At 36.4% G+C, this 60,948-nt stretch overlaps 1 protein-coding gene and 1 long non-coding RNA gene across 2 annotated transcripts; one reads left to right on the top strand and one right to left on the bottom strand.

Annotated features, from left to right (window-relative positions):
- Positions 1-437: 437 nt before the first annotated feature.
- Positions 438-27,357, bottom strand: CHMP2B (charged multivesicular body protein 2B). Its single transcript, XM_010966455.3, has 6 exons — positions 26,684-27,357; positions 13,387-13,478; positions 8,568-8,762; positions 5,566-5,668; positions 2,333-2,439; positions 438-2,127 (listed from the first exon to the last, which is right to left on the bottom strand). Exons 1-6 carry the CDS (start codon positions 26,715-26,717, stop codon positions 2,017-2,019), a joined length of 642 nt encoding a protein of 213 aa, XP_010964757.1. The 5' UTR covers positions 26,718-27,357; the 3' UTR covers positions 438-2,016.
- LOC123611705 (uncharacterized) lies at positions 26,985-47,507 on the top strand. The gene is made up of 3 exons (XR_006718799.2): positions 26,985-27,072; positions 32,014-32,091; positions 46,898-47,507. It is a non-coding gene; the product is annotated as an uncharacterized LOC123611705 (long non-coding RNA).
- Positions 47,508-60,948: the final 13,441 nt, after the last annotated feature.

Raw genomic sequence — 60,948 nt, 5'->3', positions numbered from 1 at the left:
ATTTATAGTGATTGTGAAAAGTGCCACTGAAGCATTTTATAAATGTAGCCAAATCAGAAGACTCTACTCTCTCCTTTGGATCCCAAAGTTTTCCGTGGCATCCATGTTTGACTGAAATTAAAACAAACAAACAAACAAAAAACCCACTAAGACCTGTTTAAAAATAATATTTAAAAAGTTATCCCCTGGAAGTTCCAGAAGATATTATCCAATAAATTTCATGTGAAATCATCAATCCTTAAAATGATTCCATTCATAAATCTCAGTCCTTACCAAGTGCTAATTCTTAAAAAAGCAATTACTATTAAAACACAAATAGCATAGTAATTTGTCCTTCCAAGAAAGTAATAAAAATCATTCTTTTGAAAAATTACCAGATATGCATAAAATTTTTAACTTTAGCAGAAACCAAAAAATAGTAACAGAAGAAAAAAAAGTATAATAGCAATAAATCTTTATTGGTTTTTAACAAAATAATTTTTAAAAACAAAAAACCCCACATGTAAACAAGAAAGTAAATAAAGTTAGCTGGCATTATTATGTACATCCAAGATTCAAAACAAGTTCTGGGTTAACATCCCATAACCCATGAAAGGTTCTGACCCATCATGGTGCAGGGTAACTGTATTTGATACTATCAATAAAGGAACCTTATCTTTGAACATTATAAAATGGTTTATGGATTATAAACTATACAGTTTCAGTTTTTGTTTTTCCCACCAATCCATATGCCATGTGTACTAATCCTAAAATGTATCTACATTATCATTATTAGTCTGAAATAACCATTCTCCCAAATTAACGGGGTTACAACTATCAGATCTCTTCCAGAGTTTTTGTGGTGGGATGAGCTAGAGCCCACATATGACATCATTTTTCAAAACTCACCTAATTCTAAGTTCTACCTAACTCATCTGCCACTTCTTCTTTCCTCTTACTTTCCATACATACATTAAATACCATAGCAACTTCACCTTAAAAAATACAGCTAATACATTAATACACATTCAGGCAGTAATTTCTGACATGGTTGTAGTTTATTTACCAAGAAAAAAATGCTAATTTTTATTTTAAAATTTAGGTTGAGTTCTGTCACAGCAGTGTTATTTAATTGGGAATGATGGCTTCGATTTAGAGGGTTCAATACATCTTAAACACGGTTCAAAGTTAAAGTGACTAAATTCTAATTCATGTGGAGAAAATCTCTTCAGTTCTTGGAAGAAAGACTAAAATATACTGTTTTATTACTATAAAATGCTATTAATTCAGTGTCTGTTTTTTTGCTAATTACATTCACTTTTATAAGCTTTACAAAAAAGAGCCTGGATAATTTTTGTAAGAGGCTTCAATTTGAGTTTAAATTGTAATTCTTTACTGTCAGTTAAAATAATTTAAATATGTGCACAATATGTTTGTGCTGTTTAAGGCAGGTGCCAAGAATATTTTGAAAGGTAATAAACTTACCAACTAGAATGTTCTCCCAAAGGAAAAAAAAAAGAGAGAAGAAAAGCTCATAATGGTTTTTGTTTAAGACAGATGTTTAAATAGCACTCTTCTTTTAGATGATTTAAAAATAATTTGGCAGCCGAATCGCCTGTGGTCATAACACATCACTTACAAAGGACAAGTAACAGATACAGAATTAATGATTTACTTTTAATATTTTTACAAGTCTCTTTAAGTTGGTGCCTAGTGGCTTTAACAAAATTTGTATTCAGTGTAAAAAGATTTAGAACATAAACAACACTAAGTAATGAATATAATTCTCTATGCCATGCAGAAAAGTTAACTTTTTACACATCATCACCCCCAAACAGTTCTAATTAAAATCCAAACTGTTTCCATTTTGCATCATTGTCATTCTTTGGCAAAAGATTCAAAATAGCCATGGGCTAGGAAACAACTGTTTACTCATGGTCTTCATTTTTGCAAAATAAATGTATTTTGTAAAAGGAATCTGCACTGTGCCTGGTTTATACTAAATTATGACAGGCAAAATATAATGGCTTTTTTTGATTAATCTACTCCTAAAGCTTTGAGTTGCCGTTCAATCTCTTCATCGGAGATTGTAGCCTTTGAAGTAGAGGCTGATGGTAAGCTTCGGGCAGCTGATGGAGCTTTGGCCATCTACATTAAAAAGAGGAAAAGAGAAAAAAATGTGCATTATATTATCAAACTTTTGGGTTAGAACATAAAGGATGTGCTGCAAAGAGGTTTAATTTACTTTCCAAACAAATATTGAAAACATGCACCTAACATAAAGGGAAATTTAATTAAGTGACAAAAGTGGTAGAGAAAATATTTCTGAATGAGAAAAATTAGATGTTCATACCTTTCCAGAGATTTCAATTCCAATTTCATCAAGAACTTGATTCACAATATCTTGGCTTTCTTCTTCATCATCAGAACCATCAAAGATGTCATCAAGGGTGTCATTGACTTGAGGGGGGGAACAAAACAGTTACTTTCAAACAGATTTCAGGTTGGGTTTCTATTTTTAGAAGAAGGCCCAACTTTGTAAATTTACATAGTACAATAAAATTGATGAGCAGATGGGAAAAATGAAGACCTTAGGTAGTTTACACTTAAGTAGAGAAGAAAAAGATTAAAAAACAGATTGTGATAAATGGAAAGGTAAATGATTATAAAGCTTCAAAGGGAAGAGATTACATTCTTCCTTTTGGGGGTTAAGTATCACCTGAGGGGCTCCTTCAAGGACACAGAGGATTTAAAGGAACAGAGACAGAGAAGCATAAGCAAAGATGGGGTGGAGGGTGACGGGACACAAATAAGGAAGAGTAAGTTCTTCTGTTTGGTTATTTAAGATGTGTAAGGGGAAAAGAATTAAAGCAGCTGGCCTGTGATCACACCTAACTCAATCACTGGGGAATGTCCCCAGAGGAAGAAAGACAAGAAACCTAGCCTGATCTCTCTGTAAGAATGCTGCTAACTGGGCTCCTGGTAAACAGACTGATATTTGCTAGCAAGAGAGTCCTTGTCTATGGGATGCTCTTAGCAAGCTGTCCAAGATTTAGGGTTGCTACAGCTATACTCTATCGGTTTACAGGTCATGACTCCCTAGAAAATATCACATAAGGTAGGTGACCATCTGAGCAATAAATGTAACTTATTTCCTAAAGCACATGCTCTCTTCAATCTAAGATGATAAGAAACCTATCAGATACATCATCTATTCTGCGTCAAAGAGCTCATGTCTAATACGGGAGGAAGAGACCTGGGGAAGCGTCTGGGACGCCCAAGCCCTCTCCCTGTGCTGCACGTGCATCTTCACAGCCTGTATCCTTGGCATTACTTACAAAGCTTGATACTGGTTAAGATCTCTGATTTGTATGAGCATGGTTTGACAATCTGAGTTTTTGTGTTAGTTTAATAGTATAAAGTCAATTTGGAAAAATGCTAAAGAGCTTAAGGCCAAAAAAATGGAGTATAATCTCTGAAGAAGTAAAGTGAATGTTAAGGCTTTAATTAGCATCTCAATTCTTCCACTTGGTGCCTGTGCAACTTTGCTGGGAAGTCATTTTACCTCTCTGGGCCTCAGTGTTCTCAACGACAAAACAAAGGGGCTTGACCAGCAACTTGTTTTTGATTTATGATCTGGATCTTATTTTGTAGTCAGAATTACTGTGGGAACCTGACTGGGATGCTCAGAGGTAAACTTCTGGAAAAATCATTTAGCAGTTGACACTCAGCCGGTAGTGACGTAACAAGGGAGGTGGGGAGTCCAGGTTAGAGTCCATAACGGCCTGAAAGAAAAAAGTACTTGCAGAAAAAAATGAAAGAAAAGGATAGAAGAGAAACACCAGAATGGTGTAATTAGGGTTTAACACAGAAGAGTGCTTTCAGAGAAAGTGTAACAAAATTAATCAAAGATATAATAAAAATTTCCCCAAGATCTTGTTTATAAAACTTGAATGTGAACAAGTTTTGGAGCAACATCATACAATAATAATTCTAATCGGAAAAAGATATGTCCATTTAAAACCTTGAATTTCTCTTTGGATGAAAATACTAAAGTTAATATACTTTACTGAAAAACCAAGTAACCAGCAATAACTAAAATACAAACTATAACAAGTGTGACAGACACGAGCCTGAAGTGCACAGATCGATTCACTTCATTATAGCTTAATGGGAAAGTTCACTCCTCTGCTGAGATCTGCTCGCACCTGTGCCACCACTGGAACCCACACAAACATGTTAGATACTGTGATTGTTATATCAATGACAGTTCTCTCAGTCATTACAATTTTACTGATGTTAAAAAAAATTACATTTTTTCAAAAACAAAGGTTTAAAGTAAAAACTAAAGAATTTTTGGAACTATCAAAGATTCACATACAGTATCATTAAACCTTAGAAGGAAAATAGATACTCTGAATTGGAAAACTAGAACAGTGGTGAATTTAGTAATGCTAGTAATTAATTAGGTACTATTTTATGCAATAAATACTGTTAAATTAAAATGCTAGCAGATAAGCAGAGCTAAACTGGCAATATCCCTACACAGTTGTAAAGTAATTAGAAAATATCTTTGTGAAACAATGAGGCCAGTTTTGACATATCATGCAGGCAATGCCTCAATGTTGCCCAGGGGGCTATGAAGGGTCACTCCTTCGTTATTGGCGAAATGAAGACTGGTATGGTCTTTCCAGGATAAATCTAGAAGCATGAGCCAAAAATCTTATAAAAGTTAATACTTAAGAATATCAAAGAAATTCAGACAAAGATACTATAAAAACATATTAATCAAAGGATTATCAAATACACTGAACATTTTAAAACAATCTTACTAACCAATGTAAGAATGGTTTAATAAATTAGGCTATACTAATGTTACGTAATATTAAAGCAAACAAAGACCAGAGAAAATTCAAGTTCATGCATATATGCTTATATTATGTACTACTATGTCTTTTATAAGCAAGATAAGATTCAAAATTGTATACATTATATTATTTCACTTTATAAGATACAGGAAAATACAGAAAATAAATAAATATCTCTGGGTGGTATGATGATAAATTTTTTTTATATGCTTTGTTCCTTTTATTCTCTGTATTTCCACCAAAAGATGTAGTTTATATTCAAAAAGGATAAAACTAAATATTAAATTTAGACTTTGGGAGGGGAGAAAGAAAAAAGAATGAAAGTGCTCCATTATCTCTACCTCCAATATAAACAAATCTACAGTATGAAAGAATCAACACAAGCCTGAAACCACCTTACTTACACCTGGAAGACCTATTTTATTCACAAGTTGGTTTTGGTCCACTAATCAATAAAATAAAACTGCTGAGGCAAATATGGCACAGAAATATGGCATAGTATATTTTACAATTTCCTTCAGTTAAATGTGAACAGAATTTTGAGCCTTATATAAAAATACACTGAAATTACAATAAAGACGTCTGTCTCGAAGGGAGCTGTATCATTTCTTTCTCATCACTTGGGCCTTCATAGGTGAGAACATGAGGTTGCTGGTCAATAAACTTGTGAATTCAAAGATGAAAAACTGTAAATTTCATTACAAGTTATTAAACTTACTCATTTCTTCAGTCATTTCCATTTTCATGTTTTCCTTCTGGAAATTCTGCATTGTTTGTAATGTCTTTTGTGGATCCATCTTCTTGTTAACTGCCTGCATTGTCTTTAAATGTATAAAAAGATCCATGTTAGCTACATAATTATGAAAATTTTACTATGGAACAAGTCCAAAGGGAACACATCAAAAAAAGGCAGGCTTTTTAAAGATATACATTCTGCCATAATGAAACATAAGTGTTAGTATTCCAGAAAAAAATAAAATACTCATTCGGAAGCCATCTGCTTAACATCTATATTATAAAGACCACTGTGAAAAATCTCATCTGAACAGTAGGCAAAAAATTATGTAATAAAAAACACTGCCAACATAAAACTCATTGCTATTCAAATGGGAAAACTACATTTGCCTACTATGTGGCAAGCAGGTAAAGTCTAAATTAAAAAGAATTTTTACATTTTTTTCAAAAATTTTCAAAAATGTTTGACGTTCAAATTAAAGGATATACTAGCATACATACTTAACCTATTAATACATTTTTTACCATGGTTTCAAGAACTGATCAAAACACTGAGTTTTGCAAAAATATGTGAAAAGAATTTTCTTATGTTTTATATTCACAACTAATTTTATTAAAAGAAATTAATGTTATCTAGTATGGCAAAAATATTTTATATATTATCATTATATATGTGTCTAAGTGTATACAGTATGAAACATGTTGGTTTCAAGGATACGACACAAACACAGTCTTCTATGCAATGCTGTAGCCAAAGTAATCTTTTCAAGTATGACACTGTACTCCCCTATTCCCCACCAGCCCATACATACCTAACTCCTCAGTGGCTTTGCATTGCTCTTAGTATTAAAAGCCAAATTCCATAATTGACCTGTGAGACTAAACATCATTGGAACTCTGCTTAACAAGCCAGTCTCAATCTGCACCATTGCCCTCCAGCTGTGCTGATCTTTCATTTCCTCAAATGTGCTGTGCTCCTTCCTGCCACAGGACCTTTGCATACACTGCCTCTAACCTGGAATGCCTTTCTCAATTTGTTTTTACTATCAATACTTCAGATTTCAGTTTATATGCTATTTCCTGAGTTAACATATTTCTAAGAAATTCAAGTGAAAATTCTAAGTCAGACAATGCTGTATGGTAGGACCACATGAAGTATCTTTTCCTACCCTATCACTTGCAGAAAATTGCAAAATGAGTAGATTTCCTCAACATTATTGGAAGGTGATCCAGCCGAGGTGTGTGATGCTCATAAATGATCTTTTCCTCCAATTAGGCACTGTTTAGTTCTTTGATTTGTAAAACCAAAAAAAGAAAACAGAAGTTTTTGCCCTTAATTGTATTTTTCACTATAAAATGACTGAGCTCCATCAAGAGTAAGACAACTGAAAATAAAACTTATATTGAAATATTCTGTTTTTTTAAGGAACTGTACTTCCTGTACATAAGATGGACACATTCTATTTTCACGTGCTCTGCAGTCTAAGAGGCAGTTACAGTTGATTCTCATTATTTCTGGATTCCTTACTTGTGAATCTGCCCACTCACTAAAATACATTTATAGCTGCACGTCAATACTTGCAGTACTTCAGTGTTCAGTTGTGGACATGCGCAGAGCAGCAAAAAATTTGAGTCACCCAACACCCATGTTTCCAGCTTAGGTCAAACAAGGTGACACTCTTCCTTTTTGACTCAGCCTTCATAATGTAAACTAGTGTCTTCCCTGCGGTCTATTTTGTGCCTCTGGTTGGTGATTTCACCGTTTAAAATGCCCTCCAGCATAGTACTAAAGTGTGCTCTCGTGTTGCTAAGTGTAAGAGGGCTATGATGGGCCTTGTGGAGAAAAGACATTTGTTAGATAAGCTTTGTTCGGGCTTGAGTTACAGTGCTGCTGACCATGAGTTCAATTTTAACGAATCAACTATAATAAGTGAGGCGTCCTTCAACAGAAACACACATAAAACAAGGTTTGGTATAGATTGGTTGACAAAAACTATGACCAAAGGCTCACAGGAAACCTACCCTGCACTTCCTCTAGGAGCATCGGTTCGATACACCTGATTCAGTGTTCCTGACTTTATAGACCAGAACTACTGTGGATAACAAGAATCAACTGTTCTGTGCTATTTTCCTAATATAAACCTGTGCTTTCTCTCCTCTGTGGCTTTTTTTCTTTTGCTTTTCACATTCATACTCTTCCTTCCCTATGTTTAAAACCTAGGGGTATTTTTAGGACCTAGGTCTTTTACAAAGCCTTTCAGATCATTGTCTTCAAGGATTTGTGCAGTTCACTGACACCTCGCACAGCCTGATGTATGGTGAGTTTCCTTTTCAGACGTATCTTAACCTCCTTCCACTCCAATTGAACTGTTAGATCTGTGAAAGCAGAGCCTTTGTCTTAAATTTCTTCTGATTTCTCATGGTTCTTAATATATTAAGGAGCTCATTATTTATTAAATATCTGAAAGGCTCACAGTCCTTTAAGTTCTGTAGAAAAAAACACTGATTTTTTTTTTATAAACACTAAGTTAATCCTAAGTTCCTGATAAAATTAACTGATAATTTCTGACAATATTCATGTGTCCTTTTGACACATTCATGGAAATGAATCAAAAGGAAATTATTATTCTAATTATTATATCAACACTTATGGCATAATGAAGTAAGAGGCCCCAAAATCTTTTTAAATTTAAGGGAAAAAAGCAAACACCACTTTAAGTAGTTTAAAAATTTAGAAGCTACATGTAATCTTGGAACAGTGGAACTGATCTAAAACAAACAAAAAATTTATATGAAAACAAATCAGTAATAAATCTCAAAATACCTACCTGAATTTTGTAGTATTATAACTCATTTTATTAAAAATTACAAAGATTCAGTATCACATATATGTAAGAGGGTGCTTTAAAATATGATTTGAATATCGACGTTTAAATATCTCAGATAAAATTTTATAAAGCCATGGACATAAAGGTTCCCACTTACTTTTGCTGTAGTAGACATTGCACCCGCCATCTTCATCTGGGAATTCATCACTTTTGTTTGTGTGGACATAGAAGTGACTTTTGAACTTACAGCAAAAGTTCTTGTTTTCTGTTTCCGTAGATGTACAAGCTGTTTGGCTAAAACCCTGCAAGCTTCTTTATTACCAATTTTGGCCATTTTCTTAATTTCTAATTCCTAAGAGAGGAAATAAAAAGAGAGGGACAAAACCACTAAGGAGGAGTTCTCAATGATTTAAGAAGAACAGATTGAACATATACAATATACTCTTTCCCCCTGATTATGAAGAACAAAAGCTGTTATAAAGTCAGAAAAAAACAGTAATTTGAGAGGGCAATTTATTCCACATTTTTACATGGGGAAGAAAGAACTAGTACCTTCATCCATAAATACAAAGCAAGTCTACAAAACAGTACAGCACTCACAATAAACCCAGAAGAAAATTAAAAACTCAATCCAAAAGTAGATAGGAAAAAATGGATACTTAAAGATAGTTAGTGGGAGAAAGCGAAAAAAAAAAAAAGAAAAGGAGCATAGTGGTAGATTTAAAGCTAACAATACAGACAATTACATTAAGTGAAAAGGTCCATCTATTATCTAAATAAAAGGCAGATTGTCAGATCAGATAAGAACATAAAGCAATTATAAGCTATCTCAAGAAACCAACTTTAATTACCTAAATAAAGCTAAGTAAAAGGATAGAAAAACATATTCTATTTAAATAGTTATTAAAATCTGGAAATTTGGTGTGGTTACATTAACATCAGATCAATAAAACTTAAGAAAAAGGAATATTACCAGAATAAAAAGGAGCATTTCATAATGATATAGAAATCAATATATATAGATGTCAAAAGAATCCTAAATACGTATGCACTTAACAACAGTGCTTCCAAATTTATGAAGCACAACTCATAGAACTGAAAGGAGAAACAGACAAATACCCAATTAGCATGAGGGGTATCAGTAATTTCTTTCTTGAGAATATTGCTATAGTTGTTAGGACAAGTGGAAAGAAAATCTGTAGAGATACAGAAGAATTACAAAAACACACAATCACCAACTTGACCTAACCAAAACTTATTAAAAACTCCATCACCAACAGCAGAATACTCACTCTTTCCAAGTGTACACTAAAAAAAGAAAGAAAGAAAGAACAAACCAACAACCAAAAAAACCCCCCACACACTAAAATATACCATATTCTGCAACAGAAAACAAGGCTCAACCTATACTAGGATTGAAATCATACAAAGTAAGTTTTCTAACTACAATGAAATTAAACTAGAAAGCAGTAAGAAAAAGATGAAAAGAAAATCACAAACAGAAATTAAACAACATGGCTTGAAATAAATCATGGGTTTAAAAAAAAAAATCAAAGGAGAAATGAGTTAATATTTTGAACTTAATAAAATGAAAATGCCACATACCAAAATGTGTGGGCTGCAGTTAAAAGTTCTTAGAGAGAAATTTATAGCACTAAAACTCATATTTTAAAAAATGAATATCTTGTAAACTTCAAACTAGAGAAAGTAGAAAAAAGAAGAGCAAATAAAACAAAGTAAATGAAAGGAAGGAAATAATATAAGCAAGAAAAGAAATCCATAAACTAGGAAAAATACAAAAAATTAATAAGATCAAGAGCTATCTTTTTGCAAGAAACTGATCAAATTGATAAACCACTAACCAGTCAGAAGAGGAAAAAAAAACTTAGACAGACAACAGAGAGAACACATGAATTTAATGCAAAGTGGAGCATCACTTTATATCCTAAAAATGTTAAAGGATAATAAAAATACTATAAACAAGGTATCAATACATTTTAAAATTCAGTAGAAAAGAACAAATTACCTTACAGATGCACACTATCAGAGTTCATTCAAAAAGGCAGATAGCCTGTTCCATTCTGTATCTTTTTTTTTTCATTTATATTCATTTCCTTTTTTTTTTTTTCTTTTTTAAATGGAGATACTGGGAACTTAACCAAGTACCTTGCGTGTGCTCAGCATACGCTCTACCAAATGGACTATATACCCCTACCTCCAATATCTATTTTTTAAAAATTAAATTTGTAGTTTAAATATCTATCCAGAAAGAAAACTTCACTCCCAATGGCTTTACTGATGAGTCCTAGCAAACATTAAAGAAAGAAACACACAAACCCTTCCAGTAAAGAAAACAGTTAAGGACAGCTATCAATTCATGCTTTTAGGTCAGGAGTACCCTAATGTCAAAATCACATAAAGACACTATGCAAAAAGACAACTACAAATTCGTATCTTTTATGAACACAGATGCTAATATTCTTGTGAAAATTTCAGCAATTTGAAATAATATTTAAAAAGTACATCAGTATCAATGAAGTTTATTTCAGTAACAAAAGCTTGATTCAACTTTGGAAAATCCATCAATGATGTAATTTATTACATTAACAGACCGAGGAGGGAAAACTTTTATGATCATCATCTCAATAGATACAGAAAAAAAAAAAGACTTGACAAAATTAATTTCCGATAAAAACTCTCGACAAACTGGGTAAAAAAGAAACTTCCTCAATCTGAGAAATGTTTCCTGTACAAAAAGCTCACAGTTGATATCATACTTAATGCTGAAAGACTAAATGTTTTCTTCTAAGATCAATAAAAAAGATGAAGTTATCTCCACTTTTAACAATGGAAGGTCTGGTCAGTGCAGTAAGGTATGGGAAAAAAAATGAAGACTGAAGAGGAAGATAAAAAATTTATTTATTCACAGATGACGTGATCATTTATGTAGAAATCTAACAGAATCTACACAATGACTACTACAATAAGTGACTTTAGGATGGTTACAGGATTCAAGATCAATATACAAAAAAAAAAAAAAAAGGAATGTATCTATATACCAGCAACAAAAATATCAGAAATCTGAAGAAGCACAGGAGCTGAATAATTACCAGTACAAATACTACTAAGAAAAACTTAAAATCTAAATAAATGGAGAGTATAGCATGCTCATGGACTGGAAAACTTAATATTGTTAAGATGTCTTCTCAACTTGGTTCAATGTAATCCCAATCAAAATCTAATCGTTTTTGGAGAAATTGACAAGTTTATTCTAAAATTCATATGAAAATACACAGCACTTAAAATAGCCAAAACAATTCTGGAAAAAGAAGTACAAAGCTGAAAGGTTAATGCTATATAACTTTGAGACTTAAGTATTAAGCTATAGTGAAAACGGTGTGGTATTGGCTTAGGCATAGTCATACAGGTCAGTGGAATAGCACAGAGCCAAAATGAGGCCCACGTGCATCTGCACAATTGATCTTCCAGAGATAACAGGCATTTGAATAGGGAAAGATGTCAGCAACAAATGATGCTGGAACAACTGAATTTCAATATGCAAAATGTGAACCTCTACCCTTACCTGATAACATAATACAATTTAATTCAATAAGATTCACAGTCCTAAATGTAAGAACTAAAAGCATAATACTTCTAGAAGAAAACATAAGAGAAAATATTAGTGACTTTGGGTTAGGCAAAGATTTCTTAGGTAGGACTTAGCAAATAGGCACATGAAAAGATGCTGAACATCATTAATAATTAGGGAAATGCAATTAAAAATGACAATCTACTACACACCACTAGAATGGCTAAAATAAAGATTGTCAACTTCAACTATTGGCCAGGATGTGAAACAACTTTACTCTCATGTATATATAAAACTGGTGGAAACAACGTTGCAAAATTGTTTAACATTCTTATAGAGTCAAACATACATTTAATCTGTGATCTGTCCAGCAGCCCCATTCCTAGGAAACATATATTCACACAAAGACTTCAATTGAATGTTTGTAACAACTTTATTCAAAATAACCCAAACCTGGAAATAACTCAAATGTCCATTGGTTGATGAATGGATAAACAAATTGTGGACATCCACACAATGGAATAACATTCATCAATAAAAAGGAGTTAATATTGATACATGTAACAATACTGATTAATTTCAAAATACTTAACAGTGAAAGAAGCCATATAAAAATGAATCCATTTTATGATTCCATTTATATAAAATTCCAGAAAATGTAAACTAACCTACAATGACAGATCAGTGTTTGCCTAAGTAGGGAGGGAGACAAGGCGGGGTAGGCAGAAGGGATTACAAAGGGACTAAAGAAACTTTTGGGGATGATGGATATGTTCATTAACTTGACTGTGTAATGGTTTCATGAGTTAATACATAAGTCACAATTTATCAAATTGTGTGCATTAAAAATGAACAGTCTATTGCATGTCAATAGTGCTCAATAATGCTGTTTTAAAAAATATTTTATGCACCATATATTTAAAAACATAAAAATATTTAACGATAGCCAGGCAATCTATTTTTAAAAGTACAGTCATTATCACAGACCCAATAATAGTTAAAATATCAAGTAAGATACCTCTGAGTTAGCATAATTTTTTTTTTATTACTCTCCCTTGGTTTCTAGGACTATTTTATCTTTGCTGTGAACAGAGAAGAAGGTGGCTCTGTTCTGAGCAATATTTCTTCTAGGCATTCATGACTATCACAAACTGAAGAATAATTTGATTTTATAATCAGCAGAACACACAGACTCCTGGTAAAAGTCAGCGGAATGACACAGTAAACAAAGGTAAGCAGAAATTGCAAGAAGGCGTTAAATGCCATTTCTTAGTAAAGTAAATCACTTACCACCTGCCTTGTGTCTTTTTGCTAGTTAGCTAATTATTCCAACACTAATTTCTAAATTTGTCTGAAAAGTTAAACTGAAATTTAATGTTCTACTTACCAGCTGTTTTTCTTGTTTCTCTAAAGCTGCCCGATCTCTGATTATAGCTCTCTGTGTACCTCGCAACTCTCGATTCTGTTCCTTTATTACATCTAAGAGAACCACAAAAGAAACCTAAATGTATAGATTGTAAAATCTTCTTCAATACCATTTAAAATACTGAACTCAGAAACTTCAATTTAAAAAATCTTAATTTACTAGATGTTAAAAATTCTTGTTTCAATTCAGTATACTAAAAAAGTAGTCAAATGTTAAAATGAATTATAAATATTAATTATATAAAAAATTACAGAAGTACAAATATGCTATATTCTGAGGTTGAGCCAAAAGTATATATATAAATCACAATAAAATATTCCCTTAAAGAACTGATTAGTATACATGTTTTATATGGCACATACGTCACACACAAACACACAAACACAAACCTGTTTTATCTCTCCTTACTCCAATATTATGTGAAATTCCAAGGAAGAGGCAATGTGTTTACCAAATCTTTTCTTCTACACTAAGTACTTACATCGTAACAGAGCGAAGTAGCAGACATTCCAATGAAGCAGAAGTGGATCTGAATTCAACCTCTGCCACTTGATTGTTAGATGACGATACCTTGCAAAGTTAGTTACCACCTAAACCTCAGGTTTATTATAAAATAGGAATTGTTAAGGAGTAAATAACATATACAATGGCTGATGTACTCCACTGTAAGTGTCCACTCACTGCTAATGTTTTTCTAATTTATCTCAATTCATCTGGATGCATCAGTCTCACCTTTTGAAGAATTAAAGAATTAGTCTAAGCCTGATGAACTATAATTTGGGTTAGTTGTTCCTAAACAGTGATTTCTTTGAAGGATCACAGACGTGGACAGTTATTTTTGCCAAAACTGTTCTCTCACTGTCAGGAATCTTGCTAAGTGCTTTATATATATTATACAGTATAATGCTCACAATAATGCTATGGAGTTGCTTTTTCTATTATTTTATATATAAGAAAATTGAGAGGAAGTTTAAATAACATGCCCAAGGTCACAAGGTAGTAAGTGGTAATGATGCCAGATTTGGATCCAAGTGTTGTCTCCTGAATCAGTGAACCTAATCACTTCACTAGAGTACCTTTTTAGTAAAGAGGCAGATATAAAACCACCACTACAAGAGGAAGAATAGTCTGTTCATCAAAAGGCACCAGGAAAACTAGATATCCACATGAAAAAGAATGAAACTGAACCCTTACCTCACATTATATATAAAAATTAACTAAAAAAAAAAATTAATGACCCAAATATAAGAGTTAAAATCATAAAACTCTTAGAACATCACACAGGAGTAAATCTGCATGATCTGGGATTTGGCAGTAGATTCTTAGATATGACACCAAAAGCAAAAGCCAACAAAAGAAAAAATAGATAAACTGGACTTTGTGAAAATTAAAAACTATGCATCAAAGGATATTATCAAGTGAAAAGACAACCCAGAAAATGGGAGAAATATTGCAAATTATATATATATATATATATATATATATATATATAGAGAGAGAGAGAGAGAGAGAGAGAGAGAGAGAGAGAGAGAGAGAGAGAGAGAGAGGGAGAGCGAGTGTGCACACGGGCGCATTAGAGAGTCTAGTATCCTAAATATATAAAGAACTCTTACAACTCAAAAACAAAAGACCAATATCCCAATTAATAAATGAGTGAAGGACTTGAATAGACATTCCTCCAGAGAAGATATACAAATGGCCAATAAACACATGAAAAAGATGCAAAGTGTCATTAGGGAAATTAGATACCATTCCACGTCTGCCAAAATGGCTACAATCAAAAACAAAAAAGGGTAATACATGTCAATGAGGCTGTGGAGATTGGTACCCCTGTACATTGCCAGTAGGAATGTAAATTATTTCAGCCACTTTGGATAACGGTTTGGTGGGTCCTCAAAAAGTTAAACAAAAAATTACCAAATCACCCCACTATTCCCCTCCTAGGTATCTACCCAAAAGAACTCAAACAGGTACTTAAACAAATACTCTACACAAATGTTCACAGCAGCACTATATACAACAGCCAAAAGGTGGGAAGAACCCAAATGTCCATGAACAGGTAGATAAATTGTGGTATACACACAAACACACACACACACACACACACACACACACACACACACACACACATATACATATATTTATATAATATATATTATTCAGTTATAAAAATAAATGAAGTACTGATACATACTACAACATGGATAAACCTCAAAAATATTATGTTAAGGAAAAGAAGCCAGATATGATTACACTCATGTGAAATACCCAGAATAGGGAAATCCACAAAGACAGAAAGCAGACTGATAGTTGCCAAGAGTTGGGGGTCGGCAGGAGTCGGGGAGGGCTACTGAGTCACTGCTTAATGGACACAAGGTTTTATTTTGAGGTGATGAAAATGTTTTGGAACTAGCAATGGTGGTTATACAACATTATGAATGTACAAAATGCCACTGACCTATTCACTTTAAAATGTTCATGTTATCTGAATTTCATCTCAGTTAAAACAGCAACAAAGCCAGCAACCATTATCCTTTTTAGTGATGGAGCACCTCAACTTATGTTCTATGTATTTCTGTCATAATGTAACTTTACTCAGGATACAAATAACTAATGATCCTAAGTAACAGGCGCTATGCTAAGTGCTTCACAACAACCCTAAAAGGTAGGTACTCTTAGCTCACTTGTTTCAGAGGAAGGAATTGATATTCATTGAAGTTATCTGCCCGAGGGAGAAAAACTGCTAGGATTCATATACAAGCATTCTGATTTCAAGGCCTCTGATTTTAAATAGGATATTACACTGTGACGCTTTTAGGAAAACAAAAAAGTAAAGTTATCAGAGACATAATCCTTATAAATATAGATCTGTATCAATGAAAATATACAGGTCAAACAGAATGAAAACACTCCAAGTCACTGTACAGAATATAACTAATCAACCACAATGACTTTCTCAATAAAAGTTAATATAAGATGCCTGAGCTCCTACATCCTACATACAAAACATCTATTTCCCCTCCTTTGCTTACCCTGTATTTCAATTAAGTTATATTGGTGGACATCTCATGCTCAGGATTTACTAAGAACACATTCGACATGTTCCTTAAACATAGGACTAGGAAACCATATAATATCTACACGAGATGAAAAAGAGAGGGAGTTGTCTCTCCCCTCATCTACTTTCTTCTGGATGGGAAACACATGTTTCATTTAAAGAAGAGGAAGGAGATATTCCAAAGACAAACATATTTGAGAAATTTTCATGCTGAAAACAATTAAACCGATTTCTTTGCTTCAAGGCTTCTAAGAACATTTAATATATGAATATGCATTGTCAACTTTTAAGAGGAAAATATGTTATTCCACAGATTTATTACGCTGAGGGTCCTTTTAAAGAATAAACATTTCTTAGACATGAACGCTTCCTGGAGCACTGGTTGGGATCCTATTCTAAAATTTTATGACTTCTTAGTTTGCTAGGGCTGTCATAACCAACACCACAGGCTGAGTGGCTTAAACAACAGAAATGTATTTTCTCCTAGGTCTGGAGGTTAGAAGCGCAAGATCACGGTGCTGGAGAGTTGGTTTTTCCTGAGCCCTCTCTCTTTGGCTTGCAGATGGCCACCTTCTTGCTGTGTTCTCACATGGCCTCTTTGTGTGTGCCCATCCCTGGTGTCTCTTCCTCTCATAAAGACACCAGTCCTGTTGGATTAGGGCCCCACCCTCATGACCTCATTTAACCTTAATTACCTCCCTGAAGACCTTATCTCCAAATGTGGTCACATTAGGGCTCAGGTTTCCAACATATGAATTTTGGGGAGACACAATTAGGCCCACTAAACAAGATATTTTTCCTCTGACATTTATAGATTGATACTAAACAAAATAGCAAAGAAAGTTCTCATTTCCCCATCTTTCACAACGATCATCAGCTTTTTCATCCTCAACACTTAAACTCTGCCAATTTTCATCTTTTGGGCTTAGTTTCCTATCTTGCCAAAGCCAATGCACTGGTATGAAAACAGTCACCACTTTTCCTACTATTTCAATAGAAAATATGCTCTAAATTTAAAACTATAATATTACAAATTAATTTTTGGAGTGCAATCCCTTTGTGTACTCCCTGAACTCAACTAAGATAAGATGAAGTATTGAGATAATAATGGTCTTCTAAAATTACGACAGTACTGAGTTGAAAGAGAAGCTACCATATTGGTAGTTGAATTGTGGCCAGAAAATTGACATGGTACAAAGCAACTGCTGAAAGCTTTAACTGCTAAGATCTAGAATGCTATCAATATAGATGTTTTCATTTCTAGAGTGGTATAATGAAAAATACATATTTGGTCTTTGTCCTGAGTTCCTAGCACAGAGCTCTTAAAACCCTTGGAATTTCCTGAGTGATAGAAATGTCTTTTGACTCAGGGAAGGGTACCCCTAGATAACTTCAGGGTGGGGCTAGTTACCAGAAAGTCCAAATACTTGATTAGAGGGTAGGGACTTTTAGCCAAATCCCTCAGGGGAGAAGAGTGGGGCCGGAGATTGGGTTATAAAAACCCTTGAACAAGGAGATTGGAAGAGCTACTGGGTTGGTGAACATATTTATGTTCTGGGAAGATAACATGTCCAGAGAGGGCATAGGAGCTCTGAGCCGCACTCCTCACCCTACCTACCCCTGCCACCCAGGCCAATACCGTGCTGCCATCTGGCTGTTCCCGAGTTGTATACTTATAATAAACTGGTAATAGCATGTAAAGCACTTTCCTGAGTTCTAAGAGTTGTTCTAATAAATTATCAAACCTGAAGACAGAGTTGTGGTAACACTAGAATTTATAGCTGGTCGGTCAGAAGAACTGGTGGCAATCAAAGACTTGTGATGGGCCCCTTAAGTGAGGACAGGCTTGTGGGACTGAGCCCTTAACCTGTGGGGTCTGTGCTAACTCCAGACAGTCAGTGTTAGGACTGGACTAAATTGTTGGAGATACCCAGCTTGGTGTCAGAGAATTAGAGTAAAGAATAGACACAGCCATCTTTGTTGAAAAACAAGTATTATGACATGAAATTTTAACAAAACATGTAAGTTAATCAAGATAGTTTGACTTAACTTTTCTTAATGTTATGTAACTATGTGCACCATAACTGTCACTGTATATTAGAGGAGGAAAAATAAAGAAAATTAACTACTGCACTTTCCACAGCCTGTTGTTAATAGACCTATTAATATTTAAACAGTTCTAAGCTATAAACCAAGAGCATCTAATGCCATATACTAAAACACAGTCATAACACTTTAAAATATATTATGGAAAGTAAGAAAAGACAGTAAAAATTTTTTTACATGAAATGATAGGTATATCTTATAAAACAAATTACTCTCATTTTTTAACAATCCCTACATTAAACCCACAGTTAATTACTTACTCTTCTAGATAATTCAGAAGGAATAACATGAGAAAGGTTCTGAGACACTTTTAATATTTTTTAAGGCCAAGTTTATTTTCCATTATATTTATTTCTTAGTAGGTCTCATTTCTTCCCAAGATTACAAGTTCTTTACCAGCAAGAAATAAATGCATTTAATTTATTTATTTACCTATTTCTATTCCTATTTTACTTCATGTCAACTACTACCCCAGTAACAGTGTTCTAAGGGGTACAAACATACATAGTTAACTGTAAAGACTTTGTCTAATAGTCATACTTGAACACATTTTTTTAAAAACATGTATAATAAAATCTATTGGTTAGCAAGAAAGATGGCTTATAATTTAACAATAATAAAATCTGAACTATGATAGATACCTTTCCATAATGGAAACATGGAGCACTGAAATAATCAGAAATTTCCCTTCCAGTTTTTTGCTTTCCCCTCTTCTCATTCTGAGTTATGACAACGACAGAATAGCTACTGCTGACCTAGGAGAAGGGAAGCACTTGGCTCCTGTCTAGCCTGTGCTTCCCTGTCCATCCTCTGCTTCCTTCTCTAGTCAGAAGAGCAGAGCGTGCCCTGAATTCTTATAGTCCAGCACTTTATCTACTTTGCGGGGTGTTGTGAAGCATTCATAACAGGTGGGTATAAGGAACTTTCAACCTGTGAAAATGTCAAAAGTACACACATGTGCCTATGGTCTGCTCTCTCTGTTACCATCCAGTGAGGTACCAAGTATCTGGAGGCGCCCCACCCACCACCCTCTCCTCACCCATATCCAGCACAACACTTAGGAAGGGCCACCCAGGCCAGCTCCACTCTGAGCATTAAAAGCCTGTCTCAAGCCCTTCAGGCTCTTCTCACTGAACAAAATATAACCCATGTGTGCATCAGTGTGGTAAGATCACTGACTTAAATTTTGGACTTAAGAAGATATAGACAGAGAAGGTCATTCTGCCCTCTTTGTTTCTGAGTCAATAAGGTCTATCTGCTTACAGAGAAAAAGAAGAAGAAAAGCCAAAAAAAAAAAAAAATCTAAAAGGGCCTCTCATGTGGTCTAGTCGAGCTCACTAGAATTCTCTACCGAGGTTTGGGGCCAAGCTCCAAACTGAATTATGGCTGTCCATCTAGACGCTGCTCATTTACAAGCTACGTGTATATTTGAGGATTAAAGCAAAAAGTAATTATCAACTGCAAATATGGACACTCGTTAATTTGTAATATCCTTTAAAATGTCTATCTTTTGAGAGAAGGGAGGGGGCCTGTCTCAAGCTTACAGGGCAGAGCAGGATTACAGCCCCACAAGCGCTAAGGCACAAGGCACAGATCGTACCATCAGCGGGATTCACGCTGGTCTCCTAGACAGCATCCCCTCTACCAGGTACTGGGTTTGGTGCTGTACTATAAGGTCATGATGGATTTTAAAATCTAACTTAATATGTCATATTTTCTGCTTTTAAATGTATTTCTTCAGAGAAAAAAATCATTTTGATTTATGCAACTTTACTGCCTACCAATTATCCTGAATCTAACCATCACAAGAATTGAGACAGGTGCACAAAATGCTCCCACATCCTACGAGACCACCTCCATTAACTGGCTTTTGGAGATCAAGATCCAAGAGGAAAGTGAGCCCCCTCTTTAGATTTCATCTTGAAACTCTGCAAGCTGGTATCAATGGAAACAGTGGGGACTGCGGCACTGATCAAGGGCACTAAATAAACCCTGATCACGGCTATGAACAGAAGAGCTGGGAGTGTGAGCCCTGCTGGAGCAGGAGCGGTAGAGCTCACCAGTGAACAATAAAGGGGGATGGGGTCCTGGCCACGTGGGGATATACCATCTTCTTAGGCTGATGAGGAGAAGAAACTGCAAAAATGCTCTGAACTCAAAGGTTAAGGGTTAAGAAAGAAATATTAAAGGTCAGTAACTAGAAAATGCTGGCCCTAAAAACCAAATTTACTCAGAGGCAGAAGGACAATGACAATGAGAGAGTGGGTGAGGAGAAATCAGAATTTGATATGCACGGCAAATCTATTTCTCAGGCTTTGGACAGGGTACATCAGAAAGCAGGGAGGAATGGTATCAGCTTAATTAATCAGTCTTAACATATAGTAAAGAAAATAATAAAAACAAAACAAACAAACTATGGGAAACAAAGGAGGATCACACCAACAGCTTTATCTACATACTGGTCCATGGAGCCAAGGAGCCACTTAAGAACCAGGCTGAAGCTGAAACACTCAACAGGACCTGCTTGGAAGGAAGGGGTGCGCCACTAACAAGAGAACAGGAGTCTACCCTTTGGCAGCACAAAAGGAAGTAACAAGGAATTTTTTTTTCCTACCACTAAAGTCTTGAAGTCACTCAAACCCTGAGGAACTCACTGAAATGAATCTGTTTACCACTGGGTCTCATGTGGTTCTCAAAGGCACAGGCTTTGGTACTAAGTAACAGCTTCAAGCCAGAAAACTGTCAAAGCGCATTTTTCAGCTTTGACAAGTGAGGGGATGAAGAAAATGTCCTTCGAAAGAACAGTCTCACAGACATATGGACTTGTAGGTACTGTGAAAAGAAAGACCACTCTTCAGCATCATTCTCGGGATGGAGAAATACAGAGGAAAGACACTTTCCTACAGAAATACCCATTCTGTCTGGAGAACTTTCGCTCAGAAAAATGATCAGAAGACAGGACTGTGTTCCTGAATCCCATATTCAATTATTTTTCTTTGGTGTGCCAAGAATGTAAGGGCCAAACAAAAGGTAAAATTTGAGTTTTTAAGTATTCAGGGTAACAAGCAGTAAGGGAACACACAGTATGCTAGGAGAGATCTGGGTCCCGTAGGTAGCATCGTGAGAATGTTGCATTTTATTTGGGAGAAATGGAGGGGACATAGCTTATATACATGGTAAATTTTATTCCCTCTTGAGCTATCGAAAATGTGGCATCGCAACTGACTCCTGACAGGAGATTTATCCAACTTATCTGTAATTTCACAGGTTCTGAACACTGGACAACTAGCATGCATGGATACCACCCCAATGAGGAAAAACCCAAGAAGCTTTGTTCCTCTTCTGTCAGTAATATTCCTCAAATTATCTCTAAACTTGCACTAAGGTGCCAGGTGGGTAGCGGTAAAATGGGTGCAGACTATAGTAAGCTCTGGATACTGGGAACACTACTTTTGGTTAGTAAATGCTAGTATTTTGGAATTTAGTCTCTGAATTACAAACTGCTGCAGAGTTATTTTCATTTATGCTGAAGATTCTCTTTAACCTTGCAAATATGGAAAGTAGGAAAAATTTAGAAAAAGCATAATCCAACTCTGGAAGTGCATAAGGATCTACTTTGGTTCTGGCGAATGCAAATCAGGAAGCAGATGCCAAAAAAAAAAAAAAGGACACAAAGAGTGAGGTATTTAACATAGTTTGAGGTGGCATCAAAGGAGAATTTCTAGAGAAGGAAAAGAGCTGAGACAGTTCAGGTTAGCTAGAGGAAGAAAAAAATTCCATGCATCATAAGCAAAAATATATCAGAGTGAGAAAGAATATGGTACATAGAGATGAATATGAGAACAGTGTTGCTGTCCAGGGACATGGCTTTCTTTTTAGAAAGACAAGGGCCAGATTCAGAAGGGCCATGCATGCCTTATTAAAGAGGACTCACTTGATCCTGCTGGTGCTAGAGACTCAAAAAAGGGGTTTACACTGGGGAGCAGTATAGTAAGATTTGGATTTTGGGTCTATCAATCACACAGGCAACTCTAGATTCAAGGGCTATGAAGCTACAGGAAAGAAAAGCAGAAAGGTGATGCAGTAATGAGCAAGATAAATGGGATCTGAATTAGAGCAAGGAGGTGAAGGCACACAGTGGAAGATCATATGTGCCAAATATTTAATAGGCAAAAGGAACAGGACTTGGTACTCAATGGAACACAGAGGGCAAAACTGAGAACTGTCAAACACTGCAGGAGGAGAGCTCAGGGAAGGAACTGACTTGAAGGAGATGGTGATGAACTCTGTTTGGGATCTGTTTTAATTTGAGGTACTCTTGTGCATCTAGGTGGAGATATTCATCAAACTGTTGGATATACTGGTCTGAAACTCAGAAAAATATATCTAGAGACACAGTTGGGATCCATCAACACTTAAGTTATAACTAAAATAATAAGGGTTAAGATAAGACCATGTACAGAGAGGATGTACAGTTAGAATAGTTGTAGCCCAAGATGGAACCAAGAAAAACACTAACACTTAAAGGGTTGGTTAAAAGAAGAAAGTAAGAAAGAAAGAAGGAAAGGAAGGAGGGGGGAAGGAAGAAAGAAAGCAAAAAAGAAAAGAAAAGCCCAAAAGGAAAAAGAATAGTCAGAGGAATTTGAGGAAAAGTAAATCAGTGTTATGTAATGCAAGCTGAAAGAGAATTTCAAGGAAGAAATTATTATCAAGATCAAATGCAAAACATAAGCTCAAGAGATGACTACTAAAAAATTACCATTGGATTTGGTGATGTAGAAGTCACTGATGATAGTAGCAAGATTTCATGACATGAGATGTAAAGCAAACTGCTGTAGGATGGGAGGTGTCAGAGAAGTAATGAAGTGGAGGCAGGAGACAGCACTACCCCTTCAAGAGGTTTAGATGAAGTGCAAAAAGAGATTGGGCAATACTGCCTAGGAAAACGTTGGAGTAAGGGAGAGTCAGGATGAGGAGGGTTGTTTCTAGTTCTACCACCATTAGAAATTAAAGTTCTACCACTAATTATGAGAGAAGAGAGTCTGGTTCACAGGCAAAAGTAAGCATCACATGGTACCTATCAAACGCTGAGAACTTCATGTACTTAGCAAGAACAGCAAAATTAAACTGCCATAAGATCCCAAATGAGAAAAAAATAACTATTATAATACTCAAAGGGATGCTGTTCTGGCTCTGCCACTTAGCAGCTGTGTGATCCTGGGCAAGTTACTTAGCCTTTTGCCTCTCAACTTCCTCACCTATGTAGTGAGGATAACACTAGTACTTACAGGTTTTGTAAGAATTAAGATGCTGATACCAAATGCTAACACAATGCTGGCTCAAGTTTGTCTTTATTGAAGATCACAGACATGAATTATATAGTGCTTAAAGAACTTCAGTTTTTAAGAAATATATTTAGTCATGCATTCATGACAAGTCCTCACGGCATCCTGATTTACAGGTTCATGATTAGCTTCAATAAATAGGTCACCATTAGTCTACTTTGGAAAAAAAACCAAACCAAACAAACAAAAAACAAAAACAAAATACAACACTGTAGATAAACACACTGCCCTGTATATGTATATACTTTATAAATCAGTAAAAGGAAAATCAAGGTCTGAATTGTAATTTCAAATTCAAAAGAATCTTCCTCTTCTATGGCATTAAGGTACAATTCTCATTAATTTCTGTAACAAAGTACACACTGCAGAGACTTGTTCATCTTTGTGTCAAAAATGAATTAAACATAACTCTGAATAGTAATAAGTGCTGTACTGTTGCCTCCCTTTTTAATTTACATGTGCAGTATTCTTTAATGATATAGTGTGCAACTCTTCCAGCCAATTCAAAGAGACAAAAAGATTCAATTATTCTCCAGCTCTATAAGCAGTTACATATTTTCCTTATATATCAGAATTTCATTACAGCTGAAACAGATAAAAAGACAGCATACAGTAAAAGGTCTTATGATCAATAATCAATGAGTCTCATGATTGGGGGAAATGCTTAAAAATACATTTAATTTCATAATAGATAGCCCCATCATTACTAAGAAGAATGCTGTCACCTATTAAACAAAACAGAACACCTTCTTTTTAATAAAACAAAAAATAAAAACATCAACAAAGCTCTATGTCAAAATAATGAAAGTACAGATCTATAATTAAGACATCATTAAATGATCTGAATTGACATGATAATTTAAGAAAACATCAAGTACGCAGTTTAGTAGTTATAGTAAATGTAAACAGTGGCGAAATTTCAGAAATCAGAAATTTCATACACAGATCTTTAAGTCAGTAGTTCTCCCAAAAGGCCTTAAGACCTTTTTTTCACAAATAAGTCTATTTAACAAAAGCATTGTTCCATGGATGAATTAACCCAACTGCAAATAAGTATACAGTTAAATACCCTCACTGCACATCCTCATTGTTTTTTTTTTTTAATTCTGCTCTATACTTCAAGTGCAATAGTCACTAGATTGCTGAAAGCACCAGGAAGCACAGCAATGAGAATACAGAACTGATATTTATGTCTGTGAAAATATCTGACAGATATCAAGCAATTAAAACTGCGATGTTTGGCTTTTAATGTTAATTTAAAAAAATTTAATTTGTAGCATCACAGTAAGAAAGATGCAGCCCCATTTCTCTGTTTAGTAAATTCTCACTCTATGAAACTGAAACAAAAAAATAAATCTTTTTCTTTCCCTTGAAGTACTATACAATAACTGAACATTACAATATTGGTACTGAAACACTGAAAAAAATAAAGTGCCATGTTAAAGATTAAACAGCATTTTCAGGTAAAACACATATAAAACCAATTTCACATAATTGTATTACTTCCGATACCAACTTGGTAGTTATTTCAGGTATTGTAAATGGTATTTCTCAGTTAATAAAAAGTCCATTTCACCCACTAAGGGTAAGCAAAAATGTATTATGCTCTGGGATAGATTAGAGGTAAAATGACATTATGTGTTGAAGTGAAGGGTAGAGTGGCAGGGTGAAGATGACATCTTTGTAATCCTCCACAAAATAATTTGCTGGCATTGGAATAATCAATACAAAAGAATGAAGGAGTTACCCCAGGTCTGGACTGAGCTCCCTGTTTGTACCAATCACTGTCTAGCTACCACTGCTCCTTTTGTGGCAGAGTTAGACCCTTACAAAGAAGTGATTCTTTGGTTGAACCAGCAGCAACCTAGAATCAACATGTAATGGGAAACACAAATTTTAAGTAACTTGAATGAATCTGATTCCTGGTAGAGTCAAAAAAAAAATATCAGGACTAATTAAACAGTTATATAATCATATAATAACAGGCACTGCTTATAAACATCAATTTGTATGTCCCTGTATATTCACTTTTTTCCCCTTAACATGACACTGAGCTAAATGTCTGAAGCAATGCAAGTATCTTAAAATGTAAATAAACTTCTATGCGGACAATACATACAACATCTCTTACTTTAGACAGCAAAAGATAATCATAAGAGAGAAAAATCTAGTACGAAAACTAAAATCCAGGCACTTTCCCTGGGTTTCTATTTTTCTACTGGAGTCAGTCAAGAAGCATTTGTATCACATCTCCATTGATGGGATGTTCTTAGCACAAGACTAACCCAGACTCAAGTTCAATTTGCAACTGGAGCCTATTACACCCTCCCCCACCTCAATACAGGTTTCCGGTTTGGTGCCCAGAAGTAGCAGTACAGCTCCCAACTGACAAGCAGATGAGATCAAGAAGAAATTCATCACATCCCCAAGTCTAAGGACCCCCCAAGGTCCAGCCGCATCCTCCCTTCATGAAATGCTCAGGATCCCGCTGAAGGAGAAACCGGAGGTGGGGGCCGGGAGGATTTAAAGGTTATGTTATCAGAGAGAAGAAGAATGCCCAGGTGAGGTTGAGGTGGGGCGAGTCAGAAGAGATAAGGAAGCAGAAAAGTGACGCACGAGGGCGGTCACCTGTGGGGCCACTTGATCCGGCCCCGCCCCCAGGGATAGCAACAAGAATCGCGGCCGGAAGCCCCCAAAATACACCGGAGAAACGCAGAGCTAGGCCTCTTCGGCCCGGCCTGGAACTCACCATCCACGGTTTTCTTCTTGAAGAGGGACGCCATGGTCAGGGACCGCGCCCGGGCTGCCCGGCTCGGCCCGGTCCGGCCCGCGACTGGGAAAGAACAGGAGGGAAAGGACAGGACCCCGGGAGGGTTCGGGATGGCGGAGCGGATGGGCCAGAGGAGAGGGCGAGGTCTCCAGGCAGGACCTGCGGAGGGCGGGTATCCACGAAGCCTGCCGCTGCCGAGTTGCCCGGAGCTCAGGTGACCGCGAACTAAGACACTTTTTGGAGAAGTCACTTCTAGGCGGCGTCTGCGCGGTCTGCGCGCGCGCCTGCGCACTGCGGCGCTCGAAGCCGCTGCCGCTGCCCTCACTTCAGCGGCTGCCAGCTCCTCCCGCTCGTGGGGTCGCGGCGCGGTGAGTCCCGCAGTTGCGGCGGTTGCGGTGTGGAGACCGCGCGGGTGGTGTCAGGGGCTTCTAGGTGTGGATTCCGTGCTGCGTGCTGACAGATATGAGTCTTACCTAGCTTTCTCCTTGCCCTGAGGGAGCTGGAAGTAGGGTTCCCTGGAGTCCTAGGACAAGTGTGGGTCCTCCTGGAACCAGTTGATTTACGACCATCCCTCTGCTGTCGGTAGTAGTGCTTTCCTAAGTGCAGGGGCTGGTGGTGATGCTGAGGTCCGGGCCCAGCGGTGTTTGTCTAGGAAGTTCACGCTCTTTTCCGCCCTGCCTCGTTCCCCCGCGCAGCCTCCTGCCAGACCCGGGGCGTTCACTGCGGGTGGGTGTGGGTCTCCAGGGATCCCGTGTCTAGGCTTAGGGGTGGCAGGGGAGGAAGGAAATGTGGAGCAACTTTTTTAATGCAACATTTTTGTTCAATGTTCCTGACTGGAAACGTGAAAAAAAGAAATCCGTATACATATTTGTTTACCGGTTTAAATGTCTCCAACTATTTCTTTAACATCTCGATTTCTTGCTCAAGAAAAATTACTGACTACACTGTGAACCTATTAGAATGCTACATAGCTGTATATTGGTGTTCAGTGTGGAGAAAAAGCGCCATATTATGTGAAAGGAAAAGCATAAAGAATTATTTAAACAATCCTTGTGTGTATAAGCATAAATATGGGAAATACTCTCTTTGGATCAAGACCTTGAATACATCGTTCATTTTGTGTGTTTGTCTCTGTGTGTGTGTACACATCTCTTTAATATATCATTTTGCTGTTTAGAATCTTAATTTTGCTTTGGACTTTTTCCCTCCCAATCTATTAGTGTTTAAGCAACACTGCCTTCCATAGGATGAAAACAATAGTACCTTTTTTCCATAGATTTTATTTCTAACAGGAAGACACTTCAATAATAGTATCAGTATTATCAGTCACCTCTGGCTTTGTGAATCATGTCTCAGGGATTTTCAAGTATTTGTGGTAGTCAGACTTCCCCTCCCCATTTTCCCCTCTCCTAAGATCAAAGCCCTCAGGGCCACTGATACCCTGCTGTTGCTGCTAAAATTTAGCTGAGTCCACTCATGAAAACTTTCTCAGAATGACGTAGCGTGCAAGATATAACTGTCTAACTCCTTGTCGAGTCATTTGAGATATTGTGGGAAGGTGAAGAAGGAAGGAAACAGGAAAAAAAAAAAAAAAAAAAACAACTGGAAGCAGGAGATTTCATCTCTGCACCCAAGGCCTGGCCTTTCCTGGAGTAAACTCTATGGCAAAAAGGCGGTTTGCCCTGACTGCCTGTTGTAATGGATGGCACTGAGCTGTGCTTTCATGCCTGAGAGGCAGTAAGCTGTTATGTGTCTAGTAATCATACTCCTCCCTGCTGCAGTCACCCTTGTTTTATTACTCCTACACAGTCCCCCCCACTGACCCAATTGAAACAGTTGGGAAAATGCCAAAATACTTAGCAGCAACCATATGGAAGACCCTCCAAAAGTGCACAGCAGGAGCTAAAGATAGGGCTTGTTCATTAACAATAAAGACAAAATAGAAATATGTAGTATTTAAACTCAGCACTCAAATAGCTTAATTCTCTCCTAGTTTGAAGCAGGCTGATATTCAGCTGATAGGCACCAGGCAGACTGGCATCCATTCTGATGAGTTAGTTGGTCAAACTGTACTGGTATATATTTTGTCTGTCACTCCTTATTGAAGGGCATGTACCCTTAAACTTAACTGAGATTTAGGACACCAAGGAACCATCAGTTAGAATGCAGTGGTATTTTTCACTTGTTTAAAACCATCATCACATACAAACCTACTGAGTCAACAAGACACATATATAAGCATATGTATGTGTGTGTGTGTGGATAGAGAAAACATTTAAATTTTATTATTTTTAAACCTCATTAAGAAATAAACTAATATCCTATGGTCACATTATTGTGACCCAATACAAATTGCTCAGACAGAAAAATATTTATTACATACCTAATGGCACATGACATGTTATGTGCTGGGAGATGCCAATGAAGAAACAAATACAGTTCCCCTCCCCTTTTCTCTTACGCACCTTTCTCCCAGGTTTTACTTTTTTTCTCATTCACCTGTCACTCTCTGACACCAATTCCGACATGTAGGATATTTTTCCCACACCAAGCAGTTCTCCAACACCAGCTGGGTGTCTTACAGTTGAGCTCAGTTCCGACGATTCCCACGCTCTCCACCCAGAGGTAGCATCATATCTGCAGGGCTGATGTGGCTCAGTCCCCCAAAAGTGCTCCCGCCAATCACAAGTCCAGGTTGTTACCTGTGCTTCTGACCAATCAGCTGTAAATCAGAGATTCCTATGACCTGCTCCTTGGGTTTGATTCATTTGTTGGATTATCACAGAACACAGGAAACCAGTTTACTCATTAGATTATCAGTTTATTACAATAGATAGTAAAGGATATGGAATCACCAGCCAGGTGAAGAGATACATCGGGCAAGGTCCTGAATGCAGGGTCTTCTGTCCCCATGGGGTTTGGGGCCCAGGCACAGTGGCACAAGGATGCATTCTGGTTCACCAACCTGGAAGCTCCCAGAACCCCAACCTTTTGGGGTTTTATGGAAGCTTCCTTACATAGGCATGGTTGATTAAATCACTGACCAGTGGTGAATGAACTCAGTCTTCAGCTCCTCTCCCCTCTCCAGATTTTGGAGGAAGGAGACTGTAAGTTCCAACCCTCTAATGTTGGTTCCCTTGGTGACCAGCGCCTGTTCTTAGATGCTTTCCAAAAAGTCACCTCATTAATACCCACTTGTGAGCTTGTTATGAATACACACACCTTTATTGCTCTTATCACTTGAATTCCCTAGGGCTTTAAGAGCTTCGTGCTGAGGATAAAGACCAGATACCTATTTTCACACTATCACTCTTGCTCATCAAAGAGAAACAGGCTTAGGCTCCTATAAGTAAAAGAGCTTTTAAAAGCAGAGCTTTTCTAAAATGTGATGAATGGTATGTGACACAGTGAGTTCCTTGTCACAGAAGTAGTCAAGCAGGAGTAGATTGTTGTAGAAAGAATTCCTTTAAAGAATCAGTCTTGATAAGAAGGTTTCTAAGTTTCCTTTAAATCTGGGAAGTTTATTATGACTAAAATGATGTCTTGGTATATGGTGTTTCATTCCTTACAGATAGTGTCATCAAATCTTACTGGCTTCACCCTTAAAGATAGGGTAAAGCCAAAAAGATAGAGCATTTCACAGTTCAGAATCATCCCAATCCATGAAACTTTCATCTTCTGGATCATTACCACCTGTATTACTTCCCTGCTTCCATCCTTCCCTCACTCCTCTCTTGTCTCAATAGAGCAGACAGAGTGGTCCCATTAAAATGTGAATCAGAGCATGCTATTCTGTTTCTCAGAAAGAGAGCAACATGATCTCAATACTCACGTCTGGACCCCACATACATGTGTGAACTCATGCACGTGCATGTGCGCACACGCACATATCTGTTCTACAGACTGAACTTCTGTTATTCATTTATTAAATATCCAAATTTTTACCATCCGGGTTTCCCTCCTGCTTATTTCCCTTCATTGTGTGTCGCTCACCTCACGTGGAACATAATTGTTTACATGCGATCTTGGAATGATGCCATCTATTACCTCCCTTGTTCTGTACACGGAATTTCTGATAGTACTCTCTTCGATTGTGTTACAATTTTTTGACTATCATGTCCTTTGAATTGTATCAAACTTTTAGCCAATTAAAACTTTTAGTATTTTTTTTAAAATATAAATTCCTACTCAGTTCTCCCCATCCTATACTTGACTATGGATAATTTTAACCCAAATACAAAAGTTTTCATGCATCACTAGAGACATCCATTCTTCTTTATATTGATTCGCTTGTAAGTACTTTTGAGCCATGGTAGCTGTCTATGAATCCATTCATACAAAGTCATCAAGATTTTATTTAACTTTCATTTTTTAGGACCATTTTGAAGATTTTTGTAATTTTTGATAAAGCAGAAAGAATTTTCTGCTGAGATCAAGGTATGCCTATGTTATATCACACTTTATCTGTTCCAGCAACCTATAAAGATAGAAGAGATGAGTTGAGTTTGGTGTCATTCATTCCAGAGGAAACAATATTCCCTCCACATGATTAACAGTTTCTTTTCTGAGTATTAATAAAACATAATTTAATAATCTATTTAAAAGAATTTTCTGGAATATTTTTTAACATAGTGTCCTCTTTGAAATCCAGAGTATTTGCCATTTTTCAGTCTTTTGGTGTCTTAGCTATCATTTAAATAGACACCCTCTTCTACTCTTTTGGCCCTTGAGAGCATACAACATCATGATTGAGAGTGCTGGCTTTGGACATAGACTGCCCAGGTCTGTGCCGACTCAGCCACTTTCTAGCTGTCAGACCTGGGGCAAGTCATTGCACCTCTCCATGTTCATTTCATCACATGTACAATAGAGATAATATCAGTACTACCTTCATGTGGCTGTTGAAAGAATTAAATGAACTAATACATGTAAACATCCAGAGTAGCACCAACACATACCAAGCAATGCACAGTATTGTTCCCAGCTCTCTCATCTTTTTGTGTTTTATCAAGAGCAATCTCTTCACTTTGAATTTCAGTCATCTGTAATAGAGAAAATATAAATATTCAATTTATGTTTTCCAATTCTGATCCTGGTTACCTTCACCCTAACAGACACTCCACCCTACCCTACTCCCCAGTTAGCCCTTTTCTTTCTCCTTAATTAAAAAAAAAAAAACTGTTTTTCTTGTTCTTGACTCCATTGTATTTGTAGAATTGACTTGTTTAAGAAATATGTGCCTAACATTGGTATTTATTATATTGGGAGGATTCATTACAGACTTGTTTGTGTTGGTCTCTTCTCCTCAGCAGCTGATCCTAAGCTCCTTGGGTTCAGAGAGAATAGAGAATTTCTTGTCACACACTTCAATCATTTCCTACTGGAATGTAAGTATATTTCATCAAAACTTAATAATGCAGTAGCATCTTTTATTACCTATGTTTCAATGTTTCAATGCCAAAATGACATGATATATAATTAGTACATTTCTATTGACTTAACACACTTAGTTTCAAGTCTTCATATATCTGAAAGCAGCCAACATTATCCATCCCCATAAACAGCATATATCTAGAGAGCCTGGTTCCAAGTCAATAAATAATCTAAAGAGTAATGTGGATATCCCCTTTTTTGCTTCCTGTTTCATTTAGGTTCAAATTTGTACAGACTATAAAACTGTTTTGCTATTTCATTAATTACAAACTATATTCTGCCTTATATTTAATAATGTTACAGGACAAAATTGACTATTTATAAGCAAAGTTGTGAATAACATGTCAACTTATATAGCACTGAATTGTTTTTAGAGACGTAGAAACTTAGGACAGAGTCATTGGCAAAGTCTGAAAAGTCTCATTTCTTGAAGTAAACAGTTAAGAGAGAAATGAAATGGCTTTTCAAAGTCATACAGCTAATAAGGTGTTGAGTCAGAGGATGTGAGGAAAGACTCCTTTGGTGTGTTCGTACTTCCTGGTCGATGATGTCGGCTCTGTTGGTCAATTACCACGTGGCTATGACTGGGGAGGTTGTGTGTGCTCAGGGGGCAGGACAGCAAAGAGTGTGGACTGTGTAAGGTCCACATGCACTCACAGAGGAATACGAGGTTTGATTTCAGGCAAAGGTAAGCTGGAGAAGGATCTCCCGTTGTACCATCCCTTCCTGGTTCCCAGCTCTCGTCAGGGCTCAGCGTCTGTACATGGATCCCCCTCTCTTAACATCTCCAAATTCAGAGCAGAATAGGCAGTGCTGCTTCTACCCGACAAAACAAAGGACAACACTCAAAGGAGATTATCTCAAACATGTGGGTAATTTCTGTCCCTTTCAAGCTAAATAATGTACGCAACATTGCCCATGTTTTAGCATGTTCGCCATGTTACAGCATGACAATTTGGAATTTTCCCTATGACTTCTGTCTCCATGCTTTCATAGTTCCAGAAATTTGCCTCATTTTTCTGTTTGTCAAATCTTGCTTTTAAAAATATCTGCCACAAAGAATGAGTCAGACCAGTCGGACATTTAGTCAATGAAAAGCTAAATGAGGACCCTAAGTGTGTAGGGCTGCACATCATTGGTTTTATAGTCAAAAAGAGTTCGTGTGTTACTTGGATGTGTAACAACATGATCCTTCTTGAAAAATATACTCAGCTTTGCGCTGAATTCCTCACAGTGTTAATAGGAGTTGCACATGAGTAAATCAAGACAGTATTTGTGCCCCCTGGCACAACACAGCGTATGTATAGATTTGCTCTTCAATCCAATAAGGACTCTGGAGCACAGAGCTACTGCCATATAAGGTAGAAATGAACTTCAGTATAGGAGTGATGGACTTGATTCTTCAATAAAATAAACCTTAATAGCTATCTCACTTTCTATTTCAAATGAGTAGAAATTAAAAGAGGCTGTGGATGTTAGATCTTGGTAAATTACTAAGTATGAATAATTTACTAAAACAGTGGCATTACACTTTCTATTTCTTATTATTACACAAATAAGATGGCCTTTTATAGTAACACCCATTTCAAGCTACATTTACATGGGCTTCTCTTCATTGTTTTATTCAGTCACATAACAAATATTTAAAGAGCACCTGCAATATGAAACATGCAATGCTAGTTAAGGGGTCTAAAAATGAACTAGGGATGGGTTTTGTTTTAAAGAAGTTAAAAGTCTAGTAAAAGTATTAAACGTACATCAAGAATTAAAATGACAAGTCACACTATATGGTCGTACAATTTGGGGCCACTAAAAAAATTATGTGATTAATTGAACTTGTGACCATAAATTTGTTTGGAAATCTTTAAGATAGTTGGGCTATAATTAATCTATTGTATTTAGAAATGTGTCATCATTTTTAAAAGGTCTCCTCTTAAATGTGTCTCTCTTTATATGCAGGGAAGTGACTCAGAAGTTCAGAGATGTCTAAGAGTAGATGAAAAATTAAAATAATTTTGAAAATAATTTTCGATATTTTAGATGCAGTGAAAATATAGGAATGTCTAAAGTGCATAAACCTGAACTTACTGATAGACACAATAGTAATCATAAGTAATATCTGAATGTACATAATGTTCAGACTCTGAAGGAGTGCTGTATCATATTTTCATAGTTTAATATGAGAATTGCTTATCTTCACTTTTTGTTTCTTTTTTATTTGTCAGAAGTATAACTTAGGCTATAAACCAGCCTAAAACATACAATTTAAAAATTAAAAATTTAATATTATTTTTAAATTATAACTTTAAGATAATCATTCTTAAACAGACCTGAGCATTCAGTTTGTTGGAATCTTGTTGATGCACATACAGACCCAGTTGTGAGATTAGTGTCCACCTGAGACTAATTTTTACGAGGTCCTTGTGAGAACACAGTCAACGATCGTATTTAGTGATGGTCTATTCTATGTATGGCATAAAGAGGTGTAAAGAGGTATCAAGATAGAGTTTCTGCCAAATTAAGAATAATCTATTCTAGATGATGACAACTAACCCCACAAGCAAAGTAACTTGTATTAAGAGGGTTAAATTTGTAGTTAAGTGTAGCAAGGTGATTTGTCACGTCAGAACAGACGTATGGGTGAGGACAGTTTTTATGACAACAGCTGCTGCCTTTGGAGATATGGAGCGTCTCAAATACAATTTTGAGATTAGTGGGAGCAGGATATTGGTTTATAAAGGAGGCTGTTCAAGTGGTTTACCCCTAACCTCTCTCGGATGTCTACCCTTGGTTTTTTACCAGAAGGATGCTGTACGAGTTTCCCACTGCTGCTGTAACAGACTACCACAAACTTACTGCCTAACAACTCAAATGTATTATTTGACAGTCATGGAGGCCAGAATTCTGAAATGGGTCTTACTGGACTGAAATCAAGGTTTCATCAGGGGTGTGTTTTCTAGAGGCTGCCTGAATTCTTTGACTCCTTGCCCCTTCCTCCATCTTCAAAGCTTGCAGAGTAACATCTTCAAATCTGTCTCCAACTCTGACTCTGCTAACCTCCTTCCACATTTAAGGTCATTTGTGACTGCAGGGGACCCACTCAGATATTCCAGGATAATCTCCTGATTTTAGAGTCAGGTGGTTAGCAATCTGAATTCCATCTGTAACCTTAATTTCCCTTTGCCATGTAACACAACTTACTCACAAGTTCCAGGCATTAGGACGTGAACACCTTTGAGGGACAGCATTCTGTCTACCAGAGGTGAGACTAAGTTTGTTTAAAAGTATGACTCATTGGCCCTATTCCAGTTGTAGATTGATTCCCTAATGCTATCTTACACCCCCCAAGTGGTTCTAAAAAGCACTGTTGACCTTACTGACATAGATATACTGTTCTTCTCTACTGTCATGCATCATGGTTAGCTGTGTTCGAAATGCTAACGTGTCTAGCTTTCCCCTGGCAAGAGTACCCCTGCTGCGTTCTCACATCGGCTCTAGCAGGTTCCTAGGAAAGGGAGTAAAACACATGACATTTGGACAAATCCTGACATGAAATTTTTCATTGAAACAGACTTGGTTTAATACTTTGTTCTGCTTTATGGATATAGTGCATTTGTATTTAATCAAAATTTTATTTGAGATTTAATTTTGGACTCAGGCTGTATTCATAGTGTTGACAATCAACATATTTAAATGTTTAAATAACTGACTGCCTTTTTCTTTTGTCCTCCACACATTGCTGGCAGATAAGGTTTCAATAAACATTAGTTGTATTAAGTCAACGATATTCAATCAACATTTAGCTTATAATTTAAATACATTTCAAAAATGCATATTCAAGTCATACCACTCAGTTTTATTGCAAGAAAGACAAAGTAGGTAAAACTAGATCAGAATGCTTAATAATTTATTCAGTCATTTATTTCTTCTATGCTAGAATTTCAGAGGTTAACAGGGTCTTACAAGTCATCTGTTACAAGCTGTTAGTTTTACAAATAGATATCAGGGCCCATAACAAAGAATTGCTGAAACTCACTGTTATCACTAGGAGTTCTATAACGAGGAACCCTCGATGACCCAGCTTCCAAGCCAATGCTTGCCCTGTCCTGTCTTAATAAAGAGACAGAGAATAAAGAAGAGAGAAGATCTGGAAGGCAGTCTCAGAACTCTGCAGGCATTGTTGATATACTTAGACATTATGGTTTATGAAGAAATGACAAGATGTTCCCACCACCATCAGGGCCCAGGGTATAATTCATGTAGCTCATTGAGGCCAGGTTTGTATATATGAGAGGCCAGCCCTTTGGGTAAACTTCTTATTCGCCTAGGTGCATTTGAGCTAGGAAATTTCTTGCAGCAAATGATTTCTGCCATTCAGTGTGAAAATTCAGAACACTCATTAATATTTTTGTAAATATATTCTGATTTGAATGAAGATGGAAAATTATTTTACGTCAGAAGCGTAAATGGACAGAGATGAGATCGGTTCCAGAAAGGAATGATGCAGAAATAGGATTAGGATTATGGAGCTGCGATTTTTTTGAAGCCCTGCCCACAATCTGCTAAAGAAATTAGAAATTGATGAAGACAATTCCCTGGAACAAGTCAGGATGTATGCATGTACCCTATTGAATATCTAAGTCACAAGAAACAGTTCTTAAGTCTCACAGTTCCCTCAAACCCAGGCTGAGGTTATCCAGGTTCAGATGATGAAATAGAGATTGAGAGAAATACTAGTATTTCTGTGGGACACGTTCAGCACTGGAGAAGCAAAAAGCATAAAAATAAAAAGGGCAGACATTTTACTTCAATTAAAATGACAAATATTCAGTGTCTTCCAGAATATGGTTTAAAATTTAAAAATAAATTCCAACAGGTTTATGTCAAAAGAATGCCTAATGACAAGGAAGACTTTTCTAAAATAGAGTCAGAAATGTTGGTCAGATAAATTACATGAATACAAATATAAATTATGGTTACTCTTAGTCATTTTAGTAATATCTGACATTACAAGAGAGGGCAGTTTCTTCTACAATTTGCACATAACCCATTATGTAGTAAAGCAGATCTAAGCCCAGGGTTGTGTTGCCCAGGGAGGTTGGGGACTCTCTCCTTGGGGGTCATAAATACAGTCTTCCATCTGCTGGAAGCTGTTTAGGTGAAACACGCCTGAAGTCGGGGGCTGGATCAGATGATCTCTGGGGGTCTCTTCCAGCCTTTTGAGTCTTTGAGAGAAATTTCTAATCAGCATGTTAATGAGGGCTTTAAATTTGTATTCTGGTTTCCTTGAAGATAATTACCAGAAACACTAAGCAGACAATAGCATCTCTAAATGCCTGTTTAAAAGAAGAAGAAAAAGAAGAAAGAAAGAAAGAAAAAAGATTCTATTCAAAGAGGAAAAAAAAGAGGTAATAAAATGTGACCCACTTGATATCAGAGAAGGCAATTACCTGAGAAGGTGGTATGCATCGGTGGTCTTGGTAACGTCTGAGGCAGTCCAAGGTTGCTGGATCTTTTCCCTGTTCTTACAGTGTCTTGCTGTGTGACCCAGGGAAAGTCACTTGACCTTAGTTTCCTCACCTGAAAATGCAAGACCCCAGGAGTTGTGCTTGATTACCTGACTACTGTTGAGCTACAGGAACTGAATGAAGAATGGAATTTCATTTTGGGCTTCACTGCGGCAGCAATGACGAATGGGAGTCACATGAATTAGGTGAGCCCCTGCGCTTCATTAACCGACAGAAGAAACGTCTGAACGACATGGCTGGTAAACTCAACTTTGAAAACCCTTTCAGAAATCTTAATTTGGATACTATATAGATGATAAATAGAGCAAAGGCGTATTTTGATTTCTACATTATGGAAAGTCAATTGTAATCTTATTCTATGTGTTCAGTTAACCTAGTTACTCCAAAATTGGCCCCAGAAGAGAAGGAATGGGAAAAATGCATACGCGAGGCCAACATGTTTTCTTCCTATACCTAGTTTTTAGAGGGGAAAAATCATTTTATTAATATTGATGTATAGCTGCTTTAGAAATAAGAACATAAATGTATCAGTCTGAATTATTTTTTCCCTATGTCCTTCCTTTCTTTACCAGTAGTAAAATAAGTTAAATCTGAATTTTCATATATTTCTTGCTACAGAATGTCATTTACCCTGGGTGACTAAGCTGGCAGTTTCCCAGACCTGGAGCATAGGGTTAAATACTTAGCTCAATGTTATTTCTAACAACACATTTTTCCCACCAGAGATTACTGCTTGTTTCAAAAAACATGCCCTAAACAAGAAATCTAATGAGAAAGGAGTTAAACTCATGCAAAACACAAAAGACAATGCTTTTCAAAATCAGCTAGAACTTATCTCTGAGTACTACTAATAACCATTATCTGTATTTTAAGAAACAACACTGATTGCAGTGAGAGAACCAGATCTGTTCTGTATGAAAAAGTATTTGGCATTTTGATTAAAGATTGCAGTTTTCCGCAGCCTTTTGTTCATAAACATTAAAGAGAGGGCAGGGATATCCCAGGAAATACTGCACTTCCTGAGGTTTGGGGAATCATAAATTCTGGTCCGACCCTGCTAGTCAGATTTTAGATGGCATTATACCTTAGTCCTACCATCTGTACAGTATGAATAATCATATTTTGCTAACTCACAAGTGTGTTGTAAAGAACAGGCACTAAAAAGTAACTCTGAACATAACAACCATTCTCAGAGCTCAGCTGAGAAGGAAAACAAATGGTTAAGAGATAACAAAGCAAGTGGGTTGAACTTTGTAATAAAACGCTGAGCATCTCATTGAACCTGATAACAAAAATATAGTCTAACAATGTTTACCTACCAAAATTTTCGTATGGCTTGATTTTTATCCACAAAATGTGCATGATTTGGAACTTGGGATTTTACTCCAAAGTCTGTGAGGGACAGCAAAAGAGGAAAACACAGCCCAACCCTGCAGTGTTTTGGTATCTCTTTCATAAGGGTTCAGCTAATGGTACCTTCTTACTGTAAGTCTATGCAGTACTTAATACTGAATAACACCTTTAGTTGAAGAATTGAGCAGTATACTTTATTTGAAGAACAGGGCTAGGGCAACTGTTAGGACTTGAAGGAATACCTTTTGCTACAGGTATTGATATTTATTAACATGACTCTGGTAGAATACCCAGCAAGTCTCTGTGTTTCTCCCTTCTAAATTTTGAATTCCTAGGATACCAAATCTATATGTCCAACTGAGGTCAGATATTTATCCCTTGATATTCAGATGAACTCAGAATAGAAAGGTTAGAGTACACATATGGCTATTAAGAACCCATTTTTGCTTATTAGTGGGTTATTATCAGATAAGTAAAAAAAAAAAATCATTGTGAACCAAGGAACCACCCCTGGTGTTGACTTCTAAAAGCATTCTTACTAAATGTATATTGCTAAATGTTATTAAAAGCAAGTTAGCATCCTTTGGTATATGGGAGAAAGATAACATGCTGACTTTCTTCTCTTCGTGCTTGAAAGGACATTCCTATCACTGAAAAAAATCAGTTTGGAAATGTGGAGTTGGAAGTTGTGTGTCTCCAATTCCTTTCTTTGTATGACTTTCTGGAAAGATTTTGCTCTCAACATAACTTTTTTTTTTTTTACCAATTTCCCTTAGCTTCTTCCTTTTGTGAAATTTGAGTTTTATCCAATAAAAATGAAATAAATGACACAAGTAAGTAAGTTGAGGATCCCTGGTTTAGTGTTAGGAATGTCAGAAGGAAAGAGAATCTCAAAGATGAGTGGTCAAAGTGTGAAAATCATGTACAGTGGGTGCAGAGAGGGCAGAGGAAAAGGCCATTTGATTTTGTGATTGTCATTGGTGACCTTCAGAAGTTTGATTCATTAGTGTAGGGGCAGAAGGTCAGAATACTTTGAGATAAAGAGCAAATGATGGTGAGAAAATGAGTAGAAAGAAGAATACACTTCAAAATTCTGAGAGTTAAATAAAAGGAAGTAGAGTGTTTTCAAGATACTTGAAATAAGACCTCACAACATCTGGTGGGGCGCATGTGTAGGTCCGGGAAAACTCTTAATCAGTGGACTCAAGCATGCTTATGGGAAAAGGTGAGAAATGCCATCATGCTTTGTATAGGATTTCCTGTAGTCCATGCCCTATCAGCCTTGAATGGGTGCCCAGAAGTACCTTCACTTTTTTTTTTTTAATCATTCATCGCTTTTCTCTTCTTTTTTTATTCTTCTCATTCTCCTCAGCCTCAAAACACCAAGGTCATAGTGCACCTTGCAGTCAGGGCAAATCATACTGTTGTTTGGGGGTTTCATCCTGTTTTCTGCTGGGAGTAATTGAGAGCGTCTGGATTCTCTGGAGTTTAACATCTGAAAGGTAAACACTTCTATGTTAGTATCGACAACCTTAAAGGAAGGAAGTGCATAAAAGGAACAGGAAACTTCTATTACCCCACGAGTGTATTTATAACAGCAGGAGAGCTCCTAGTGGAGGCAAAGATGAAAGATGGCGGCACCATTGTCTGTCAAACAGAGCTGAAGACTACCTACATCACAGTCACCTGTGGTGTTTATCTAAGTCACATCGTTTTTGTCACACATCTTTTCTAGGCAAAGAGCAAAAGGAAGTTTATCTTTAAAAATGAAAAAGAGTATCTTTGCCTCTGAGATTTAAGCAAAGAAGAAAGAGTCTGGATGAACTTTATGGAAAAGTGGACAGATGAGCACATAAATAGCTTAATTTGAACATCTTGATTCTCTAAGTGATGTAAGAAGTCCTGTATTAAAAAATAAGTAAATGGTGGAATCGTGAGTGGAGAAAAAAATAGAGAAGTTTTAGAATGGTCACTATGCTGAATTCCCTAGGAATCAATGTTTTGTTGTTTATAAGGCATGATTTTCTTCTAACATTTTAATAATTGATGGCAACTTAAAATCAGTGCTAGCTAAGTCTTCATGTAATTGCTATTTCCAGCACATATGGGAACTCTATCATGCCTAATCATATTGTCACTTAAATTGAGTTATGTGCATTGCTGAAAATGTCATCAAAATGACTACTCTGATTCAGAATTGAAACAATAAGTTATTTTGTACATAGAAAGGCATGGAAACAGAGCAGTAGGACATGAATTTGATATTAAGGAAGCAAATATTCATCAGACGAGGAATGAATGCAATTCTATAGTTTCTAGCAAAGAAAAACCAAAAGCTTTAATGAGATCCAAGAATATCAGACCTGCATATATTTATTACTGAGATGTTTGTAAAACGATTGCAATCACAGACCAGGCAACTGAAGGAAAGGGAAATTTCCGTATACCTCAGAATAAATGAATGAACTTTCAAATCAATGAGAAGTTGGTGTGACCAATGCAATTGTTAACACAGAATTATTCTTAAAGTGCTTGACATTCATTTGTCAGAGACTTCAACTAACTGAATAGGAGTACTTTCACTTCCAGCAACATGCGATTCAGTTGAAGAAAACTGCATATAGATTTAGTCAAGTAGGATAAGGTGATGAATCCTGCAGCTCTTTGACATGCCCCTAGACCAGACCATCAAGACCAAAGCACGAAAAGATGAAGATCATGAGCATGGATGAAGAAAGGCGATGTATCACCATGAAGCAAGCTGTGCTTGTTGCCAACGGCCAAATGTTTCCTCCATGTTGAATTTTAACCTAAAAATACTTCTGAGGACTATCTCCTCAAAACCATTTCACGCACATACATAGGTGCATACACACATGTGCGTGCACACACACACAGATGGTTGGAAAATTACTGAGCTATTAGACTGGATATATGTTTTCTAGAAGAGACACTTAGGAACCTTTCTTAAGGAGTATCCATATTTTACTTCTTGATTTTAGTTAGTGGATGTGCATTGGACCAGTTTTAAAATACAATTATCCAAAACTATGATGTCTTAGTTGTTATTGCTGCCAGTGTGAGTGGACAATTGCAATTGCAACCTCATGATTTTCATTCAACCAGCCATGTAAGCACCATTTAAAGAAGGGCATGAGCCCTTGTTGCTGAAAGAATACTATCTATTAACACCTGCTGGTAAGATGAATGTAGCGTCAGATATCAAAACCTGCTGAATGGGAGTCAAGAGTCTAGATGAATATTTTGAAGAAAATAGTGAAGATGTAAGAAATAACTGTGCATCAGAAACGCACTTAGTGGGACAGTAGATGATTATTGGGGTGTAAACACGCTCATGGATGAGTAAGTCAAAAAGATTCAAACGAGTAGGCTCTGAAAGTAAACCTAATTTAGGAATTCCATATCAATTGAATTGAGACTTAGAAAATTATGTATCCTCCTCAAAGCAATACAGTCTGCTTATATTTTCCTTTAAATGTATGCATAAATTATATTTAAAAATTCTTGTACATCTAAAAAAGTCTAAAAGAGCTCTTTCAACAAATATAAAATGAAAATATTTATGTTTCAGGAAAGCTTGTCATAGTTTAATTGGCAGATTTTTTTCCTTCACAATCACGCACAAAAAAAGATACTTCTGAGAATCGATGGCATCTTAGATTAAATAAAGTACTATAACAGGGATTTTTGCAACGTCACTTGTCACTTTTTTCCTGTATACTCTCACTCATCCATCCATTTGTGCAACCCATAAAAAGTAACAATTTTGTTCTAGGAATTCTACTAAAAACTAAGGATAAAAAGACTAATGAGGCATAGTCTTGTGATTAATGTGTTCATAGGGAGGGAGAGAAGAAATGAATAATTATAATATAGGTGGTAAACACTGTAGTAGAGGTATGTACAGAAAATGCTATTATTGGAGTAATTATGAAGAAGTCACTGGCTCTGCCTGGGAGATTCTGAGCAAACTTAACAGAAGAGAGATTAGGGATTAAATCATCACTAAGTGTTTATTAGACCAAGAAAGGAATATATTTTGAGCAGAGGGAACAATATATGCAAAGTGGTGAAGTGTCCTAGAATGTTCAACAAATAGTGTGAACATCCAAGTGACAGAAATACCAGACTCAGAAGAATTAGAGGGGTAAATTAAAACCAGATTTTGAAGTATCTTGTTTGCAATGATGAGAGTATAGTAACTGGAATCACTGAAGAATTTTTGCCAGCATTTGATGCATTTACTTTTTAAATTTCTTTTTATTGTGGTCAAGTATACATAACATAAAATTGATCACTTTAACCATTTTAAAGTGTACAGCTCTGCAGTATTAAGTCCATTCATACTGTGGTGCTAACTTTATGTTTGAAAAGGTAATCTTGTGGCAGATAAACTGAAGTATAAAGCTACTGGATAAAAAAATGAATATTTCAGTTGAGATGTTGAGTTGACCAAAATTAGAATCGGAGTCTGGTAGATAGGGACAATTAAGATAAAGTTTGTAGGAGGAAGATTATTTAGGGGGAATGCATATGAATCCACTGTAGATACGCTATGTTTGATACGTTTATGAGACATCTATGGGAAGCTCTCCAGCACAGAATTGGAAATACAGCCCAGAGCTTAGAGAAGATGTGGAGCTAGAGCCATTAGCCTTGTCGAAGGAACTTTCTTAAGGAACATGCAAGAAAGTGGAGAAAATGTAACCAAGGACAGAACGTTGATGAAACCCAGCATTTAAGAGCTCACTGAGAACAAGGAGTCAACAAAGGAGACCATGAAGGAATAGCAGAGAGAAGAATTAAGAGAGACACTGTAAACACCGAGTAAAGAAGGTATTTCAAGTGACAAGAGCATCTATAGGTATCAAATATTAATACTCAAACAGGGTAATGCATTTAAAATAGTACGTTGAATTTGACAACTAGAAGGACATTGGTGACTCTAGAAAGGGCAATTCTAGAGGATAATTGGGGATGAGGTTATGGGCAGAAGTGGATTATACTGGGTTGAAGAACAGTAGTAGCAATAATAAGAATAAGAATATGAAAGAATAAGAATAATGATAGATGATACTTATGGAGAACTTACACAGTGCAGGCATTGCACAAGTGTTAGGTGCCATTATGACATGTAATCCCTCTAACAGATTGTCACAGTAGGCATTAAAATTTTATAGACTTAGAAAAGTTATATAATTTGCCCAAGGCCATACAGCTTTCCATAGCCTTCTATAAAGGTTAAGGCCAGGTTCATACCACTCTGTATACCATTGACAAGGAGTAAGTAGGAACTTAGGACATTTACAAAAGTAAGTACAAAGTGTTCTTTCAAGAGGTTTGATCACAAAAGGAAGGAAGGTGATAGTTCAGTCACTGGAGGAGGTAGTAATATTGAGGCAAGTTTTTTTTTTTTCCCCAGAGGGAAAGGGGTTGGGGTGGGAGGCAGTTGTTTTTAGATTGAAGAAGACAAATTATTTTAATTAGGTAAGTAAAACAGAGTTTCAATAATCTAAAAGGGAAAGAGGACAATTAGAGGAATGAGGTCTCAGAGAAAAAAAGAGAATAAAATTTCCAATTCATGGGTCAAAGTTTACTCTTTGAGAATAGGAAGATTCTGAACTCATAGACAAAAAGGGAAAAAAAGAATGTGTGGCATTATATATAGATACCTGAGCATGATGGAGGAGTTACAGAGTTTTTGACTGATACTGATCTCTTTTAACAGTGTAGGATATGTTCTGGGATTTGAAGAGTAAACATTTACAACAGATTTCTCAAGGAACTGAAAAAGAAGTGTAACAGTAGGCACCTTAGTGGTGCAGTTCAAATTAGAAACCATAACTGTGTGCAGAACGTCAATAAACATCGTCCTGTGATTCTTCATTGTCAGTGTGTGAGGCATTGGTAATCATAGAGAATTGAAGGTGGGCTGTATTGACCCAAGTGGATCCAAGTGGATAGTGACTGGTTACTGAAGGTGTAGTAGAAAGATGAAAAAGGGAGAGAATTTATCAAAGTGATGAAAATGCCACTAGGGTGAAATTAGCACAGAGTTGCTAAGCAGGGTGAGATTAATTAGAGAATCTCTAGTTGGAGGTCAATGCAGAAATGCAGTGTAGACCAAGAGACTGAGAAATATGAAGTGATAGGTGATTGTAAGAATGCCAGCATTTCAGAGTTTAACCTTTCAGGATCACACGTGAGAGTTAACTAGTTCAAGTGTTCCATCTTGAAAGAACTTTGCTAAAGAAGGAAGAATGAGAAATACCCAATTTAATATTGTGCCTAGTAAAGTAAATAGGATTTTTAAATAATTTGATTTGTACTCCTGGTTGAATAATTTTTCCAGTATATCATTCAAAAGCGGCTTTGACAGTGAAAAATAATTTGCAATACAGCTCCAATGAAAACACACAGATTCCTGTGTCTAACTTTTAATTTCAGGAAAAGCGATCTTTTTTCTCACCCTTCTCTGGAGCAGCCCCTTTACTAGTAGACAGGACTGAGACCTGTACCTCTTGTATTGCAAACTCTGGTTACAATGTGGCTGCTGCTGTTAACTCTGCTTCTAGAAGTCTGTGTTTCCTTCCAGGTTAAAACTTAGATCTATGAGAACATAACCATTACTCTTCCTCAAGGGTTAATTTTTGTATTCATGGTCAGTCAGTGATGGTTGGCAATCATTTTCAAAGAAATTTGTTCATAGTTTCATCTTGTTACTATGAAGGCAATGCTTAAGTATTTGCATAGCATCAATTTGCATAATGTACTCCATCAGCATTTTTGTGACGTTTTATTATTTCATCTCTTCTATTGTTTCCTCACCCTTTGCCTTTAATTGTTACATTTTTTTAAGTTTGTTTCAATGACAAAGCCACCAAAGATGGAGCATAAACAAATATCCATGCCTACCCACTATTCAGTACTTTCCTATTTAAATAAAGTTCTGGGTAATAAGGCAAGAGATTTTTTATTTAGTTGCATCTGATTCATGTTTTTTGTCTTAATCAAAAGTATAGAAACAACTTAAAAACTGAAATCCATACATCATCAGTTAACCTGAATGTATACATTTTCTTCAAAGCTAACTTACTCTACAATAACTCATATGTAGCAAGATGGGCTCTTAACATGCTTCCTAACCAGTTCAGGCACTACTTATCACAAATTCTTTCCTGATTTTCCCAGGCACTGTTAATTACCTCGCTGTCCGTGTTCTCAAACAACTCTGCTCATATATGTCATTTATAACATTGCATTGTACAGTCTATCTACAGGTCTGAACCTTTCTTTAGACTTTGAGGATCTTATTTATCTTTGAATCCACAAAAGCAATAAATGTGTGACTCAGATTCCATGTGTTCAAACAAGCTTTTAAACATTGGACTTACAGTATAAATTATATAAAGAAAACTTTGTAAGTCCTAGGTGTACAACTTGATGAATCATAAAGTGTACCCAACTTTGGTTATGAAATGACCCCCCAGAATACTCTCAGTCACCGAGTCTGCTCAGAGGGTCCCTTCAGACCCCTTAGAGTCACTAAATCTTCCCCTTGTCCAAAAGTAATCACATTCAGATGTCTAACAGTATAGAATCGTTTTGTAATAAATAGTAAGAAACTGTTTCATGTAGTTTTTGTGATCTTAGGTAATTTGGGGGTAAGTGAATTTGCACCTTCTTACTTTTTCTCTTTATTTTATATGTGTATGAATAAAACACAAAAAGACAAGTTCTCAACCCAGAATAATTCAAATTTAACTATACCAATTAAAGTGTCAATAATGCTTATCTAATTTGAACACTCAACATGTATGACATTCTAAAAAGTAACTGACAGTCATTTATCTTCCAGGAACAGAGAAACAGATACGCCCCAGTGTGACAGTATTTGGAGGAGAGGCTTTTGCAAGGTAACTGGGTTTAGATGAGGACACGAGGATTGGGTCCTTGTGATGCGATCAGTGCCCTTGTAAGACAAGACACCAGAAAGGTCTCTCTCTCTTTCTCGTCTTGTACACACAAAGAAGAGGTCACGTGAGGACACAGTGTGAAGACAGCCACTTGCAAGCCAGAAAGAGTTCTCTCACCAAAACCCGGTCATGCTACTGTCAGACTTCCAACCTCCAGGACTATGACAAATACATTTCTATTATTTAAGAAATACATTTCTATTCTATGGTATTTTGTTATGGCAGCCAGAGAAAGCTAAGACAATGGTATTTATAAATGTTCATGGTGTTCATGGTATTTGGATCTTTGGGTTTCCTGTATATGCATAATAATATTTCAGTGTCCCAGAATGTGTATAGGAAATGTACATGAAGCCCTGCTCTGTCTTGCCACAGCTAGTATGTGTATCATTTTCTAAAAACAAATTGAATTTTGCAACTGAGAGTTTGGTGATACTTCCTTTTTCCAGTGTTCATAATACAATTAAACATTAATAAATTTAATCGAATTTAGATTATGTCTTCCACCTAGAGCGGTAGTTCTCAGTGAGGGTGATTTTGACCCTCAGGAGACATTTTTGGTTGTCACAACCATGGTGTGTAGGGTGGAGGGTGCTAATGAAATCTAATGGGTAGAATCTAGAGATGCTGCTAAACATTCTATAATACAAGGTACGGTCCCCCACAGCAAAGTACCATATGGCTCTAAATGTCAACAGATTGAAAACGCCTGATTAAAAGAAATTTCATCAAAATAATTTTACTTTATATTAGCTTTGCTATTTTTTGGATTTTTGTGATGCTTAAGCTTTAACAAATTTTGAATTACACACTTGTGTCATTTTTGTTTTGCTTTCCATTTTTAATTTCAGGGGGAATAATATTAGTTTAAGGAAAATTAAGAGAAATTAAACTAGAAACACTTGGAGAAATTCAGGAACCAAAAATGCTCAAACATTTCTTGTATACTCTGTCTTGTAAATTTCAAGGAAAAGGCTGCCTTGGTTTAAATGTGCTTTCAGCCATACTCAGTTCCAGGTAGATAATATTTACAATAATAATCATGGATATTCTGAATCACCAAGGAACATTTTTCACCTCTTATTAACACTATTGCATTTTATTTCATGAACTAAGATACCACATTCTAAATGATTGTTTTCTTAAACTTCAGTTTAACTATATTTGCATTCTCTGTGCAAGTTAGCAATATCTGAAAACAATTTTTCTAGCAGAAAGGATATAGTAGCTTAATCTTTAGAGGATAAGTCATGGACTATTTCTATACCTGAATGTTTGCTTTTTAAAATGGTTCCCTATAAGCAGTGACTCTATGACTTCAACCAATGGTGTCACTTTAGCAGAAAAATGCTGCTGTTTACTTCTTATCACACTTTATAATAAGGCATGGATATTAGTAAAGAATGAGAGGAGGCAAGAGGCAAAGAAAGAGCAGCAGAAGAGACAGATTACACGGAGCTGTCTGTATTATCACCCTGAAGTCAGTAGGGAAGGCTGCTAAATGCTCTTACAACTGTAATAGCCTATCTTATGTTAATTCTAGCCTGAAGCTTCCTGACACTACTTGTTCAGAGATAATGGGGACAAAACTACTTTTTTTTTTCTTTTCTGGTTGAACAGCAGATTTTTTTTCCCTGCAAGATGTCAGATAAATTAAGCAGTCTTTGCAAACAGCAATACAAAAGCCTTTTGCTTTGTAGGAATTCCCAGTAATAACATGCAAGAGTTATTACCCCTGATACTTGGTAGATTTTTTAATGGCTAGCAATAATCGTTTTGATTGAATATTGGCTTATAATAGGCTTGTAAAGGAATTCAAGCACCCTTAACTGCTTTAAACCTTAGCTTCATGTGCCTCAGGAAAATCCTTGCAACAATAGATCTTGGAGTCATTAACATGGAAATATTTTATAAAAATCAAAGTTAATACCTATTAACCTCAAGAGATGAAGCCAATTAAAAACAGACTCTTTATATTAAATTTTAATACTTCAATATATGATTGATTCTCTTCTTTGAAAGGAGATTATTTTTTGGCAAGTTGCAGTTTAATTTCCTTGGACATTCAACTTTTTAAGCAAAGAAATTTCATAATTTTCATAATTCCCAGTACACAGATCCACTGGGATTTTATGTGTTGAATGCTTCATCTAAATATTCCAGATTCCTTCAACCAATTGGGAAAAAATTGGGGATGTTTATTAAATGAAAATATGTTGTTTGAAATATTGGACAGCAAGGTTGTTTAAATATTTTGTCTGATATTTATGTCTCCTCAGTGAGAGTGCTTATAGGCTATATTCTGTTTTTCTAGACTTTGAGAGTGAGAAGGAAATACTCCAGAGGCTAATCTACTGAAAAATATGTGAAGTGATTCTACTCTGAGGCTGTAGAATCCACTAAAACTCAGCTTCCATGGCATGAAGGTCTGCAAGAGAAGCAGGACTGAGGCTAGATTGGACTCTGAAGAATTATGAAAAATGATTTCTTGCTTTTTGTTTTATCACTTCCTATCTATCAGGGCAGGACAGTATCAGTAATTGAAATACACACTAGTTGAGACCCTGGAGTGTTTCTGCCCAAAGGACACCACAGCATAAAGCTGTGGGGAAGAAGGTTGTAAACTGAAAGGTCTGCATCTGCTACTCGTAGCCTCCTTTGAAACCACTGATGGTTAAAAAAAAAAAAAAAAGACAAAAGCTCTTAGATTGCCAAAGAATTTCCATTAGTATCAGGGTTTTTATTTAAAGGCACTAAATAGAGCACTCTGGATTACTCTTGCTACTCTCCCATGTAGATTTTAATATTTCTTTAGTTTTCATTGGTAGATGATTTTGATTCTATTCTATATGTGGAGTATTAAAATACTTATCATGTCTTTAGAATATGGAAAGAGTTCATTGCCATCCTGAAGGTATACGATCTCACCACTACATAAGCTTTGTTAGGTCGGGAAACCATATGATAGGCCTTTATGAAATAGTTACTGAATTAGTAAAGAGATGCTCACATATTCTTGCCCATTTGAACAGACCACTTGATTGAAACAGTGCTGGAAAAAAATGGATTAAAAACCAATTGGTCATAGTTTTAGGGTATACTTTCTGGCTTGTATGTACAAAATCAATGGCAATGACCTGTAATCAATAGAATATGTGTGTTAAATGATTTCCCAGTGCTGGTGGTGTTGGGTTATGCCAATCCTTTACTGATCATAAGGGCACAATGGCTTCTGGGGCTGATAGTAGGATCTGTCACCTTAAAATACAACCAATGGAGTAGGGGAAACTAACTGCTCATGGTATAAATCAAACATATGACTTAAGACTAGTATCATATTCCATGTAGGCATTTAAACATAATAGGAAATTCCAGATTATCCACAACATTCATATTGATGAGTGATCACCTGTCTGAACATTTCCCCCTCTGCAGGCTTGGTCTCCCCATCCCTCCGTAGTTTCTTTCCCTGCCACTCTGCTGTAGCTTGGGACTACAAGCTTGCCTTCTTCCCACCACACACCCGCTATGGTGCTGTCTCAGGCCAGACTCTTTGCTGACACCTGCACTAATAGCAGGGTAGATTATCTACTCTTCTTAATTAGCTCTCCCACTGCTCGCCTCCATTAGCTTGGATAATTGACTGTATGTATAACGTTCATAAGCAGAACCATGTGCTATAGAAAAAAAATTCAGGGAAAGAAAAAAATGAATCTTTAGTTTGTATAAGATTAGCTATATGTGGTGTCAGACGTTGTGTGGCATCTGGAGTTTTGGGGACAGCATCTGCTTTTCCTTTGTTGGGAAAGTCGTTAAGAATGTGGAATGAGATTTTACAAAGGGTAGGAGGAAGTATTGCATAAATTTTTCATTAAGAGGGCATTGAAGAAAGAGTTTCAGTGAGGGGAAGGGGCACTCTTATAAGACAGGAAGCAGCAAATGATGAAAACTGAAGAAGAGCAAAACGATTGGCCATGAGTTACAGAGCCACCGAGGAGACCTGGAGAGGATCGGGGTGTGGATTCTGTGGAAACTGGTGATCAACAGAACAATTACTGAAGGAAAGAAATATCTTTTCCATATTCTTCTAGTCAGTACTATAGATTGCCCCTGCAGTTTTTGTCCCTGTGACGTAGGTAGTCATCCCTATTATATGACCAACAAATCCAAGTATTAAATAGATTTAGCAATTTTCCCCCAGTTGACAAGTGATAAGACCGGAATTTAAAGCCACAGAGTATGGTGCTTGAAGATGCACGGTGATTCAGCAGGCTGTTTGAACCATTTGGACTATTTCAAAAATAATAGCTCAAAGTTGCATTGCTTTAAAAGCAAACAAATAACAACAGCAAATGCAAATAATGTGAAATGATTACTGCAAGTCTATATTACCTTGACTAAATAAATAGTGAATATATATAAGGAGAGTGAAAATGAAAGTAAATTTGTGATTTAGTTGTTACAGTACTTAAAAAGCAAAGAAATCTCAGGAATACTTAGATTGAAAACAGGATTAGGGAAATGGTCAGCTGTAAGATAATAATCCTACATTTCATCTTTGTGTTAGTTCAAATAATACTTTGAACTTGTTTAATTTTGCCTATTTTCAAATTAATTCTCATAATAAAGATAAAGGTCATTTATATACTTAACTAACATGAGCCCCTAGATGGCCTAAGACTTTCTGGTATGTTATTATTGAGGTTTTAGGAAAAAAGGCAAAATTTGGCTGACATGCTTCCTATGAGTTGATCTCAGAAAAAAATGAGTATACACAAAAGAAAGTGCACTTTGAAGTGACTTATTAATTGATATGCTATGAGATATAGTTGCTTAAAGCCCTTTTGAAATTTCAGATTTCATCTTGCTCTGTTTGTTTTCATGCGGGTAGAAGTGTTTGAAGCCGGAAGGTTTTCATTTGTGTTTCTGCTGACTTGCACATTTCACACAATAGGCCTTGTTATTAAGGGCCTGATCATGGTCAGTGCAATTTGCAGTGTTAGCTAATTTTTGAAACTAGCAGTGAATTTGAAATTAATTGCAGACTATTTTGGGTTCATTAGTGTCCATGAAGGTTTTTATGCCTGTTTGTTTGTCTTTAATTGAGTAGAGGGGACAAAAAGAACAAAGGCTGCTTTTCCTTATAGGCAGAAATAAAATGATATAATCTGCGCCTGAACGAGTGATGATCGTAGTGGCAAAGACAGTATAATCCAATGATTTGGCAACGAGGGAGCATACACACCTATCCTGCTTGCTCTTTGTACATCCCAAAGCATGGAATAAGAGGGGCAATGGTAAAATAATTAAGCGACAAAAACCAAAAAATACAAGCTTTGCAATTTCATGCACATTTACCAAAGGGGGTCCAGGTTCTAAGCATTCCATGTAATCAAATAATTTATTAGGTTTGTGAGGTTAACTGCTTACAGCTAAACAACTTGTAGCCTAATTGCTTCTCATACTAGAGTAGAGTTAGAAATGTCTTTCTGCCCCCTGATCCCCAGAGCGGGAAACCCAGCCTCAGGCATTGCATGTGCTACACAGGAACAGCAGGTAGCATAATTCAGCCATGTCAAATTAATGTTGCTATCCTGGGACATAGATAGCATAATGAAGGAAGAATAAGGACATTTAGGAGAGAGAGTCCTTCAGCAGGACATCCCTTCTGGTTTCTATTTATGTGCAGACAATAATGATTCATTTCCCACTAAAAACAATATTCTGGACATTAATTTTGAGAGACGAGATATAAGTTTTAGATTCCTCCATTAATTCTTCTTCAATATTTGGTTAATTCTCTGTAGTAGGTCTCTTAAGTTTCCAAAAGTCATCGAGGGGGAGGTGTATGTGTGTACAGCATTGTGTAAAACTTGAGCAAGGAATTATTAAACTGAATATGTTTTCTGTGTGTGTGTGTGTGTGCATGTGTGTGTGTAGCTCAACATATAAATCTCCTTGTAAGCCAAGTCCATGACTGCACTTTGCTCCTGTGGTTTAAAGCCATCCCCGCTCTCGTTAGATGATAGATTATCAGCAGAGAGAAACAGCAGGTTTGAATTCACAATGATAGATAATGGGTTGAATAAAAAAGTGTGTTCTTGAACCTAGTTGAACAGCCAGCCTTGTCGCTTGAGACATTTAAAAATACACTGAATAAAGAAAAAGAAAATGCCCTTCAGGGAAAATCATTTCCTATATGCACAGATAAGCTGTCTTTTCAAGATTTTGTCTTCTGTGAAGAGTGGAACTAATGATATACCAACAGGAGTCTGAGAAGTCTTTAAACTTACAAAAAAAACAAAAAAACAAAAAAAAAGGGCTGGCAACTGTGATGTGAGTGAGAGTGGAGGACGGTGGTCTGTCCTCTCACCCTGGGCATGGAGTGACATGTGGGCTTGGCTACACCCATTGTTTGTCACTTAGCTGAGAATCTAGTGTGATGCACTAGGCCATCTTTTAGGTATCATTTCTGTAATTCTCAGAGAAAATATAGGAACTAGAGGTAATTTGTGCAAATGGTTACCAAATGATCAGAGAAATGATCAAAGGTGGGAAGAGGGGATTTCACTTTTCCATTATTCAAGAAGTCATATTTTGGCATCCTGTAGCGACCTGTGTGGAGATGATCTTGAAACAGTCTACAAAATACATACAGCACTGATAAATAAGAGTGCCTCCATCACCACTAAGATAAGTACTCAAGAGAAGAGCTTTTAAACGGTTTCATGTCATTAATACAATTTAGAAAATTATATCTGTTCGAGTATTAAAGTATAAGCTTTATTTCCAAAATAATCTTGGACACAAGCACAATGGTGTTTTAAAAAGAAAAAGAAAGAGACAGAAAGCCATCTTACTCCATTATTTGTTTTAATTGGCAACAGCAAATGAGATATGACCTGTTCCAGATATTTGGATTTATTAATGTGTTGTAGTAAATAGATTGTTGCTCATATTATAATAGAGTGGACTCATTGTCTGGGGAGTAAGGCCACATTATAATTAAAATGTTGCCAGAGGGGTTGCCAGAGAATATTTCCCCAGGTTCTTAAGTTCCTTTAACCAGAGTCCATTGTGTTTTATAAACATCTATTTGTAATGACTGAGGACACTTCTTAGGTTCTGATGTTTTATTTCCCTTTCTGAGAGAAACAAGAGGGCATTTTATATTATCTTCAAATACAAGTGAATCTGTGGCTAAGTAGAGATTAGTTCTAGAAAGGAAAAACCAAATACTGCGAAGGTATCTTAGATTTTTCTGTATCTCTGAATATTGGGTGTAAATACATTCTGCAGAAAACTTTATAGTCAGTTTCCGGGAAAGAAACTTTGCACAAAGAAAAGTTGTGTTATCTTATCCCCCAACCCACCTCTATCTCCCATTCTCCCTTTTCACAATACCAATTCCAGTTTCTTTGCCAGAGATAAGGACAGTTTATCCAGCGCAAGGATCGCCTTGTTCTCACTCTCCCCAAAAGCATCCCTGGGCTACTCTGGCTCCCGTGAGGGCTAATGACTAGAACTGGGGAGATGTGAGAAATAGAAAAGAGCTCTTTGACAGGCACAGGAGTAATCTAGCGACAGCGCCCTATGAATGTTGGCTCCTGCTGATACTCAATGGTGGCTGCTTTCCTGGGTTCCTCAGGTACATGCCTTGCTGGGAGCTCTGATTGCAGTACCTTTGAGACGGGAAATGCTGGCCTCAAGCAGTCCGTTTTACTTATGATCCGTCCTTCAGGCCCCTGGGCATGCAAAGGGCCATCTCTCAGTTGGGGTCACATCGACCTACCAGGCAGCCATCTGTGTGATATTTAAAAGAGCTTCAGCCTACGTGTGGTACACACCTTGCCCACAAATTAGAAAGCAACACCTGCCTTTCTCCTGCCTCTAGTGAAATTTGCTTCCATTGTGGCCTCTTTACTGTGCCATCTAGTCTATCCTCTGTGGGCTTTTTCAGATGTAGCTCTGGTACTGGTTTCTGTACCGAACACATTTCCAGGGCCAAGTATTCCTCTTAAAGACCCTGCCACTCACCTTAGATCAAGAGGAAAGAACCATCTTTCCCTTCCCCAGGACTTGGGAGTGCCTCCGTTTGTGTGTGTGTGTGTCTGGGTGTGGAGGGTGGTGGTTGCTAAAGCACTTTAAAATGTCTCTACAGCCCCAGCCTAGAAGTAGGTGACAGGTTGAGGGTTGCAGATCAACTTTTGCCACACTCTCAGTAACTCCGCCTACAAAGTGCACTGTCTCATTTTTGGAAGGTGGCAACACCAAGCACCCGTCGCTTTGTTCTAGACCTTGTGGTAATAACTTAATTAAATGCACAAGGGGTCATGCTTTAAAATCTTGTTCCATGTGTTTGTGGGTTTGGCTTTTATCCTGAAGGCCATGAATTGTCAGTGTACAATTTTAGGCTGGCGCATGACATAAGTAGAGTTGTTTTAGGGAGTTCATGCCAACAGCAGTGAAGGCAGTGGGCTGGAGGAAATGAAACTGATTTTAAGGAGAAGTGTCAGGACACAGTTGCAATCACTGAAGAGTCAGGCTTGAAGTTGGGCAGTCGCCGTGAAGAATGGTGAGGCAAAGTTAGACAGCAGAGATATCGAGGAATGAGAATCCGTAGGGCTTGGTTATTCATTACAGACAGGGAATAAAGGAGAGGAGACATTAGGAAGGATTTCTAGGTTTCGGGCTTGAGTAACAGAACAGAAAGTGGTGCCAATAATTGAGATGGAAGTAAAGAGGGAGGAACAAAGGTGGGTGACAGATGGGGCAAAAGATCTTGTGAGTTACGTAGCAAAGACAGACATGTTTACACGTGTGCATGTAGTCTATGCTAATGTGTATATGATGTACATTCTTCTCAACTGAACCTTTCTGTCACCTCTATAAGATCCAGGCTGGAAGACCCTTTCACAAAGAAGCACAGGTATCAGGTGGCCTCCACAGCAAATGGCAGACAGAAATCTGGTGCTTGGAACAGAAAAACACATAATAAGCATTGTTTGTATGTTTCCAAACTTTAGATTGTTACCGATGCACTTTTAGCTAGCAAGATCATAGGTACATTGCTGTACACATGCTGTCTACCACAGTACCATGCTGGAGTTTGGGAGGCCAATTCAACTGGAATTGCATTGAGTAGGTATTTTTAAATGAATACAACTTTGTTCGCCATTGCGATGGTTACTCCCATTCAGTTAATTTAAAGAAAGGGTAGGAATTTAACTTGCTGACATGAAATCAAGAGGCTTTGGCCTGGAAATGTTTTCTTGTGAATCAACCATCAAATAGTTTAGTTCAACCATGGCTAAAATATTTCAGGGGTCTTTGAGGCCAGACTGGCTATTTTTTTTTTTCATACTTCCTATCTCGTTGTTAATATTAAGAAAAAAGAAAGAAGGAAAAAAAAGTTAACTTATTAATTATAAGGCTCATGATGTACTTAGATTAGGCCTCAGTTCAGTTAAAGAAAAAAGTATAATTTATTACTAAATTACCCAGCGTACCTGTGGTAGATTGCAGAAATGACTATAATTCTTTGTAGCTACTCCCTTCAAAAGGTGGAGTTCTGTTTTTCCATTCCTTGAATCTGGGCTGCCCTTGCAACTTGTAGTTGGCCCATAGAATTTGGCAAAGTGATGTACTCATTCTGAACCCAAGCATCAGGGGACCTTGTGTGTTTCTTCCCTTTCTCACTCTTGACTGACGTGAACAAGTCTAGGCTAAACTGCCACATGGTGAGAGAATGGTCCAGTTAGCCTTGTTGTCTCTGAATGTCACCTGACCAACATCCAGACATGTGTCCTAGGCTACCCCAGCCATTAAGATCAGCCAAGTCTGACCCAGATCAGCAGAACCACCCAGCCAACCTATAGACTCATTAACAATGATAACCTGTTATTGTTTTAAACTGCTTCCTTTTATGGGTGGCTTGTAACATAGCAAAAGCTAACTGGTACTGGAGCTATTCTTAATCAATTATTGAGAAGCTTAATTTGCCCAAATCTCCTGCTTGTTGAGAAATTTACTAAGTTCTGACTGCAGGTATTTAAATGACATCCATATGAGCTATCAAAACATCTAGACTTTGTCTACAACTATATCTTTTTATTTGTGTTTATTTGCACTTATTATAAATTATACAGATACAGTGTAAATTAATTGGGGTTTTTTTTTCCTAACTTTAGGATCTTAGAAAGATTATTTGAATATTGAAGAATATTAATGATATTAATATATTTAAAACAGGAAACAAAAGATGGTTTCCTTTGTTGTTTGCCTTGTATTTTAGAACTTAAATCAAAAATAGAAAGGAGGATATAGTTTAGAGGTAGAGTGCATGCTTAACATGCATGAGGTCCTAAGTTCAATCCCCAGTACCTCCATTAAAAAAACAGAAGAGAGTTAAGCAAATTTTTGTTCATGTTATATTACCATTTTACTGCTACTTACAACTATGTAGTAAAAATCTTTCATCCTGAAATTTAAAAAATTCACACCAAGATACAAGAAAAAAATTATTTTAAAAACATATTTTTAAAAGGAATGTATCAGCAAATAGGGAGTAACAGGACCACTGTTTACTCTCATATTATACTGTCCATCATTAGTGGTTTAGATTTAGCTAATTTCTGTTGGGATCAGCAAAGGGCACACCGTGACTAATTATCTAATCTATACCTCCAGGGTTTTAGTTATGGTCTCTTGTTCAATTAAAAATATTCACATGCAATACAAGACTTTCTGCAGATTTAAAAAAAAGTTTGGGCACATTGACTAATAAGCACTGCTAGTTATTATACTAACTGACATGTCTCATTTGGAACCATCCCAGAAAACAATAGTCAGTTTCAAAATAGGTATCATGTCTTTCAAGTGAAAGCATTACATTTTATTCATGATAAAATGTAGATAGAAGTCAACTGAATTCTATCATGATGTTAAGAACATTTAATAAAATTATTTTTTGAAGAATAAAATGAGCTCAATAAGAATTTTATGACTGATTAGCACAAGCAAATCTTGGGCATCTTTCACAGTTTCAGGGCTAAAATGAGCAAAGGTAAGATAAGTATAGCGTGTTTATTCCTTTTTAGCCATTTAACAACCACGTATGATTTACTCTGTGGCAGATACTGTACAAGTGTTTATGAATATTATCTCTCAATCCTCACAACAACCCTACAGATACTATTATTATGTTCATTTTACAAATGCAAACATCAAGACAAAGAGAAAAATTATAAAGAGACTTGACCAAGTTTACCTGGTTTGTAAATAGTAGGGTATGGATTTTAACCCAGAAAGTCTGATTCTTATCATTCATATTTTAATGACTATTCTATAAAATAATTTTGCTTTTTGAGTTTATCACATTGATATCATTAACCATTTGGTCTCATATTCCAGAAAATAGACAATATTTCTTTTCTTAAACCATGGAATCATGTCCCCGATGTGGGTTATTTGCAGCTATCCTATGTAATCTTTTATATGATCTTGCTCTGACAATGCTCAGGGTTGATTTTACCATCTTTCAAGGTCTAAAGGAATGCCAGATATACAGATGAAGACTGGAAATGTCTTTCAAATATCTGATAGGCAGCCTAACCATTGCCAGATGTAGAAAAATTCTTGAGTCCTTGAGTCAATAATATTACTTATTTACTATATTATATAATATATGCATATGTACATTATATATATTTAAAACAAAATTTCACAGCCCTGAAAAACATTCCAAATACTCAATATTCTAGTTGCCTAAAACTCAAAGTGAAGCAACAGATGGAGGGGAGGATACAGGGAGTCGCCAGGGGTGCTTGCTAATTATAACACAGTACTGTCGGCACAAGCACTGTATGTAAATTGTCAGTTGTGTATTATATTTATCACTAATGTCATCCTTTATCTGCAGGCTATTTTCAGAAGCTAAGTACTCTACCCAAACTATTAACCACTTCATTTAGTACAAAGTGGAAAGGGGGCTTTTATGAGTGGAAATGTATGGAGGTGGCAGTCGAATTCATAATCTAGCAATGCATCATGAATCCTTAACTTTCCCATTTAAATATTCTACTTTGTGGGCAAATACAGATTCTCTTTCAAAAGTATGGCCATAAAATATTATCTCCAGGAAATAAAAAATTATTCTAATGTGGCACAGCACCAAGATATTATTTCTCAGTCAACTTTTAGCTGTATTTTTCCTTAGGGCAATATTTAATGCTGCCATTATAAAATATTTTGACAGAACATAATTTCTGTAAACCCAAATGCTGCAAGGGATTTTTTTTTGAGATAAACTCAACCTTATTGTCAAAAAATGAAATTAGCTTTTTTAAACATGGAAAGTTATATTCAATAGAAGAAAATATGATTAATATCCAGACAAGACAATATAATTTCAGTTGAAACAATATGATTCCCATGATAGTCTCTTAAAAATGAATCCCAATTTTATATGTTAAATTGGAAAATGTAGACAGATGATGGTTAGAAATATAAGTGTAGGCATCGTTTAGAAACTAATTATTTTTAAGTCAAGAGAATGAAATTAAATAGCAAAAGAGCTGGTGTTATATAATATCAGGTATTCTGGCAACAAGTGTTGAAAGACCCAAATGGGGGAAAGGCAGTAAGAAGCAAATTTGGTGGCCCAATGACAGTGTGTAGAAGTATGCGTGTCTTTTCTGGTTTTTTTCCTACGGCTTTTCTCCAGACTTGCATTCAGGAACAGAATGAGGAGGAAAGAGTAAAAGGTTTATCTTTAGGTAAACATTAAGGGAGATTCTATATAACAAACACAGAAGTTAAACAGATTATCAGCTTTTCAAGACAGAAGTCTCCTTTTCTGAAGTACCTGTAGTGCACACACAGGTCACCTGCAGCGCACACACAGGTCACCTGCAGCAAGTATGAAGTCAGGTGAATTTATTCTGTGGGTTTACAAGCTTGAAGGCTGCCAGAACCTTCACAAGTAACATAATTTTGCTTCAGCATGCTAGAAAGAAAGTGAAAAACTAAATTGTGCTATTGTCTACATTTCAAGTGAAAATGTGAAGAGATTTTGAATTCTGATTCAAAGCAGTGAAAGACAAAGAAAGAAACCAACAAGAAGAAGGAAGATCATAAAAGGGGAGATCAAATAACAATGACCCAAATAAATGCAACTTAAAACAAGGGTGATATATTGTTCTTTGTCCATCAAAATGAAAGAATTTTTTAAATAGTAAATTAAAATACTAAGTACGGTATAGTGCCGTGGTTCTCAAAGAGTGATCCAGGGAACCCTGGGACTCCCCAGGAACTTTTCACAGAAACCACATGGTCAAAGCATTTTCATAACAAAGCCATGGCATCACTTGCCCTTTCACTCTCATTCTCTCACAACTGAGCTGGAGACTTTTGTACAGGTTACTTAATCTGTGCTGAGTCATCACTCTGATGATAATGGAATGTGTGCTTAGATGTTTACAACTTTTCCTAGTTGTAATTTCTAATATGGTAACTATAGATAGCTCTGACTCACATAAATGAAAGCTCCCTGGGGTCCTCAATAAGTTTTAAGAATCTGAAGGGGTCTGGTGACCAAAATGATTGAGAACTGCTTGTGTTTATAATGAGCACACCAACAGACTGTCAGAGAGTGGAAACTACTTAGTTTAAACTGGAATTCTTAAAAATAATCCTTTCCTTGATCTAGTACTTCCACTGATAGCAATCAAATCACAACTAATTATCAGAAACTGGACTTACTATTAATTACAATGATAAACATCACAATATTAAAATAGCAAAATATTGAAATTATCCAAAAAAATGGAAATGTTTTAATAAATGCTACTAATTCCAGGAAATCAAACATTCAGGGATTTAAAAAATGGATAACAAACAATAGCAGTTTTAAAATAGTAAACCCTGATAAAAA

This window comes from Camelus bactrianus, chromosome 1, assembly GCF_048773025.1.
Source record: "Camelus bactrianus isolate YW-2024 breed Bactrian camel chromosome 1, ASM4877302v1, whole genome shotgun sequence".
In the NCBI taxonomy this organism is placed as follows: Eukaryota; Metazoa; Chordata; class Mammalia; order Artiodactyla; family Camelidae; genus Camelus; species Camelus bactrianus.
Note: the sequence above shows the minus strand (reverse complement) of the source record. Positions and strands in the feature narration are given on the sequence as shown.

What these genes read in the sequence shown, in the direction of transcription:
- CHMP2B (XM_010966455.3), bottom strand. Translation starts at nt 26,717, where the DNA reads ATGGCGTCCCTCTTCAAGAAGAAAACCGTGGATG. An exon ending in CAAGAAGAAAACCGTGGATG is followed by an intron (nt 13,479 to 26,683) that starts GTGAGTTCCAGG and finishes TGGTTCTCTTAG; the next exon opens with ATGTAATAAAGGAACAGAAT. An exon ending in AGAAACAAGAAAAACAGCTG is followed by an intron (nt 8,763 to 13,386) that starts GTAAGTAGAACA and finishes TTCCTCTCTTAG; the next exon opens with GAATTAGAAATTAAGAAAAT.